General features: G+C 40.0%; 10 protein-coding genes across 17 annotated transcripts in view; 2 read left to right on the forward strand and 8 right to left on the reverse strand.

Moving 5' to 3' along the window:
- Nucleotides 1,333–5,876, reverse strand: LOC109718322 (E3 ubiquitin-protein ligase At1g63170-like). 3 transcript variants are annotated; one of them, XM_020244505.1, is made up of 6 exons: nucleotides 5,722–5,876; nucleotides 4,622–4,806; nucleotides 3,897–4,548; nucleotides 3,028–3,153; nucleotides 2,267–2,561; nucleotides 1,333–2,179 (listed from the first exon to the last, which is right to left on the reverse strand). In XM_020244505.1, exons 3-6 carry the CDS (start codon nucleotides 4,493–4,495, stop codon nucleotides 1,940–1,942), a joined length of 1,260 nt encoding a protein of 419 aa, XP_020100094.1. In that variant the 5' UTR covers nucleotides 4,496–4,548; nucleotides 4,622–4,806; nucleotides 5,722–5,876; the 3' UTR covers nucleotides 1,333–1,939. The 3 variants fall into 3 exon arrangements, with proteins under 3 accessions (XP_020100094.1, XP_020100092.1, XP_020100093.1); XM_020244503.1 differs by having other exon boundaries at nucleotides 3,897–4,806; XM_020244504.1 differs by lacking the exon at nucleotides 5,722–5,876 and adding an exon at nucleotides 5,677–5,694 and having other exon boundaries at nucleotides 3,897–4,806.
- Nucleotides 7,934–9,658, reverse strand: LOC109718437 (subtilisin-like protease SBT1.2). The gene is made up of 2 exons (XM_020244680.1): nucleotides 9,176–9,658; nucleotides 7,934–9,073 (listed from the first exon to the last, which is right to left on the reverse strand). Exons 1-2 carry the CDS (start codon nucleotides 9,656–9,658, stop codon nucleotides 7,934–7,936), a joined length of 1,623 nt encoding a protein of 540 aa, XP_020100269.1.
- On the reverse strand, nucleotides 13,344–16,044 carry LOC109718323 (subtilisin-like protease SBT1.5). Its single transcript, XM_020244506.1, has 2 exons — nucleotides 14,913–16,044; nucleotides 13,344–14,804 (listed from the first exon to the last, which is right to left on the reverse strand). Exons 1-2 carry the CDS (start codon nucleotides 15,903–15,905, stop codon nucleotides 13,488–13,490), a joined length of 2,310 nt encoding a protein of 769 aa, XP_020100095.1. The 5' UTR covers nucleotides 15,906–16,044; the 3' UTR covers nucleotides 13,344–13,487.
- On the reverse strand, nucleotides 18,450–21,065 carry LOC109718324 (subtilisin-like protease SBT1.5). Its single transcript, XM_020244507.1, has 2 exons — nucleotides 20,007–21,065; nucleotides 18,450–19,899 (listed from the first exon to the last, which is right to left on the reverse strand). Exons 1-2 carry the CDS (start codon nucleotides 20,997–20,999, stop codon nucleotides 18,583–18,585), a joined length of 2,310 nt encoding a protein of 769 aa, XP_020100096.1. The 5' UTR covers nucleotides 21,000–21,065; the 3' UTR covers nucleotides 18,450–18,582.
- Nucleotides 26,553–27,746, reverse strand: LOC109718328 (subtilisin-like protease SBT1.5). Its single transcript, XM_020244514.1, has 2 exons — nucleotides 27,451–27,746; nucleotides 26,553–27,343 (listed from the first exon to the last, which is right to left on the reverse strand). The coding sequence occupies exons 1-2, from the start codon at nucleotides 27,712–27,714 to the stop codon at nucleotides 26,876–26,878; spliced, it is 732 nt and encodes a 243-aa protein (XP_020100103.1). The 5' UTR covers nucleotides 27,715–27,746; the 3' UTR covers nucleotides 26,553–26,875.
- Nucleotides 28,785–32,700, reverse strand: LOC109718326 (protein FAR1-RELATED SEQUENCE 11-like). Of its 2 annotated transcripts, none has more exons than XM_020244509.1 (4): nucleotides 32,516–32,700; nucleotides 31,067–32,118; nucleotides 30,155–30,598; nucleotides 28,785–30,032 (listed from the first exon to the last, which is right to left on the reverse strand). In XM_020244509.1, exons 2-4 carry the CDS (start codon nucleotides 32,096–32,098, stop codon nucleotides 29,316–29,318), a joined length of 2,193 nt encoding a protein of 730 aa, XP_020100098.1. In that variant the 5' UTR covers nucleotides 32,099–32,118; nucleotides 32,516–32,700; the 3' UTR covers nucleotides 28,785–29,315. The 2 variants fall into 2 exon arrangements, with proteins under 2 accessions (XP_020100098.1, XP_020100097.1); XM_020244508.1 differs by having other exon boundaries at nucleotides 31,067–32,115; nucleotides 32,513–32,700.
- LOC109718327 (DNA-repair protein XRCC1) lies at nucleotides 33,235–38,274 on the reverse strand. Of its 3 annotated transcripts, none has more exons than XM_020244510.1 (8): nucleotides 38,169–38,274; nucleotides 37,456–37,636; nucleotides 36,770–36,958; nucleotides 35,719–35,830; nucleotides 35,434–35,516; nucleotides 34,900–35,010; nucleotides 34,022–34,108; nucleotides 33,235–33,670 (listed from the first exon to the last, which is right to left on the reverse strand). In XM_020244510.1, exons 1-8 carry the CDS (start codon nucleotides 38,249–38,251, stop codon nucleotides 33,380–33,382), a joined length of 1,137 nt encoding a protein of 378 aa, XP_020100099.1. In that variant the 5' UTR covers nucleotides 38,252–38,274; the 3' UTR covers nucleotides 33,235–33,379. The 3 variants fall into 3 exon arrangements, with proteins under 3 accessions (XP_020100099.1, XP_020100100.1, XP_020100102.1); XM_020244511.1 differs by having other exon boundaries at nucleotides 37,456–37,683; nucleotides 38,169–38,260; XM_020244513.1 differs by having other exon boundaries at nucleotides 37,456–37,652; nucleotides 38,169–38,256.
- LOC109718438 (crocetin glucosyltransferase, chloroplastic-like) lies at nucleotides 39,067–40,735 on the forward strand. The gene has a single exon (XM_020244681.1). It carries the CDS (start codon nucleotides 39,123–39,125, stop codon nucleotides 40,620–40,622), a length of 1,500 nt encoding a protein of 499 aa, XP_020100270.1. The 5' UTR covers nucleotides 39,067–39,122; the 3' UTR covers nucleotides 40,623–40,735.
- Nucleotides 42,837–54,359, reverse strand: LOC109718211 (coatomer subunit beta'-1). Of its 3 annotated transcripts, none has more exons than XM_020244306.1 (26): nucleotides 54,160–54,359; nucleotides 53,893–53,913; nucleotides 53,722–53,783; nucleotides 53,473–53,527; nucleotides 52,437–52,473; nucleotides 52,019–52,344; nucleotides 51,796–51,927; nucleotides 51,559–51,707; nucleotides 51,312–51,380; nucleotides 50,777–50,927; nucleotides 50,630–50,695; nucleotides 49,820–50,008; nucleotides 49,152–49,292; nucleotides 48,987–49,061; nucleotides 48,658–48,834; nucleotides 48,463–48,554; nucleotides 48,264–48,380; nucleotides 47,686–47,800; nucleotides 47,491–47,562; nucleotides 46,689–46,885; nucleotides 46,483–46,576; nucleotides 46,243–46,349; nucleotides 45,558–45,690; nucleotides 44,525–44,657; nucleotides 43,718–43,789; nucleotides 42,837–43,155 (listed from the first exon to the last, which is right to left on the reverse strand). In XM_020244306.1, exons 1-25 carry the CDS (start codon nucleotides 54,160–54,162, stop codon nucleotides 43,770–43,772), a joined length of 2,733 nt encoding a protein of 910 aa, XP_020099895.1. In that variant the 5' UTR covers nucleotides 54,163–54,359; the 3' UTR covers nucleotides 42,837–43,155; nucleotides 43,718–43,769. The 3 variants fall into 3 exon arrangements, with proteins under 3 accessions (XP_020099895.1, XP_020099894.1, XP_020099893.1); XM_020244305.1 differs by having other exon boundaries at nucleotides 44,510–44,657; XM_020244304.1 differs by having other exon boundaries at nucleotides 44,462–44,657.
- The window catches only part of LOC109718017 (probable sulfate transporter 3.4), a 5,701-nt gene continuing 5,131 nt past the window's right edge, over nucleotides 68,668–69,237 (forward strand). The window contains exon 1 of the mRNA XM_020243997.1: nucleotides 68,668–69,121. Within this exon, the coding sequence (XP_020099586.1) occupies nucleotides 68,777–69,121 (345 nt within the window). The 5' untranslated portion in view covers nucleotides 68,668–68,776. The remainder of the gene's footprint in view (nucleotides 69,122–69,237) is intronic.

The raw sequence follows: 69,237 nt of genomic DNA on the forward strand, positions 1-69,237 counted from the left end.
AAAAACACCTCTCTCTTTTCTTTTAGATGAAAAAAAGAGAGGGAGAAAAAAAAATTTATTTTGCACCAAAAGTAGAGTGTTTTTTTATCCCTTTTCTTATTTTAAACGACAGGAGCATTTTTTTTTCTTTCTCTCTTCTTTTTTTTCTCCTATTCTCTTCATTCTAACGTAAATTTCATACCGAGAACAGTAATTTTTGAACCCTCGAAATAAATTGGTATAAAATGGTATAAGTCTAAAATTATTATTCTTTTTTTTTTCTAGAACAAACTTGTTCCCGAGTGAGAACAAGATTAATTAAAATCTAAATTTAATTTTAATTATTATATTAAATTATTAATTAATCTAATAAATATATTTAAATTATTATCTATTGTTTAAATAAAGTATTTAATTAATTTATTACTTCTAATTAATTAGCTAATTAATTATTAATAATTTAATACATTTATCCACAAACTAATATATTTATATTGATCAGTCATTCATATTTTTATTAATCTAATTAATTTTTTTACTAGTTACCTAAGTAACATAATTACTAACTGATTAAAAAATTAAATTATTTTTTATAATTAATTAATTAATATATTTTTATTATTTTATATAATATTCAAAGCTAATAAATTTATTAATTTATTAACCTCCTATTCAAATTTAACCATTCAAACATTATTTATTTTATTTTAAAAAAACAATTCAATTTTTTTTTTTAAATACAAAATTAGTCTAATTACTGCTTGTACATAAACATATACCTATCCCCATCCACACGAAGAACACCAAACCAGAACCGCAAAGCTAGCTTGAATTAAACAGAACAAAAGAACAAAACCAAGGTTGAAATAGGATCAAACCGNAAGTGACGTAATAAACTAAAGAGTTCAAATTAATAGATGGAGAAACACTTCTACTCACATTTAAATTACAGTAGTTGTGTCAAATCAACGGAGATTAGCAATGCTTGATAACATGGTTGGGTATAAATCTTGATTCGCTACAAATGATTTGAACTTTTCTCTTTGTTTATTACGTCACTTTATCTGAAAAGCGTGAAAGCAAATCACAGATTTATCCCCAAAGTACTAAGACAACGGGCAAAGCAGATTTCACAAATAATCCAACCATAGCTGTTGTTTACCTTCACAAGAGAGATAAGATCGACAAACACAACCCGCAGAAAGGCCTAAGAATAGTCTTAGAATTTCGGCTCACGTGGACAATGGAAATAAAATGAACCACATGCGACGGCAAAGACGGGTACTTCGACCCATCGATGTCTCATGTCACATGCTGAACCACTTATTTCCCAGAATTAAGAGGCTTAGAACCGACTCTGATGTTTCAATACTTTATTACTGTAAAACGACTGAGTAGTGAAATTGCATATTGTTCGCAAGACAAAAAGTAATAATAATAAATTTCCAACCAAAGACATTGAAAAAAGGTGAGGTGTATAGCTAACAAACTTTTAACCACTATGCAGCAGGTCGTCATGATTTAACTGTTTAATGTATATTCAGTTTTCCACTATAGAGTTTATCTGTTCCAAATCACTCTTTCTTTGTGTGTTGTGAATCTCCAATAATTCAGCATCACTATGAAAAGCAAGCAAGAGCGGAAAAACGATACTCATCTTTTATGTATATAAAAAGGTGACCTGAAATTTCACTGGATCCCCAATTATTTCTGAGTGTCATTCCCCCAGATCTATGGCCTCTTCACTTACACCGAGCTGAAGATGTTTTGATTCGCCGGAGGCCTTATAGATCCCTGTTACCACCATCAGCATAGAAAACCAACAACCGATTCCAAAGCAAAACCCGGTCGAAAAATAAAAGACCTTCAGGTTTGCATCGAGATCGATGCCCATAATTAGGGATCACAAAAGAACCCCTTTTTTTTAACTCTGATGATACTATCAAGAGGCCATGAAAACTTATGGCATTTCTTGTTGCAGGTCCAAGCCATTCCCGACTCTCCTATCGTTCTGGCGTCGGCTAGGGTTTGTCGTCGAGCTGGAGGAGCCCGAGGTAGCCCCTACTTCAGATTTGCACAGAGGGCAAAGGGCATTGATTTTGAGCCATTTGTCTACACACTCCTTGTGGAAACAGTGCGAACAAGGAAGTTCACGGAGCTCATCGTTTTCAACATACATTCCCAAGCATATGCAACAGACCTGTGGCATAGTTGCTAAAAGTTAAAATAAAAGGTAATGACACGATTTAAATTTAAGTGCATGGAAAAGTATAAAGAAAAAACTCACAGCATCCTCAGCCAAAATGATTCTCTCCTTGTCGGTTCCTGCAGCCAAAATCCCAACTTCGCTTTGGCCTTCTGTGTTAATTTCACTCTCTAAACCACTACGACGCCGCTTTAATTTGAACTTATATGTAGGTAATGCATCAATCGATTCGGAGGTAGCACCTCTATTTTGGTTCATTTCTTCTCTAATACCCATAATGGATATAATACAAGGCAAGCAGCAGCATATCATTGCACACAGAATGAAAGGCATTGCATAACCGATACAGCTGAATGTAAGGAACACTATACATAACCTGCAAGGAAGAAAACAATAGGTTTTATATTTTAATACTTATAACATTAACAGTAAAAAGAGAAGATACACATGTAGGTGTTAAATTAGACTATTAGTCATTGAACTTAAAGAGGAATTAGGCCACTGGTCACTGAACTTCAAAGTGCTGTAATCAATGCATTGAACTCCAGTACCTGATACAATTAGGTCACTCCCTCACTAGTGAATTAATTTACCAGCGGGACAATGTGGAAATTAATTAAGCTGCCACATCATCTCATCTAGGCTATTGTGAATCAGCTACCACATTATTCCACATAAATGCATGCGGTGAAGAGTAAGTCACCCCTTCCATTAGGGACATTAAAATAGTCTCTAACGGAGAATACGAAGTTCAACGAGTCAATAGCAAAATATTGAAGTTAAGCGGCCTAAGTAAAATTTCCACAATAAATTAAATTGTGTAATTTGTCAAATTCAATTACCTGTACAAGTTAGGAGCATCAGAAGAAGAAGAATGCCCGCCAAATATCCACACATTTCCCACAACAAACCACACAGCAAAGAAGCAGTCCAGTGCCATTTTAAAATGTTCAATAAGCGCATTAATCCTGTATATCACAAAATTTATATTATCTTAAAGTTGAACCAATATAGTAGTCATAAAAGTGATCGAAAGCACACAAAATTCTTTGCATTTTGATAGTATTACCACAAAATGATTAATCTGAAAGCCTTAATATATTAATATGCAAGAAGGGCTTTCTAATTAAGAAAAATCAAATTTCCTGAGAATCAAGTGTACATACTTCACAAGAAAGTTTTTCCATATTGAATGGCTAGATGATCCCAAAAAAAAGGGTCCTAAGCATACAGAAAAAGAACCAACACCGCATAACTTTACAGCCACCACCTACTAGCTTACAAGTTGCATTACCAATGAAGAGCAATTCACTATGACCCCATGTTTTTTGCTAAAAGTCAATTAGTCTCAGAATACAATTACAAATTTTGATACACCTTCTCTGAGAATTAAAGAGATTTTTAGTACAAGGAGCAAAAATAAGTCATGATCTGGTCTCTCGGATAACAGATTTAAAAAGCACCCATTATTTAGGATTGAATTTCATAAAGAATAACTGAGCATCACATTGACAGTTACTGAAAATAAAGAACCCTTTCACTCCTATTAAAAATTATTCAAAAGAGTCTATCTTTAGCATCTGAATGTAACACAGGTGCTCAAAAGAACCAAGTAAATAGCGTCTCTCAGAAATTTCTGCGATGAAAAAGAATCATAAAGACAACAGAGATTAATATTGCAGTGGGCGAGATAAATGTTAAAATAAGGTACCTTGGATTAGCAGTTATTATATTTTGTCTTAATTGTGAGACCTCGGCATTTCCATGACCATGCACTCCTTCTGAATTTTGAGCACCAGAAATGACAGTGTAAGAAGATTGTGGAAGGTTGTCTGGAGAAGAAGATCCCTGACGTGATTCTTGTTCAGAGTTCAGGTTGTTGCGATGAATATAGCGCCAATAAAGATGAGGGAGGGTAGCAATACAGCCCACCGTATAACCAATAATCCACTCAAACAAAGGAGCTTTTGGGTGCTCATGCCTTGAGAGGGCGAGGACGATAACTGCTGCTATAATTTGGCTCACATTGACAACGAGCTCAACTGAGATCCAGAGTCCAGAGTTCAAAGGGCTTCTGCGAGTGGCACGATTGTAATTATCACCGCCTCTTCTATTGAAAGAAGCATTTCTAGAGTTAGATACAGTCGGTGATGGTAATGATGGTTGTGAGAGAGGAGGTGATGTGCTTGTTGAAGGTCTATCATTGTAATTTAAATCAAAGTCATCACGACCATTTTGATCAGAGATTGAGGCCGATCTTGGTATATCAATTGCATGCTCATGGGTGTTAGGGTTTGCTGTGCGGTCCATCAATAAAGGATGTCTATCAGTTTGAACTTCACTTTGTGGTTCCAGCAGGGAAACTGCCATCAACAAACACAGCTAAACATAAAATAAAAATTGGCATAGAAGTGCTGAGCTTGCCTCGTTCCTAACCTTCACCAACTTTCCTCTTAATACGGAAACTTAATATCTCGGTAAGAGCTCGGTCCGATCTCCAAAAATAAATAACTCCAACTTCAATGAAGTTCTTTGGAATCACCACAGAACAATTTGCAATAAACCAGAAAAATAAAATCTCTTTATTTTCTTCTATTGGTGAAAGAGAAATTCAGAGACACCTGCAATGCAAGATATATAACATCGACAATTAGCACTACTGTACAAATTGTGAAACTTTACAAAATCAAAAGTATTTTCGTACACAAATAGCCAACTGAGGAGCTTCCACACATATATAACTACAGTAAACAATCCAAAATGAAGAATAGATAGATTAGTGGCCTAACAACGAACCTTCCTTTCACCCTATAAAATAGATATGTACTCTATGGCATTTTAACATAGGTGAAATATCTGATAGGTTTCATTGCTACAAGTAAACATTAATTATAGTGTATCTAGAGCTCATTAAAGATTTTAGTACATATATAACTTAAAGAAGGAAATGCACAGATATTAATTGCAATACTATGATTCCAATTATGAGATAATCAAAGTACAATGCCCCTAGGGTAATTATCCAACGACACAAATACAAAACGCCCTAGGCATCAAACTCCCATAAAATCCAAAAAGCAAATAAAGTCATCGAATCACGATACCAATCCCGAATCCCACTAAATCCATTCTAAACAGTTAGAAACTCATGGAAAAGAACAAAAATTAGGAAAATCCCATGAAAATTCCTGCAAAAAGCAACCAGCATAGATCGAAACAAACCGAGAATGTAATAAATAGTGCAGAAACCCTAATATTGTGTCACAAGCAAAACCAGATGCCATTTTCAGCTCATTGACCCCAAAAACGCCCACAGAGCCCCAATCCGCGAGTTTGTGAAGCACGAAAACACTAAAATGAACCCTAAATTATTCAATTAATGAAAAAAATATCAATTCCAAACCAATCTGAGAAGAATCGGTTCCGAATGATAGGGAAAGCTCGAATCAATTCCATCCCTAAACGAAACCCTAAAGCGAATACTAAATTACTTGAGATCGAAGCAAATGGAGGAGGAATCGAGGGCGAAATCGTACCAAATCCTCTTCTAACCCATCGCCCTCGATCGGAGTCGAAGAGGAATCTCGTGGGATTCTCCTCAAATTCTCTCTCCTCTCTCGCCGTTCTCGTTTTCTTTTTTCCTTTTTTTTTTTTGATTATTTTTGGGGCGTCAGCTTTTGGGTGTATCCATTTCGTCGATGAGCCGTTGGAATATACGATGAGGTGAGAGGGCAAAATTGGAATTTCGCCTCTGCGCCGGTTTCAAATTGTCCGAGTAGGGAAATCATGAATCAATCTTGACCGTCCGATCAATCGACTTTGACGGTGATGGGGTGAGTTGGACGGTTGCCACTTGGAGGCTTGAAAACGATTTGCGGATTAGGTGTGCATTCTGAAACACGTGTCGGAATATCATTCGCTGTTGGTTGTGTTGTGCGTTTTAGAGGGGAGTCGGTTTGATTGCGTACTTAGTTCCAGGGGTATTATCGTCATTACGAAAGGATATAAAGCGACGCGATACATTCGTCCTTAGAATACGTGACGCGGTCGGAGATTATAATGGGTGGCATTTTAGTCATTTCGCTTATGTCTGAAATTTCGACCTGATATTTTTGAAATAAAATACTCGACGTACGATGAACATTGGACGGTTAAAATAAGCGGAATTTTACCAACATAATTCTCGTGTTCTTTATGGCCCGTTCAATCGGCGTAGTCTTATTGCCTACACCTGGTGCACCGGTGAGCTCGTGCACCACACTCCATCAACAATTTTACGTATTGAATAATTTGATCTTATCCTTCAACAATATGTATGAATGATTGGATAAAAAATAAGATCATATATAGGGGTACCTGCTACACTACCTAGGTTTAGCAAATAATTTTTCAAGATAAATAAAATTGATGTAATAGCAAAATTAGAGGAGAGTTATGCATTGATATTATTGGAAGCGTGATTTTTTCTAATATCAATTGTTAGAATCGATATTTGCATTGATACAGATTATGTCAAGATTCAAAATAGAACAAAATTATATGAGGAAAAGATACTAAAGACCCTAGAAGACACACCCTCGGTCTTATACAGCCACGTCTACTGTGGCTTGTTCCTCTTAGTAATCTATGTCTAACTATATATAGCTATTAAATCATAACAGATGATAAATTCAACTTTTACTTTAGATAATTATATATCCTGCTCAAATTATATTAGTTTTTAAATATAGTCAATGTATATTTTGGATAAACTCTATCTCTAATTAAATTTTAGATCACGTTTGGATTACTATTCCAATAGATACATCACCCATGGAATCAAGCACCTTTGACCCGTCGATTACTATTCCAATAAATTTAGTCAATTAATTGATAAGTGTACATGTGTATAACATTACTAGACACAGTCCAAGTAAGACAATTTCATTTTGATTCGTTAACGCCTTGGTTGTAAGATCATTGGATCCGTCGAGGCCATAATTTCAACATCGTTTTGTTAAACTTAAAAATGAAGCAAGTATAATTGCTCTCCACTCACCTTTTTAAATGCACAAAATTAAATACAAGTTGCATCTTAACAACCTAGCCCATTAATTAATTAATTAATTAATTAATTAATAATTGTATATTAAGTCGGTTCCCTAATTATTATTCACAAGATAAAAGCATGCTTTCGAAACTGAGTTAATAAAGTGCGAAATATAACTGGACATGTTTTCTAAGTTTCTTTGTTTCTAAGTGTATACACAAATTACGATACAATTTTTAATTTCAATCTGTTGCCCATCCATTATGGACATATAAATTAAAGATGCATAAAAATTATCAATGCGTACGCGTACAAATACAAGCTTACATTAATAACAAAGTCAATGTAATACAAGCTTATATTAATAATGAACACAACAAGTTTACATATTAATTAATGTTATTCATTTAACTCCACCAGGCACTCACAAAAGGAAATTAACCATGATAACAAATAACGTAAAAAAGCCTTCCAAACCAACATTTTATAACCCCTTGCAAGCGTGCATGCATGCATGCACGCATGCACGTACGTAACCGCCTCAAACGAACTTAACCGCAATCGGGGTTTTGACGACCCGATCCCCAGAGACCCACTCGATTTTCCCCGCGGCGTACTTGACCGGCACGACATCCGAGGCAGGTCTGAGCACCGCGAGGCTAACGTTAAAGCTCGCCTCCTGGTACAACCTCGAAAAGCGCAGCTGATGCGTTGACAAGTCAACCCTCACCCCCCTCCGGCACCGTGATGCGCGCCCTGTACACCGATCTCGGATTCCCGACGTTCGTCGCGGTCCGGCTCACCGTTACAGCGGGCCCTTCCCTCCGCTGCAGCGACACCTGTATCGACGGGTAGTTCATCATCGGCGCACTTGTCCACCTCATGGCCGAGCAATTCATCCGCCTACGGTACAACATCCGCATCTCCATGTTGGTGTACCCGAGTGCGCATAAATAGCCGGCATAGTCACCAGGCTGGATGTCGTACACAAGCCCGGGATCAATAGCTCTCAGGGGGTCGACGTGTCCGGCGCCAGTCGTGAATATGCCTGCCGTTCTGTTCGATAGCTCATCGGTGATCGGATTCCCGTCGAGGTCGACGTCCTTTGCCGATGTTATAATTGCCGAGTGTACGAAAGCTGGCGACCATGTCGGGTGTTTGTTTCCGATCAGCGCGGCAATGCCGGCCACGTGAGGGGTCGCCATCGACGTGCCGCTGTCAAAGTTGAATGTCGATTCTGCAAGCCCAGATGGATTGGACCCGACCTCGAACGGCCATGCTGCGAGGATGTTCACACCCGGCGCGAGCACGTCGGGCTTCAAAATCCCTCCATTCGACAGCGGCGGCCCACGGGAGGAGAAGTAGGCTACCGCGGGCGACGGGCGGTGGCCATACGTCGTCGCATTGAAAATGATCGACGCATTTGCACCACTAACGCCCGTTGAATTTTGCAGCGAGTAGTAGTAGGTTTGAACCTTTAGCCCATCCAAGTAGCCCAAGTGCACCACCGGAAGAACGTGTGGTTCTGAAAGCGTCGAGTAACCTTTCTCCTCCGGATTCAGCAGTATCAGCGCCGCCCCGCCGGCCGCGTACACCACCTCGCCCTTCTCGACGTTCCTGCTGTTGCCAAGGTGGCACAGCACTATCTTCTTCCACACATCGATGGAGTTCAGTGACCCTTTCAGGCAGTACTTCGCACTACGGCGGCCAATCGCCCCCGGATATACAATCGGCAGCGTTCTCGACGTGTTGAACGAGCTCGGCTGGTATGCTGTTTCGCCCTCTAGCGCTTCTCCGTTCCCGAGTTTCACGATAGATTTAATCCTCCGGTCAGTAGATGTTGCCCCAACCGTCAATACCTGTTAAATATAAAGTACTAAATACCTTTTTTTTTTTGGTTGCAACGTAAAGCATCGTTCTTTTATTAAAACATGAGATCCGGAGTTGATACCAGTACGCACCCACGGCGCGTCATGTGCCAACGTATTCTCATTCGCCCCCAAGTTGCCTGCAGCAGTGACGGCAGCTATCCCGCGCAACACTGCAGCCAGCGACCCCTTCGACACGCCATCATTGTAATACCTATCCGCTGCATTGCCGCCGAGGGACATGGAGATGATGTCGACGCGGTCGTAGATGGCCTGGTCGATCGCGGCAAGTACGTCGCTGGCAGTGCAGCCGTCTTTGAAGCACACCTTGTAAATGGCGAGGTGCGCCCGTGGCGCCATCCCCGCAGCGGTGCCAAGAGTGCTTCCGAGGACGCTGGCGTTGTCGATGAAGTTCCCGGCGGCGATGCTGGCCACGTGGGTCCCGTGCCCCGCGGTGTCGACCGCCGAGGCGTTCGGTGACGCTTTGAACCCGCGCGCGGCGATGATCTTGTTGTTGCACGAGACCCCGCTCGCCACGGAGCAGTTTCCTCGCCAGTTGGGCGGCGGCAGCGGCATGTCCGAGTCGCCGAACGAGGGGTGCGTCGGGTGGATCCCCGTGTCCAGGATCCCGATCACGACGCCCTGGCCGAAGCTCGCGTCTGCCTACGTGGCGCCGCTCCGTTGGGTGAGGCCCATGAACTGGGGGGTGTACGTGGTGAGGAGTGGGTGGACCTGGTCCACGCTCGCGTGGACGAACCCGGGCTTCGACTCCATGGCCCTGACCTCGGCTGGCGTCAGCCGCGCCGCGAACCCGCTCATGACGTCACGGTGTAGGAGTAGACGAGGCGGGGCGCGCCGGAGTGCAAAGTCGGCGTCGGTAAGAAAGACCCGTGATAGCCACGTAAGTCGTCGAAGCCTAAGGAGTCGGCGCCGAGTGGCTCGTCGACGTGGACGATGTACGTGCGGAGTTCGTTGGAGTCGGCGTTTGGTTCGTTCACGATGGGGAATAGCTGCGCATGAATATTAATCGTTATAATAATTGTTAGAAGAGAATAGACGGTGACGAGAACAAGTCGTTGCCGAGTCTTCATTTTTGTGTGTGAACGAACGATAAAAGTGATCAGAGAAGAAGAGAGCGCATCTGAGCCAGGTTTCTACAATGGGAGTATATATATATATATATATATATATATATATATATATATATATATATATATATATAGTTGAGCNAAGTCTTGTAATCAAGATCAAGAGTATAGATCTTGTTTTAAATAGTTTAAAGAATTTTCTAACAAAAATTCAATTGATTTGAATATCTTTACACCGTTAAACGAGAAAATGCCTCATATCGACCATTAAAATTATAAATTTTGAAACTCTTTGATCATTAAGCAAATGATGTCGAAAAGATTTGAAACTTGATTTCTAAACACTTCAAGTGATATATATCATATTCAACGGTGCCGATCGTCGATTTGGAGGCTCCATCATCGAAAATAAATGGGTGGTAAAAGAGTCCGTTTGCTATCGATAGTATTCTAGCTCAACTAATATATATATATATATATATATATATATATATATATATATATATATATATATATATATATATATATATATATATATATATGTAGAGATCGGTGCACATGGGCTAGAGAACTGGGGAGAGTAGATACATACATGTATATATGTAGAGATGCACATGGCTGTATTAATTATAGGTGTTTTTAGTAGTGAATCAAAGGTGAAGAAATTTGTATTAGAGATGTTTTAAGTAGTGAATTATAGGTGAATTATGGTAAGCATGCAATGAACGTCTGCATTATTTTTATTAAACAAACACGAAGAAATAATAGTGGGAATCCGATGGCCATACAGCGAAGTGACAGTGTTATAATAATAATAATAAAAGATCTAATTCGTTGGCTACATAAAAAATTTAAAAAAAGTCTAAACAAATAAAGAAATGTAATATTTATTATCCACGAACGAGACAAAACAGTGAGTTTTATTAAAATCCAAATAAACATAAAAAATAACTCTCTCAGAAAACCCTGACTCCAAAATCCATCACATCATTTCTCTCATCCACTGCATTAACTTAAAAAATAAGGATATATTTATATTACGAACTAAACTATGATAAAATCAGAAAAAAAAATCAATATGATTTACAATAATCTTAAGTTATCTAAATGGAATGGAGCAAACCTGTACACTCCTAAAAGGTGTGTAAATTTTACACCTATTTATCCAATTATCAATATTTGCACTGTGTGGACCGGAGATATGGCTTGCGCATTGTGTGGGGTTTTTGACGAGTCGGTGGATCATCTGTTCACCCAATGCATACTTATCAAATTTATCATGGTCTTAGGACTCGACGACGTTCAGCCGGAGGACCATCTCAGCAAGAGAGGATGGACTGGAGATATGGCTTGCGCGTTGTGTGGGATTTTTGACGAGTCGGTGGATCATCTGTTCACCCAATACATACTTATCAAATTTATCATGGTCTTGGGACTCGACGACGTTCAGCCGGAGGACCTGGGTGATGATGTTCATGCTGTCTGGGATAGGTGGAGGGGACGGTATGGTGCACTAAATAGAAGGAACGGACTAGCTGATTTAGCTGCATGCTGGTGGACCATCTGGAAGGCCCGAAACAATCGAATATTTCGTAACATACAAGTGGACCCGGTTTCGGTGGTGCGTAGGCTCAAACAGCTGATTCATTTGTGGAAGGACTCTTTATGATTGCGTGTTTTTTTTTTTTTTCTCTCTCTCTCTGAGACCCGGATTGTCTCACCTCTGTAGCCTAATTCATATCTTCAATGAATGAAGCAAATAGCGCGCTACCTATTCTCAAAAAAATATTAGCACCTTACAAGATGTACACTCTTTTTTGGATGGTATGCCTAAATAGTAACCGGTGTAAAAACTTAATTTAGGCTCAAGGTTCGTCATCAACCGACCATTTCTAGTGTAAGCGGTAAGGGCTTAGTAGTTGATACTTGAGGTTTCAAGTTCGAATGCTATTTGATTCACATTTACAAGTAAGTTTATTTGTAAATAAAATAAACGACTCATGTAGTATGCTATCTATCTCTCTCTCTAAAAAGAAAAAAGGGTTCGTCATCGAAACATAGTTTATTTGGATGATGACAAGATATTAGCTAATTGTTTTCTTTCCAAGATCATCGATCTAAATAGAAAAGCTATTTAAGAACTATTATTGTTTTTGGGTTTTGATCTTCTCGAGTCTTTCAAAGTAAAGGCCTGTGAAGTTAAGAAACCTTTTTCCTTACATCTTTACTGAAATAAAATAAAATAAAATAAAATAAATCCCCTGCACTAAAAACCCCAAACGCGTCACACTCTTAACTCGATGAGATACAGTTTACTATAGTCGACTTTAACGGTGATGGGGCGGGTTGGACGGCTGGGAGATGCCCGGTCCTACTCGGACACGTGTCAGAAAATCATTAGTTGTTATTGCTGTTTCGTGTTGTAGGGCGTGGTCGGTTTAATCGTGTCATCGTCGTTCCAGGGTTATTATTGTCATTACGAAAGGGGTTACAAAAGCGGTGCGATGCGTGTTCGTCCGTACAATCAGTGGAGGACGTGGAGCGGTCGGATATTATGATGTCTGAAATTTCGACCTGATATTTTTGAGATTAAACAGATGACGTCCGATGAACATTGGACGGTTAGATTAAGCGTAATTTTCACCAACATATTCGGTTAGATTAAGCGTAACTTTTTTCTTAAAAAAAAATTCATGTATATATATATATATATATACACATATATGGTGATCTGGTACACCAGATGCAACCAATAATTTCAGGTCCGCGTATATAACTTTGATTGCACTTATTGGATTCACATAGCCCATAATTTCTCCATTATTTTGTTACACTTGCCAATGAAGCGACTATAAAATTCCTTCTTTAATGCACAAAATCGAAGTTGAATCTTAATAGCCAAGATCCATTTATAAATTAATTAAAGTATATAAATCCGGACCCAAAATTATAATTCATCATATGATGTAGGAACAGTATACTATCCTCCTCTTTTAATATTTATAATTTTTTTTATTTAACAAATCCTATACATATAGTGCTTACCCTGGGAGCGCGTTTGGACCGTATTATATTGTCAAGATTATAAAAAAAATTTGCTAAAAATTATTATATTTGATTCATCAAATCTATAATCTGATAAATAATATAGAATTACAAATAATGCATGACTATTTCAAAAGTTGAGATAAATATCTCCTATTATTGGTATCGGATAATCTTACATGATATATAAAATATCCTGTCTCGTATTATATAATTGGAATTAAATGCGCTGTATGTACGTATGTATGCATGCATAGACGTACATTACCCCATCAAACGAACTTAACCGCAATGGGGGTCTTGACCACACGATTCCCGGAGACCCACTCGATCTTCCCCGCCGCGTACTTGGGCGGCACGAAGCCCGAGGGAGGGCTGATCACCGTTAGAGTAACGTCGAAGCTCGCCTCCTCGTACAGCCTCGAAAAGCGTAGCTGGTGTGTTGACAAGTCAACCCTCATCAGCTGCGGCGCCGTGATCCGCGCCGTGTACACCGACCTCGGATCCCCGACGTTCGTCACCGTGCGGCTCACCGTCACCGTGGACCTCACCCTCCTCGGCAGCGACACCTGTATCGACGGGTAGTTCATCGCCGACGCAGGTATCCAATTCACGGCCGAGCACGTCACCGGCCTGTTGTACAGCATTTGCAGTTCCCAGTCGGCGTACCCAAGCCCGCATAAATAGCCGACATAGTCGTCGGGCTGGATGTCGTACACGAGCCCGGGATCCATAGCCCTCACGGGGTCGACGTGTCCGGCGCCAGTTGCGAATATGCTTGCTGTGCGGTTCAATTTCTCGTCGGCGATCGGATTCCCGTTGAGGTCGACGTCCTTTGCCGATGTTATAACTGCCGAGTTTACGTAAGCTGGCGGCCACGTTGGGTGTTTTTTCTTGATCAGCGCGGTAATGCCGGCCACGTGAGGGGTCGCCATCGACGTGCCGCTCTCGAAATTGAATGTCCATACGGTAAGCCCGGAGGGATTGGGTCCGACTGCGAACGGCCATGCCGCGAGGATGTTCGAACCAGGGGCGAGTACGTCGGGCTTTAAAATCCCACCGTTCGAGGGTGGCGGCCCACGGGAGGAGAAGGCGACCACCGCCGGCGATGGCCGGTTGCCGTACGTCGTCTTGTGGAAGACGATCGACGCATTGGCAGCACTAACGCCTGAAGAATTTAGCAGCGAGTAGTAATAGGAGGTAAGTTGTAGCCTACCGTAGTGGGTCAAGTACACCGCCGGAAGAACGTGCGCGTCCGCAAATGTCGTGAAACCCAGATACTGCGGGTTCAGCAGAACCATCGCCGCCCCGCCGGCCGCGTACACTACCTCGCCTTTCTCGACGTTGGTATTGTTGCCAAGGTGGCACAGCACTATCTTCTGCCGTACATCAATGTAGTCCAGCGACCCCTTCAAGCATAACATTGCATCGTAGCCGGCGATCGCCCCCGGGTACACGATCGGCAGCACTCTCGACTGGTTGAATGAGCTCGGCTGGTATGCTGTCTCGCCCTCTAGCTCCTCTCCGTTCCCCAGCTTCACAATCGCTCTACACCTCCGATCGGTAGATGCTGCCCCGACAGTCAGGACCTATATATCAAACTAAAGTATTAAACACTATCTTCTCGCGACTTAAATTTTTACGAGTCATTCTATGTTTTATTGAGAAAATAGGAGGTTTTGAGCCCAGTTCAGTACCCATGGCGCGTCATGTGCCAAAGTGTTCTCAGCCGGTCCTTCGTTCCCAGCAGCGGCGACAGCGATAATCCCATGCGACAAAGCTGCCAGCGACCCCTGGGCTATGCCGTCATAGTAATACCTATACGTCGCATTGCCGCCAATGGACATGGAGATGATGTCAACACCGTCGTATATTGCCTGGTCAATCGCGGCGAGGGTGTTGCTGGTGGCGCAGCCGTTTTCAAAGCACACCTTGTAGATGGCGAGGTGCGCCCGCGGCGCCATCCCCGTGGCGGTGCCGAAGGCGCGTCCGAGGACGTTGGCGTTGTCGAGGGAGTTCCCGGCGGCGGTGCTGGCAACGTGGGTGCCGTGCCCGTCGGTGTCGAGCGCCGTGGCGTCCACGGAATTGTTGAACCCGCGCGCGGCGATGATCTTGTTGTTGCACCAGACCCCGCTCGCCAAGGAGCAGTTTCCTCGCCAGTTGGGCGGGGGCGGCGGCATCCCGGCGGGGTCGAACGAGGGGTGCGTCGGGTGGATCCCCGTGTCCAGGATCCCGATCACGACGCCCTGCCCGAAGCCCGCGCTCGCCCACGCGGCGCTGTTCTGTTGGGTGAGGCCCATGAACTCGGGGGTGTACGTGGTGAGGAGCGGGTGGACCTGGTCCACGCGCGCGTGGACGAACCCGGGCTTCGACTCCATGTCGGCGACCTCGGCCGGCGTCAGCCGCGCCGCGAACCCGCTCATGACGTCACGGTAGGAGTAGATGAGACGGGGCGCGCCCGAATCCAAAGTCGGCGTCGGCAGAAACGACTCGTGGTAGCTGCGTAATTCGTGGGCGCCAAAGGAGTCGGCGCCGAGTGGCTTGTCCACGTTGACGATGTACGTTTGGAGCACGTTGGAGTCGGCGTTGGGTTCGTTCACTATGGGGAATAGCTGTGCGTGGACAATAGCAACAATAGGAAGGAGAGAAGAGAATGCGGTGAGGAGAGCAAGCCGTTGCCGACTCTTCATTTTTGCGCGGGACCGAACGATAACAATGCTCGGAGAAGAGGAAGAAGAAGAGGGTGAGCATGTGGGATACGGTTCTCCACAGGTAGAAGAGATATATATATATAAATATACTCGGCATAGATCGATGCACACGGGCTAGAACAAGGAAGAGGGAAAGTGCCTGTATTAATTATATGTGAATTAAGAAGTGAATTATAGGTAAATTATGGGGAGCATGCAAGGAGCGTTTGCCTTATGTTTATCGTGAGCAACCATGATGAAATTAATCATAGCTGGGAATACAAGGGGCATACAGTGAAGTGATAGAACAGTCACTTTCATTATTTATAACAAAAAGCAAAAAATCTAGTCTCTGGGTACGAAAAAAAAAAGTAACATAATTAATATTTATCGTCCATGGCCGAAAATAGAACAGTAATTATCATTGTAATCCAAACAGAATGGGAAAGCTGACTCTTTTATAAAATTCTAACTCTGAATTGAAATACATCTCATAATTTCTCTCATCCATTGCCTTAATTTAAAAATAAAGGGTATATATATATATATATATATATATATATTTGAAAGTAAAGCTATCTCTCTCTCAAAAAAAAAAAGAAAAAGTAAAGCTGAATTAAATTAGAAATATAAAATTTATTACCATTAGCAACAGTTTTAAGTTAACTAAATAGGATAGAGCAAACTTGTACACTCCAAAAAGACATGTACGTAGATCTTACATCCTCCATCCGATTGCCAAAATTAGCACTTTGTAAGATTCCAGATGTATAATATAACAATCTCAACCTTTTTTAACTTCTTATCTTTTTCAACCTTTTTTAACTTCTTATCTTTTTCGTTAAAACTCAAAAGGCTCCTCTAAGTGCTACCAAGCCAAAATTACATAATATCAAATTTGGTTATCGCAAAAGACTTGATAAGCAAATTCGCAAATTCCTGAAGTGTTAATCTTATTCTTTTCCGGTAACACTTTTTGTCAATCATGTTGCATCAAATCAAATAATATAGAAAAGATCTTGAACAACCAAATAAATAATTCAACTTTGGATACTACTTTGTTACAGAAATATAAAAAAAATCTAGTTCATCGAATACAAAAAATTAACAAAAAATAAATTAGAAAATAAAAAAAATGTATAAATATTTATATGATTCCACAATTGATTAATTACACCGACAAAACTGGAACGAAAAATTTTATTGTTATCGAAAATGGAGTACTTGTACCTCTCTGGGCTTTTTTTGCAAATAGCCCTGTCCAAAATTTATTTGCAAAAATGGTCCTGGCCCTGCCACGCCAGCGCCACGTCAGCGCCACGCGGACAGGGCCTGGGCCAGGTATTCAAGTTGAACACGGTGATTCGTTCACCGTGTCTAAACACGGTGAACCAATCACCGTGTTCAATAGGAATGCGGCGGTCGGTATTTCTATTGAACACGGTGAATGGTTCATCATGTCTAGACATGGTAATTGGTTCACCATGTTTGATAGAAATATCGCAAAAATGGGTATGGTATTTCTATTGGACACGGTGAACTATTCACCGTGTCTACACACGGTGAACCATTCACCGTGTTCTCTTACACACCACCGTGTTCTCTTACACACACACACACACCCACCCACTCCCCCCCCCCCCCCCACCCACGAACTCTGTCTCGATCTCTGTCTCTAAATGCAATTCTGATGGGCACGGAATTGGGTTCATCCGTGTCTGAGCAAACCCTCACTGACACGGTGAAACCATTCACGTGTTCTGCTTTGATAACCCGCCCGCCCCCCCACCACCCCCCCCCCGAAAACGCTGTCATGATACTCTCTCCATACTCTCTCTCTTCTTCTCCTTAAGAGGGTTACAGGGAATGGTTTTGGGAATGGTGCGTATGTGAATTATTGCCACTTCTCTCTCTCGATCTCTCTCTCTCTCTCGCTCTCTTCCTCTTGCTCTCTCTCTCTCTCTGGCCGAATCACCGTGTTTAGACATGGTGAACGAATCACCGTGTCTAATGCAAGCTAAAATCCTGGGCGGGGCGTGAGTAACACTGTGACACGGTGATTGGTTCACCGTGTTTAGACACGGTAAACGAATCACCGTGTTCAACTTGAATACCTGACCCAGGTCCTGCCCGCGTGGCGCTGACATGGCGCTGGCGTGGCAGGGTCAGAGCCATTTTTGCAAATAAATTTTAGACAGGACTATTTTTGTAAATAAAATTTGTTAGAGGGCTATTTGCAAAAAAAGCCCACCTCTATGGACCCAAGCCGAAAATATATCTGATGCGCATGGACTTTGTCATACGGCATCTATGCCACGGCTGTACAATTAATTCCTTTTTTAATGCACAAAATGGAAGTTGCATCTTAATAGCCATGGTCCATTTATTAATTAATTGAAGTATATAAATCCGGACCCAAAATCCTATTTAGTGCTGATCCGATTGGTCTGGATTATATTGTCAGGATTATATATAATTCTATCAAGATTACTTATTCAACCAATCTGTAATCTGATTACAAATGATGCATGACTATTCCAAAAGTGAAGGTAAATATCTTGTATTACTGATGTGGAACAATATTACATGATATATAAAATATCCCGTCGTATTATACAATTCGAAATCAAATGCGCCCGCACGTGTATGTATGCATGCATAGACGTACATTACCAAATCAAGCGAACTTAACCGCAATGGGGGTCTTGACCACACGATTCCCGGAGACCCACTCGATCTTCCCCGCCGCGTACTTGGGCGGCACGAAGCCCGAGGGAGGCCTGATCACCGTTAGAGCAACGTCGAAGCTCGCCTCCTCGTACAGCCTCGAAAAGCGCAGCCGGTATGTCGACAAGTCAACCCTCATCAGCTGCGGCGCCGTGATCCTCGCCGTGTACACCGACCTCGGATCCCCGACATTCGTCACTGTGCGGCTCACCGTCACCGTGGACCCCACCATGCTCGGCAGCGACACCTGTATCGATGGGTAGTTCATCGCCGACGCCTGTATCCAACTCACGGCCGAGCACGTCACCGGCCTGTTGTACAGCATTTGCAGTTCCCAGTCGGCGTACCCAAGCCCGCATAAATAGCCAACATAGTCGTCGGGCCGGATGTCGTACACGAGCCCGGGATCCATAGCCCTCACGGGGTCGACGTGTCCGGCGCCGGTCGCGAATATGCTCGCCTTGCCGTTCGATAGCTCGTCGGCGATCGGATTCCCGTCGATGTCGACGTCCTTAGCCGACGTTATAATTGCCGAGTTTGCGTAAGCTGGCGGCCACGTTGGGTGTTTTCTCTTGATCAGCGCTGCAATGCCGGCCACGTGAGGGGTCGCCATCGACGTGCCACTCTCGAAGTTGAATGTCCATACGGTGAGCCCCGAGGGATTGGGTCCAACTGCGAACGGCCATGCCGCGAGGATGTTTGAACCTGGGGCGAGCACGTCGGGCTTTAAAATCCCACCGTTCGACGGTGGCGGCCCACGGGAGGAGAAGGCGACCACCGCGGGAGATGGGCGGTTGCCGTACGTCGTCCGGTGGAAGACGATCGACGCATGGGCAGCACTAACGCCTGAAGAATTTAGCAGCGAGTAGTAATAGTTTAGAAGTTGTACCCTACCAAAGTGGCTCAAGTGCACCGCCGGAAGAACGTGCGGGTCAGCAGGCGTCGTGAAGCCCCGCGAAGGCGGATTCAGCAGTACCATGGCCGCCCCGCCAGCCGCGTACACCACCTCACCCTTCTCAACGTTGGTATTCCCGCCAAGGTGGCACAGCACTATCTTCTGCCGCACATCGATGTGGTCCAGCGACCCCTTCAAGCATACCGATGCATTCTTCCAGACGATTGCCCCCGGGTACACGATCGGCAGCATTCTCGACTGGTTGAATGAGCTCGGCTGGTATGCTGTCTCGCCCTCTAGCTCCTCTCCGTTCCCCAGCTTCACAATCGCTTTACACCTCCGGTCGGTAGATGATGCCCCGACAGTCAGGACCTATTAAACTAAAGTATATTAAACACTATTTTCTAGCGCGACTTAAATTTTTAGGAGTCATACTTTGTTTTATTGAAAAACAGGATATTCTGAGCCCAAATCAATACCCATGGCGCGTCGTGTGCCAACGTGTTCTCAGCCGGTCCTTCGTTCCCAGCAGCGGCCACAGCGATAATCCCATGCGACACCGCGGCCAGCGACCCCTGCGCCACGCCGTCGTAGTAATACCTATACGTCGCATTGCCGCCGATGGACATGGAGATGATGTCGACGCCGTCGTAGATCGCCTGGTCGATCGCAGCGAGCGTGTCGCTGGCGGCGCAGCCGTCTTCGAAGCACACCTTGTAGATGGCGAGGTGCGCCAGCGGCGCCATACCCACGGCGGTGCCGAAGGCGCGTCCGAGGACGTTGGCGTTGTCGAGGGAGTTCCCAGCGGCGGTGCTGGCAACGTGGGTGCCGTGCCCGTCGGTGTCGAGCGCCGTGGCGTCTACGGACGCATTGAACCCGCGCGCGGCAATGATCTTGTTGTTGCACCAGACCCCGCTCGCCAAGGAGCAGTTTCCTCGCCAAATGGGCGGCGGCGGCGGCATCCCGGCGGGGTCGAACGAGGGGTGCGTCGGGTGGATCCCCGTGTCCAGGATCCCGATCACCACGCCCTGCCCGAAGCCCGCGCTCGCCCACGCGGCGCTGTTCTGTTGGGTGAGGCCCATGAACTGGGGGGTGTAGGTGGTGAGGAGCGGGTGGACCTGGTCCACGCGCGCGTGGACGAACCCGGGCTTCGACTCCATGGCGGCGACCTCGGCCGGCGTCAGCCGCGCCGCGAACCCGCTCATGACGTCACGGTAGGAGTAGATGAGGCGGGGCGCGCCCGAGTCCAAAGTCGGCGTCGGCAGAAACGACTCGTGGTAGCTGCGTAATTCGTGGGCGCCAAAGGAGTCGGCGCCGAGTGGCTTGTCCACGTTGACGATGTACGTTTGGAGCTCGTTGGAGTCGGCGTTGGGTTCGTTCACTATGGGGAGTAGCTGTGCGTGGACAATAGCAACAATAGGAAGGAGAGAAGAGAATACGGTGAGGAGAGCAAGCCGTTGCCGACTCTTCATTTTTGCGCGGGAAGGAACGATGATAATGCTCGGAAAAGAGGAAGAAGAAGAGGGTGAGCATGTGGCCTACGGTTCTCCACAGGGAGCAGAGATCTATATATATATATATACTCGGCATAGATCGATGCACACGGGCTAGAACAAGGAAGAGGGAAAGTGCCTGTATTAATTATTATATGTGAATTAAGAAGTGAATTATAGGTAAATTATGGGAGCGTTTGCATTATGTTTATCGTGAGCAATCATGATCACGAAATCATAGATGGGAATACAAGGGGGAATACAGTACGTAATAGGACATCCACTTTCATTATAACAAAAAGCAAAAAATCTAGTCGCTGTATATGGAAAAAAAAAAAGTAACATAATATTTATCGTCCACAGCTAGCTAGCCAAAAATAGAACAGTAACGATCATTATAATACAAACAGAATAGAAAAGGTGACTCTTTTATAGAATTCAAACTCTGAAATGCATCTCATAATCTCTCTCATCCATTGCCTTAATTTAAAAAATAAAAGGTATATATATATATATATATATATATATATATATATAACAATACATNTATAGTAACTCTACTATATATATATATATATATATATATATATATATATATATATATATATATATATATATATATATATATATATATATATATAACAATACATTTAAAAATAAAAGGTATACATTGCCTTACTAGTTTTAAGTTATTAACTAAATTGATAGGGTGGCAAACCTGTACACCCCAAAAATGCATGTAAATTTGACACCCTTCGTCCAATTGCCAAAACTAGCACTTTGTAAGATTCTATAAGGGTAAAGGGTTTGGTGGTTGATATCCGAAACCCAAGTTCAAATTCTAGTTGATTCACATTTTTACTAAGTATGTTTTTAAATGAAATAAACGAAACGAGTAGCGTGCTACCTATCTCTCAAAAATAACAAGTATATAACAATCTCAACCCTTTCTTCAATTTTTTACCTTGTTCATTAAAACTCGAAACGCTCCTCAAGTGCTACCAAGCCAAAATTACATAAATATTAAATTTGGTTATAAAAAAAGACTCAATAAACAAATTCGCGAGTTAATCTTTTTCTTTTCTAGTCATGCTTTTTGTCGATCATGTTACATCAAATAGGTAACTTGCTGACAAGCGAAATTGCTGAAACGATAAAACTTCTCGATTCAAATTTTTCCAGCATCTTAATCAACCAAATAAACAATAATTCAACTCGGATACCAGTTTGTTACAGAAATATAGAAAAGATCTAGTTCGTCGTTGGATACAAAAGTTAATAAAAAAATATTGAGGAAAAAAGAAAAAAAATAAAATATACAAATATTTATATAATTCAGACACTGATTTACTTACAAGGACGAGAATAGATTGAAAACTTCTATGGGTATTGAAGACAAAGTACGTACTTTTACCTCTCTTGATGCTGAAAATTTATCTGGTGCGCACTTTGTCGTGTGGCACCTATACCACTGCTGCACAACAATTCCCATTCGATTCTCTCTCTAATGCGATGTGATTTTTATATAGCAGTTATACTACATCATCTATAAATATCTTAAGCTAATCAATTTTTTTTTTTTAAATAAATATACAATAATTTGTTTTTTAAAAAAATTATATGATGAGATGTGTGGATTGTGAAGGTATAATTTGATTGGTTAGAGAGAAGGTAATGTGGTGTCTACAGGTTTTCATCCAATGCACTGCTGCTGCTGCACACAACTCAATGCTTGATACATCTATGTCCAATAGTATGATGCTCAGTGGTCAATTAGACTTCTCTCACAACTACAGTACTCTGCCACTTGGTCTAAGACCAGCTCCAAATTCTAATCTACTTTTAACAGGATTTTAGAGTATAATTAAAATTATGACACTTGTCTAGAAGATTCTAATCTAAATTTTGATCTAAAACAATTTTCAGTTCCATATTTAACGGATGAAAAAATACAAAACTCATTAATTTTTAGCGAAACGAGATAATTAAATTCGATAAAATTGAGTCAGTAAATAATGACGGACGTAAAAGCTTTTGGCTCAAAATTCGTCGTTAGAAGATGATTTATTTGGACGAGGACGAGATTAGCGAATTTGTTTTCTTTCTTAGTAAGACCAGAACAGAGGAGCTATATATTTCGGAACTATTTCTACTTCTGGGTTTTGATCTCCTCTGGTCTTTCAAAGTTAGATCTGCGAAAGAAACCCTTTTTTCCCTTGCATCTTTACTTGGAAAATAAAAAAAAAAGAAAAACACTCCAAATTCCAAACCCTTTACAAGTGCAATGGACATCTTCAGTGGATGAGATGCTGGGGCGGGTTGGACGGTTGGGAGTTTGCTGGTCCCCCTCGGACAACTGTCTTAAGATCATTAGTTGTTGGTGCTGTTTCATGTTGTAGGGCGTAGTCGGTTGGATCGCGTACTTGGTTCGAGGGGTATTATCGTCATTATGGAAGGGATATAAATAGGGAAGTAATACAGGCCAGCACGGTCCGAACACCAAGGCCCAAGGCATCTTAGGGTCCGAGCCTTGGGGTCTGAGCGCTCCTTCCAAGGAGCTCTCCTCCAAGGTCTACCATTATAAGGCCTTGAGAGGAGGTTTTTGGTTCGATGGGCTAAAAAAACCCTCTCAATTTTTTTTTAAATAATAAAAATTTATATGTTTTTTAAAAATTAAATATTTATTATATTATAATTATTTTTATAAATTTTAATTTTTTAATTAAAATATTAATTTAAATAAAAAGTATTTATTATTTATATCTTAAAATGTATAATTTCTAAAAAAATAAAAAACTTTAGGGCCAACCGGAGCACCCATGGGCTCCGCGCCATTCTGGCCTAAGGTATGTGCTGGGTCGGAGACTTGATCGCTCCGACCCAGCACAAACTGGTTTGGATTTGGAATCCGGCCAGACCGCGCCGGGCTGGTCCCTAGCCCGATTTAGTACAGCTAATGTGGGTCGTGCTAGCCTGGCACGACTCACAATACACTCCTAGTTATAAAGTGGTGTGATGCGTTCGTCCATATAAGGTCGGACAATATAATGAGGGGTGGGGGACAGTTTAGTCCAGTCATTTTATATATTAATTTCTGAAATTTTGACCTGATATTTTGGGATTAATTAGGTGACATCCGATGAACATTGGATGGTAAGAATAAGCGTAATTTTACCAACATATTGAGTCTTACGGTAAATCATACCCCTTCAGTCGCATATATAATCTCATCAAATTTGTATCGGAGAGACTATTGTGTGCCTACACCTGGTGCAGCAGTGAACTTGTGCGCCGCAACCCACCAACAATTTTGTGTATGGACTCCTGTAGCTTAATCTCTTTAATGAATGAAGCGGATAACGTGCTATCTTTTCCTTAAAAAAAAAAAAAAATTGTGTATTGTGTAAGTAGAGCTTATAAATTATACTTATAAAAGTATAGTAGCCGGACTCTCTCTCTCTCTCTCTCTCTCTCTCTCTCTCTCTCTCTCTATATATATATATATATATATATATATATAGATGCTATAACAAAACTTCGTAAGAAGATATTTCGAGAAATATTTGAAGATAGAACTATATATATCTNAAAAAAAAAAGGAAGGAAAAGATTACATTGAGACAGTTATGAATTTGATTGAGTTTCCGTTACTTGACCAAACAACCCCCAATTCAGTTATTTCAACTACATCGAATGATCTTTCGAATTGGTCAAGACTCTCCAGTTTATGGCCGCTTCTATATGGTACCAGTTGTTGTTTCATTGAATTTGCTTCATTAATAGGCTCGCGATTCGACTTTGATCGTTATGGGTTGGTGCCAAGATCAAGTCCTAGGCAAGCGGACCTAATTTTAACAGCCGGCACGGTCACAATGAAAATGGCTCCTTCCTTAGTGAGATTATATGAGCAAATGCCTGAACCAAAATACGTCATTGCTATGGGGGCCTGTACTATTACAGGAGGGATGTTCAGTACTGATTCTTATAGTACTGTTCGGGGAGTCGATAAGCTAATTCCTGTGGATGTCTATTTGCCGGGCTGCCCACCTAAACCAGAGGCAGTTATAGATGCTATAACAAAACTTCGTAAGAAGATATTTCGAGAAATATTTGAAGATAGAACTATATATATCTCAACAGGAAAATCGATGTTTTACTACCAATCACAAATTTTCTGTTCGACGCAGTACTCATACTGGAAATTACGATCAAGGATTGCTCTATCAATAACCATCTACTTCAGGGATATCTTTTGAATCATTTTTCAAATCCAAAAGTTCAGTATCTTCCTACGAATTAGTGAATCAGGCAGGGTTCTTTTGTGCAGAATAAAAAAGAGCAGGTCAATCTTTGAAAATTTCATTGTAAATGTGAAATACTTATACAAATGTGGGAGAGATCAAGACAATGCAGCAGAATCCAGCAAAAAAAGAGAACTTTTTATATATATATGCTGATCTGATGCACAAGGTGTAACCAGTAATCTCCCTAGCGAGCTAAATTAAATTACTGTAACAGCATAATTAGAGGAGAGTTATACCGTAATTGATACATCATAATTTAGATTATACCAATCAAAATGCAACAAACGCCGTTGACCCGTACTCGGTCCTTTGATTTTTATAATTTTGCATTCTTAATCAAATATAAGTACGTGCATTTAACTTTGATTGTACTCATAATTGGATACACATAGCCCGTAATTTCTCCATTATTTTGCTATACTTGCAAATGAAGCTACTATATAGAATATTGCTGTCCACTCGATTTAATTCCTTCCGTAATTAAGGCACAATATCGAAGTTGCATCTTAACATTAACCATATATGGTCCATTTATTAATAATTAACTAAAGCATATAAATCCGGATTGGACCCAAAATTAATATTCACATGATGATGTAGCTAGGAACTGTACTGTAATATTTTGCTGCGTTTAATATTTTATAGATTTCCTTCATTTAATTAAACCGACCCAGCACTTACGCATGCATGCATATGCATGCACGCACGTACGTAACCCCTTCAAGGGAACTTAACCGCAATGGGGGTCTTAACCACAAAAGTCCCGGAGACCCACTTGATCCACCCCGCTGCGTACTTGGAGGAGGGAGACCTGGTTACCGTTAGAGTGACGTTGAAGCTCTCCTCCTGGTCCAGCCTCGAAAAGCGCAGCTGACTCGTCGACAAGTCAACCCTCACCCACCTCGACGGCCCAATCTGCGGCGTGTCGGAACCCCGACGTTTCTTGCCGTTCGGCTCACTGTCACGGTGGACCCGACCACGCTGGGTAGCGATACCTGTATCGATGGGTAGTTCATCGCCGACGCCTGTATCCACCTCATGGCCGAGCAATTCACCAGCTTATGGTACAGCTTCTTCAGCTCCGAGTCGGTGTACCTGAGTGCGCACAAATAGCCGGTGTAGTCGTCGGGCTGGATGTCATACACGAGCCCGGGATCGAGAGCCCTCATGGGGTCGATTTGTCCGGCGCCGGTCGCGAATATGCTCGCCCTGCTGTCCCCTCGCTGGTCGGTGATCGGATTTCCATTGAGGTCGATCGACGTCCTTTGCTGACGTTATAATTGCCGAGTTTATGAAAGCCGGAGGCCACGTTGGGTGTTTGTTCTTGATCAGCGCGGCAATGCCGGACACATGAGGGGTCGCCATCGACGTGCCGCTAGCGAAGATGAATGTTGACGTCACGAGCGCCGAGGGATTGGGCCCGACCGCGAACGGCCATGCCGCGAGGATGTTCACACCTGGGGCAAGAACGTCGGGCTTTAAAATCCCTCCGTTTGATGGTGGCGGCCCACGGGAGGAGAAGCTGGCCACCGCGGGCGATGGGTGGTGGCCTTACGTCGTCTTTTGGAAGATGATTGATGCAGTGGCGGTGCTAACGCCTGTAGAATTTCGCAGCTTGTCGTAGTAGGCTAGAATATTTAGCCCACCCGAGTAGCTCAAGTGCACCGCCGGAAGAACGTGCACGTCCGCAAATGTCGTGAAACCCAGCGACTGCGGGTTCAGCAGTACCATCGCCGCCCCGCCGGCCGCGCACACTACCGCGCCCTTCTCGACGTTGGTATTGTTGCTAAGGTGGCACAGCACTATCTTCTGCCGCACATCGATGTGGTCCAGCGACCCCTTCAAGCATACCGATGCATTCTTCCAGACGATTGCCCCCGGGTACACGATCGGCAGCATTCTCGACTGGTCGAATGAGCTCAGCTGGTATGCTGTCTCGCCCTCTAGCTCCTCTCCGTTCCCCAGCTTCACAATCGCCCTACACCTCCGGTCGGTAGATGCTGCCCCGACAGTCAGGACCTATTAAACTAAAGTATATTAAACACTATTTTCTAGCGCGACTTAAATTTTTAGGAGTCATACTTTGCTTTATTGAAAAACAGGAGACTCTGAGCCCAAATCAATACCAATGGCGCGTCGTGTGCCAACGTGTTCTCCTCCGGTCCTTCATTCCCAGCAGCGGCCACAGTGATAATCCCATGCGACAACGCAGCCAGCGACCCTTGGGCTATGCCGTCATAGTAATACCTATACGTCGCATTGCCGCCAATGGACATGGAGATGATGTTGACGCCATCATAGATAGCCTGGTCAATCGCGGCGAGCGTGTCGCTGTAGGCGCAGCCTTTGAAGCAAACCTTGTAGATGGCGAGGTGCGCCCGCGGCGCCATCCCCGTGGCATTGCCGAAGGCTTGTCCGAGGACGCTGGAGTTGTTGACGGAGCTCCCGGCGGCGATGCTGGCAACATGGGTGCCGTGCCCGTTGGTGTCGAGTGCCGGGGCGTCCGCGGACGCGTTAAACCCCCGCGCGGCGATGATCTTGTTGTTGCACCGGACCCCGCTCGCCAAGGAGCAGTTTCCTTGCCAGTTGGGCGGCGGCGGCGGCATCCCCGCGTCGCTGAACGAGGGGTGCGTCCGGTGGATCCCCGAGTCCAGGATCCCGATCACGATGCCCTGCCCGAAGCCCGCGCCCGCCCACGCGGCGCTGAGGTTTTGGGTGAGGCCTAAGAATCGGGGAGTGTAGGTGGTGAGGAGGGGGTAGACCTGGTCCAAGCGCGCGTGGACGAACCCGGGCTTCGACTCCATGGCGCCGACCTCGGCCGGCGTCAACCACGGCGCGAACCCGCTCATGACGTCACGGTAGGAGTAGATGAGACGGGGCGCGCCCGAATCCAAAGTCGGCGTTGGCAGAAACGACTCGTGGTAGCTGCGCAATTCGTCCTCGCCTAAGGAGTCGGCGCCGAGTGGCTCGTCCACGTGGACGATGTACGTTTGGAGCTCGTTGGAGTCGGCGTTGGGCTCGTTCACTATGGGGAGTAGCTGTGCGTGGACAATAGTAACAATGGGAAGGAGAGAAGAGAATGCGGTGAGGAGAACAAGCCGTTGCCGAGTCTTCATTTTTGCGCGGGAACGAACGATAGTAATGCTCAGGAAAGCGGAAGAAGAAGAGAGCGAGCGTGTGGGCTACGGTTGTCCAACGGGAGTAGATATCTTTATATATAAATATACTCGCCGAGATGCACGTGGGCTAGAGGACGAGGAACAGGGAAAGTACATGTACTATACGTGAATTAAGAAGTGAATTATAAGGTGAATTATGGGAAGCATGCAACGAGCGTTTGCATTATGTTTACCGTGAGCAATCATGATGAAATCCTAGGTGGGAATACGATGATAGCCATGCAACGAAGTGATGGAAAAATACAAAACTAACAAATTTTTAAAGCAACAAGATGAAAGGATATTTAAATTCGGTAAAATTTAGTCAGTAAATAAATAGTAACTCGGCATCACATGATACATCGTTTATTTGGACCATGACAAGATTAGCTAGTTTGTTTCCTCACTAGTAATTAAGATAAGAACAGGGAGGCAGTTTCAGAACTATTCATGCATCTGGGTTATGATCTTCTCGAGCCTCTCCAGACAGATCTGTGCAAGAAACTTTTTTACATCTTTACATATATTGGGTCATAGTAGTAAAAGACCTACTTCTCTGTAAAAAATATAGGGATAAAAAAGCTCAAAATAGATCAGACGAAATGATTTACAATACATGTAAGACTAGGAAGGAGCAGAGTGTGCTTCACCTATCGATGACATCAAAGGGAGAAAAGGCGGGCCGCCACCAATTGGAACTTATTTTTCTTCGAATTTGGTAGAGTATCGAGCCATCATCGATCCGATCGTAACTTTATGCTCCTCTTCTCGTTACGAAGCATTAGCAGATCATACACCAAATAACTGGCCATCTTTGTTGCTGCATTTGGTGATTAATCCCCTTCTGCAACTCTATTGCTTTCCTTTGCCACTCGCGCCATCCCCTTTAACTTCCTTGGTCTCCCTCTCGTAACCGACCGCGCCGGAACAACATCAACTCTCGCATCAAAAGATGTGCTAGGCTCTAGATCCGAGCCGTTTGATTCATCCGCCGCCGACATGTCCCTCACATGGTCAAGAAGCCTGCTCAAGTGCCATTGCACGTAATCAAACCGATCTCTAGTTACTGACGATTCTTGAATTATAATAGATGCAAGCGACCGTAATGCTTGTGATCGATACTTGTGCCCGCTACTTTTAGGGTAAAGCGAGCTTTCTCTGCGCCAACGAGGTATAAGATACTTCTCCGGAACAAGAAAGCAATTTTTCAAGGAAAGCACTCGAAGAGCGTGTTTGCATAAAATCCCTGTGCACTCGAACCCTTTACAAGTGCAGTGGACTTCTTCAGTAGATGGAATACAACTTACAATATGCCCTCCGTCGCTCTTTAGATGATGGCGAACAAGATAGCTCTCGCGCGATGTTTCATAAACCGCGTAGTGGGTCGAAAACATCATTTCCTTTTGAAACATCTCAAAAGCGTACTTTGTCAAGATAGTCGACGCATGCTCCTCGAGGGGCAAGCATGTTTTGATCTTGAGGCTCTCTTGGCTTTGTTGTGTTGCTGCTTCTTCGCCTGCTTGGTTTTGAAAATCAACTGCAACACCCACCTGGAAATAGTATCGAAAAGAACCAAAAATTAAGGTGAAATGAACAGAAATACAAGGTTTATACATTTTTATTTTTACTGACCCCCAAAAAAAAAGCAACCCCAAAAGTAGTTCTGCTTTACCTGCTCGGTGAAATCCTTTAGCCGGGTTTGAGAGTTTAAGAACCCTTTGAAGAAAAACTTAGTTGCCATAGAATTATTAGTTGTCAATAGTCCACCAAAAAACCAACTTCGCAAGTATGGTAATGCCCAACAAGACCGGTGAATGAATAGAAGGCTTATATGCCTATCGGAGCCAAGTCCAAACTCAATAACCATCTGTTCCCAATGAAGCTCGAAATCCTCCACAGTATCCGACTCATATATTCTGTAAAATTCGGATTTAAACTTCTCATATTCCGAACCAAGAGATGAAGAAAACCAACCCGGTAGCTTTGACATTATATGCCAAATAGAGAAAGCATGTTTTGCACTCGGTAACTCATTCGTTAGAGCATCTTTAAGACCCAAATCGAAGTCGGTCAATATTGTCTGCGGGAGCTTACCATCCATGAGTCGGAGGAATGCCTAACATAGACAGTGAAAACTGAAAATAGTTAATGCCACAGTAAGATGCATCAAGGGTCCCCCAGACTTTTTAGGAGGTTTCAATTTGGTCCCCAACCTTTCAATTGTTACAATTGGGTCCATCTTCTAATTCCTCCACAATCTAACACTATCCATTTAATTTCCTTCTTAAATTTGGACAAAAAATGCTCACGCAATCGCCTATATGAGTGAATCAAAAGTTATTTATGCCACAATGAATTACAATTAAGTGAAAAATTTTGTCAAAGTTCACAGAGAAACTTAGCCTACAATTTAAGATTTTAAGCAAACAACCACGGTTAGAAACCCAATTGTAACAATCGAAAGGTTGTGGAAATTGAAACTATGTCGACAGGTTGAGGAAGCTCAGCGCAATTTATCTATTATAATTAAACATTATTGAAAATGAAAATCGAGATTGAGAAGAAGTTCAGAAAATTATCTGACCTGGAAGGCCCATCTATAAGAATCTGGCTTCTCATCTAGCAGCACAGCACAACAGAAAAATATGGTATTTCCATTATTGTCCAGACCAAACCAAACCCCAACTATTCTATCATATGCATAGAGATGATAAGTTGTGTCGAAAAATACCACATCACCAAATATCTTATAGGCCTGAATTGAGCCCACATAAGACCAAGCAATGTGCTCGAGCTTGTTACTCTCGTCATAAGTAAATTCATATCGAAAATCCGGGTTCCTCTCTTTCATTACTTTACAAGCTTTAAGAAGCTCCAACCCTTCATTCTCGGGATTTATACTCATTGAAGCATTAAGAAAGTTCTTCAAATCCCTTTCCCCAAACGTCAATTGGCCAGGTTTTATACCCTTTTCCATTTCAAGAGCCCTAATTATAAGATTCGCATTACAACCGCCCTTCACAAGAGCCAATATCCGCTCTCGGTCGGCTTGAGATATGTATCTATAACCCGGTGAATAGTGCACATCATTGATATCCAACAAGTCATGATTATGCAAATTACTAAAACTAATGACTACCCATTTTGTTGCTCCGCTCAATACATTCTTCTTAATCACCATTTGTGCATCGCATTTGCACCGCGAGGGTTTTTTCTTCCTTTGCCTTTTGGCTTCTGGAGATTTAACGGATAGAGGGGAGCCGGCCCGATGGCAAACGAGTTCTCGTTTATAAACTCCCATCGGGTGCTCAGGGTTCCCCTTCGACCGCTCTCGCCTCACTAAAAACCCATTATTTCTCGCAAAATTGCTATAATACTCTAGGGCTTCTTCGTCGCTTTGGAACGATTGTCCCACGTATGGTGGAGCGGCAACCTTATTTGAATTAAGAGATAGTTTTGGACTTCCAAGGTCAAAATTTGGCTCCATCACTCCGACTTGTTCGACTAATTCCTCTTCTTCAAATCCTTCGGGCTCGATATAGCATTGCTCATCCCCACACGGGCAACGATGCTTCCGCATTGGGAAAAAGGTGCTTGTTGATGAGGTGCTTGTCATTATCAAAATAATATACCCTTCTCAAAAGCACATCAACATACCAACTTGAGAAATTAAAGAAATCAAAATTGCTAAATGTGAAGGGCACAACAAGTTGATTAAGCTTTCCAAATTAATCATTTTGGATTGCAATTTACAACCATGACCATGTTGTAAAACTCAATAATAATATACATCTCTCTCAACACCATCCACAATACTTAAAAATTTTTGAAACAATTATGAGAAATTATACTCCCTAACAATTATATTAAATAAAAATTCTCATCAATTCGTGGCCTAAGAAGTACTCACACCAACAGGAACACAGAAAGGGATCGAAAAATTACTGTTATAAATAGTAAAAAAAAAAAAATCCAAGCTAGAAGAAGAGCTACAACAACTAAGTAGAGAGATGAGAGCTTCATTATTTACCACAATTATTAGGGTTAGAGTTTGGGATTACACGGGTGGGGAAGGGAGGGGGGGCGATGAGCGACGCCGTATAGATCGCCGGTGTATTGATATTGCGACCCCTTTTTTTTTTTGGGTGCGAACGGGTCGCTAATCGCTACTGAGAGCACGGGGCGGAGAGGGAGAGAGAGAGGAGAGAGGAAAAAACGGGGGTGGAAATATCCGCCGACCTGATTTGGGGAGGAGTGAGCAGATGACGCGGTGTAGGGAGGTTGGGATCATCCACCGTTCACCTTTCAAAAGGTCTCGATCGGACGGCTATGACACGGTTGTTGTACTGAGTCTATGACATGTGAGCCCACTGGGACAGGTTTGATATGTAAAAATTGCACTGAAGAAAAGAAATTTTTTTAATTTATTTTTTTAATAAAAAGAAATTTCTGCAATGTCTTAATATGTGCATTAGAATAAGCAGGAATAAGGTGGCCGTAATTGGTGAACGTTTATAGGCTGCTTTTTAAACAGTATGTATTGAAGTTTCGAGCTCCAAATAAGATGCTACAATTTGAACAATTTACTTTTACTGCAACCATAACAAAATCTTGATCAAAAGGTGTGAAGTGTAATCAATCAATTTTACGCAATAGCACTTCTTCATAACTTATAACAAAGCCTTACGAACAACTGCTGATAACATGAGGGCGCATGCGCGCTTGCACAAATGCAGGAGACAAAGAAGTGACTGACGCCAAACTCGAACTCAGCAAAATGATTTGCAGCTATTAACATGCTTATGAAATCAAAACATATTCCATAAAAAGCTATAAAAGAACAGAAAACAACAGAAGTGTCTACATGTATGTAACAAAAGCATTTCACTTATCATTCTCAACACTTAGAAAGGTTTTTGCAGGCAAGTTCTATTTCCTCTTCAGTCATCTCTATAGTCTCATCACTGTCATACTCTTCCTTGTTGCTATCACCTTTTTGTTCCTTGGTGTTCTTAGGAGAAAAGTTCGAGTGGTTGAACTCGATCTCGTAAATCTCCTTGCATTTGGTAGCTAATTCGGCGAGTTCTTTCTTTGCGGATAAACCCTTTTTCCTTTTACTCTCGAGCTCCGCAAGCTCTTGGACTACACGAGGAACGAATTTCCACTGCTCGGTCGCTTGTAGAATACTCTACAAACAAATCTCAAGGCGTTAGAAAGTTTATTAAAGGATAATACATGGTACATATACACCCTGCAACATTATCTATATTTTCAAATCCCTGCAAGCAGGCCCTCCGAAAACTTAATTTCTTAAATATACATACTCTTGAAGAAATGATCATCTTTATAAAACTTTTTCTAATACAAAAGCAACTCCCCACGAGACAAGGGTGTTTTTGTAATAATCTAGATTATTGAGCAGAACGTATGAAGATTCGGAGTTCTGATGAATAAATATGTAAATGAAATACTTTAGAAGGGATCTACATGTAGTTGCTAGCCAGAAATAATCGAGGAAACCGATAAAGGTAGTACTTACATGGTTTTGTTCAAGAGCTTCTATGGCATCTTGGAGACAAGTGAAAATCCCCTCTGCAGCGATAGCCTTTAGTTCACTTTGCTCTGGCTGTGTCATTAAAGAAACATAGAGGAGCCATATGCTAAAATAATTGTGCAGACATTCACACACTAAAAAAAAAAAAAATTTCCAAACATACAAATTTGATGAAAAGGCATTAAAACATATTAATATGTTTTTTCAACCATAGTAATTAACATAATCAGAGGGAAAAGTGAAATGCCACAGCAGTCATAGAATCATGTACATAAAACTATCTAAGGCTGAAATGCAGAAATGTTATCACACAGTATTCACTTTGCTGGCCTGAACATTGAAACCTACATAACCTCCCTTAAACTACAATTTTCATTACTTTCCCTCCTTTAATCAGTGTTCATAGAGCGTACATATATCAACGTGCTTACAAGTCAACAGGGTTAAATACTTCGTCCAAAAACTGGACATTAAAAAAAGAACATCTTTTGTCCACAAAGTCACAAGCGAGTGAGTATACATAATAAAGGAATAAATCTCCAGATTCAACATAATTTAATATACAAAAGCATTTAAAGATGCGCTGATTTAAAACACCCTCATTATATCAGATGATACAAATAGTAACATGAAAAGGGATTAATCATAAAGCTAAGTAAAGAGATTACTTTATTGGCCATTCGGTATTTGGTAACAACCAATTGAGACTAATAGCCGAACATTAAAAGCAAAAGCCCAAAATTGGGCTTCTGCTTTTACAGTGAAGACAACATATTTAAGCAATCAAGTGAACTTAAACAAGCTATATCATAATGCTGAGAATCGGTATACGTAAGACATTTTCTGTTTTGTTAGTTTCTCACCTTTTCATCTTGACTCTCCAGCCATGACACTGTTTGGTTCAAATCATCCAAAGCCCACTTTTTTATTTTGGAAGGAGAAAAATAATCCTTAGCTTTATCTGAACATCTTACCTGTATAAGAATCCAGAATTCGAGAATTCAAGAGAAGATTTTAACCAATAATCAAGAGCAAATCACTAATTTGTACATATTTGTAGTTTGACTGCTACCAGTAATAGAAATCATCTGATATGTTATTCACCAGAAATTAAAGGTTTATCAGAATCTTCGTAAGTTCTAAATTAAGAATTGTTTGAACATGCAGAAACAGTTTTTCCTCAAAAAACGCACTACTGTTTTTGTGCTTTTGGACCTCAGAAGCTCGCTTTAGCTTCTGGCCACAGCAGAAGCATGAAAACTTTGGTTTGCCATATGCCTAGTTACAGGTCCTGCAGAGTAGTAAAAGCTCTTTCATACGTCAGGACAAACATACACTAACATGACACTCTACGATAGTTTGGCATGCATTTCCTCACACTGTCTTAATACGATTACCTCAGATGCTGCCGAATTAATTGTCTTTACATGTGACCTTTCGGATTTTTCTTGAAGCTCTTTAGGTGGCGCACTTTTCTGATCTGCATGTAATGAATGAGAAAGAAATTACAAAGCTTCAAACTCAAAAAAGGGATGCATAACACTTTCAAAATTTGCTCAATCAAACCAATAAAACTATTAAAAGATATACACAGACTACGAAAAATAGCCTAAATTCAAAACAACGAAAGCTTTTATCCAATTTAATCATAAAGCTTCAAAGGTCACAGTGCAATTTATCACCTCTCTTAGTCTCAAATAGCTCATTAATTTTTCGCCATGGCTTCCCTGCATGCATAAGGTAAGGCTCGATTTCAACAAGCTTTCTCTGTTTATAACACTCCAATATCCATTCCTAGGATAATTAAAGTTGAGAATGTCAAACAATATTATTCTTCAAGATCACACAAACAAAGTTTACAAAATAAATTGAAAAAATATGTATTCAATCTGGATATTTTTAACTATCTTTTACAATGTACAAACTTGAAACTATAGAAAACAAGATAGTAGGCTCTTTTTTTTGGCTTAAACAGTGGAAAGTTATGAACGAACTCTTGGTTGGAAGGCCAAGTTTTGGACAGTAGAAAATTCTGGCTATTCTTATGTCTGTATCTAAGGCATCCATTTGCCTGTGCTGATTGCCTTCGTACTATTCGAATCTGCATTTATTAGTTCTTTCCCTTTCATGTAAAGTTTCAAGTTTCAGCTATTTTATCCATATCAATCCAAAGTTTGGTTTAATTTAATTGGCATATCTAGTTTGCGTATGTAAGCAATAATAAAATTCTCTCTTCTGCTAGTACAAGCTTTATTGCTATTATTATACCTTTTATGTTATTTTCCTGGACAACTTTCTCTTTTAAATTCTATTCCATATAACCATTCCATTTGTGTTTCTCTTTTGTATGGCACCAACAATTAAAAAATATTGGGAGCAAGAGAGCCATTTGCTGTACTATAGCTTTTAAATCGACACCACCTAAACTTTTTTTTTTTCTAAATCTTAAAACTTCTCTCCATTTCAGCAGATTCACTGCTGCAATTAATTGTAATTGTCGCATTCCTCAGGGCAAATCCACTTAGAAAGAGGCAAATAGTCAAGAGGGAATAAGGACAGCAAAAGGCGGGTGAGGGCAGTCAAAAGAACTGCATTTTGTGTGAAAAGCAAAACATGCAGTTGGAACTTAAAAAGGTTACACAGAAGTTGGAACGTAAATCAAACTAAACTACTCAAGGGAAAGAATACATGTACGTTAAAATTAACTAGAAAGACAAGGCGAGGAGTTGTAACCTTTGAGACAACGGTTCCGTTGTCAGATTCAACTTGCCTAAATTTAGGAGTATTTGAGAATGCACAAATAAGCAAAGTACAATCCGAGGTCCAGTCAGGTCGATATTCAGCCCCCATCTCTAAAGCCTGCGATCTTAGAGTGCTCCTCTCAGGGTTAACAAACCCCGACAGCGCAAAGACAACTCCATCCTGGCAACAAAAATTTTTTGAATAAAAGAGATGTTGACATTCATAACACTGTAAAGCTGTGTATGTGTGTTTGTCCCTGCAAATTCTGAACTTTTTGTATGCCAATGAAACTTAATTCCATACACATACACCCTTTTAAAAGTCACCTCTTTTAAAAATATATATTTCTGATACAAAACCAACTCTTCCCAACAATTAATTAACTTCACAACTTAAAAGAGGAGTGTCAGAAAAAAAAAAATTGGCACTCTCAAGGTGTCAGATTTTACTGTATACATATAAATGGATGTTTTCGCAGGGTCTATATAAATGAAAAATCATTTGGTGGCTAAATCATTACCAAAAGTTTTGCGCATAAGAAACTGCACTTTCGAGGGGCATATTGTAAAAAATCAAAATTTACAGCAGTACTACATATTCAGTTCAATGATCTTGCAACTACACACCACAAAATAAATAAAACAGTTTCAATCAACTTGAGTTCCTTCAATCATTACCAAAAGTTTCGAGAAGTCCGAGATACTTCGGGTAGTTTGATGTGAAGAGGAATCACCATTTCCTTTGGCTTGTTTTTTGGAACCTCCAGAAGAATCGGCCTGCTTCTTCTTTTCGCCCGACTTGTTCGCACTTTCTTTGGAACTCATCCAAGAAGGGAGGCTTCTCTTTTGCGGCATATCACTACCATCATTAGGATCTGAGCTTGATTCAGGCATTCAAACAAACACCTAAAGAGCGTTGCAATGCAAATGACCAAAAAGAGTATTATTTTCCTCACAATACTCAATTTTTTTCCCCCCTCTTTTGTAACACCTATAAGAAATTCTCTTTATAAATTCAAATTTTGGCCACCGACCTTTAATTGTTTTAGTCTGAGTCACCGAACTTCAATTACTGTTTCAATCTACTTCCACAAAATCCTTATAGCAAAAAATTTGAAACATACAGATAGAGTGATCCAATTGAAATAGAAATTAAAGTCTAATACTTAAATTACACCACTATCAATTATTTCCTTCTCCGTCGATTTCTCTAACAACCTCGCATATATTCCACGAACTCTCACCGATCGAGTAGTTAATTTTTCTTCAATCGAAGATTTTGTCTAATCTACTCCTATTTCTGCTTGAAGATCTACACGCATCTCCTGAAGAACCACCATTTGATTTGAGTGCGAAGTTGCAAAATTCAAAAGGGGGGAATGGCGACGTACCTTTCGCTTAGAGAGAGACAGAGAGAGCGAGACTCGTCGTCGTCGACTTTGCGAGAGGCGAGTACTGAGGCTGTGACGCGCATCAAAATGCCCAAAAAGAGTGAAAAAAAAAAAAGAAAAGAAAAGAAAAGAAAATTCACGGTGGAACGCTTCCCTGTCCGATTCTGACATGTGGGTCCCGCTTGTCAGTGTTGACGAGAGTGAGCCCAAGTTAATCGGGCTTGAAAAACTGTCAACGGCCCAGGCCCATCTTACTAAATCACGTGTACAAATTTATATTTTATTATATAATTAAATAAATTCCACTAACGTGGAGTGCAGGCGCAAAGCCCAAAATTTTGCCGGCATAAAAACGTCACCGCCATCGTCATCCACACAGGCGGCCAAACGTGTGCAAGCTCTTCGAAAAATTCTAGAATGCAACGGGTATATTAGTGACGTGGCGTAACAAACCAATTAAATTAATCCTTTTAAGAGTATATGTCCCATCATAATTGTAAAAAAATATTTTTATTGTACTTTTGTTTAAAAAGAAGGAATGTGATTGGCTTGTTATTGATGACGTGGTGCAAGTGTGACAGTGTAGAATTCCTCCTTCACTGCAACGCCGATGTCTCCCTGACATTTGTGCGGGCCCCGCGCGTCAGCCACACAGCCGTGGGATGAGACCGTTGCACCACCAAAGTAGTTCCTACACCAAATTAAGTCCTTCTGTTGTTTATAATAAAAGTAGAAGTAGGATTGGATACACCTAATGAAGGCGACTAAGTAAGCAACGTGACGTTGGGGATGACAAAAACATCTTTCGACAGTGAGAGGCGGATATGCATATATATATATACACACACACACACACACCCAGCACAACAGAATCTTGCAACAATATATACCAGTAGTAATAGTAAGCTGCGGTTGTACGTAGTAAACCAGACCAAACCAACCACCACGTTCAGAATGGAGGCCAAACAGCAGCAGCAGCAGCAGCAGCAGCAGCAGCAGCACTTTCTGGTGGTTGCTTATCCGAACCAGGGGCTGATCAACCCGGCGCGGGTGCTGGCGGAGCGGCTGACGGCGTCGTCGTGCGGCGTCACCTTCTCGACGGGCTTCTCAGCCCACCGCCGGTTGTTCGTGGACGACTTCGCCGAGCTCTACGCCCGGGCGGCCGAGCTCGGGCCCCGCACCCTCGGGGCCGTCCTCGACTCCCTGGCCGCGCNCGCTCCCTACTCCGACGGCTTCGACGCCGGCTTCCGGTGGTTCGTGGACGACCTCGCCGAGCTCAACGCCCGCGTGGCCGAGCTCGGGCCCCGCACCCTCGGGGCCGTCCTCGACTCCCTGGCCGCGCGCGGGCGCCCCGTCACCCGGGTCGTGTACACCATGGCCCTCCCCTGGGTGGCCGACGTGGCGCACCGCCGCGGCCTCCCCGCCGCGCTCTTCTGGGTCCAGCCCGCCGCCGTGCTCGCCCTCTACTACCACTACAACCGCAGCAGCGCACACTACGACCGCCTCATCGCGGAGTCGTCGGCGGCAGCGACCGTCGAGTTCCCGGGGCTCCCGGGGTTTGAGATTCGCGAGCTCCCCTCCGTGCTGACCAACACCTCCGACGAGACCTCGAGGGTCATCCTGCAGATCTTACGGGAGGCGTTCGATACGCTGGAGTCGGAGTCGAAGGAGAAGACGACGCCGCCGCCCACGAAGGTGCTGGTGAACACGTTCGAGGCGCTGGAGCGGGAGGCCCTGGAGACGGTGCGGGGCCGGTGCGGGATCGACGCAGTGGCCGTGGGGCCGCTGATCAAGGGAGGAGCCGGGGGGGACCTGTTCGAGGCGGCGGAGGAGCGGCGGTACATGGAGTGGCTGGACGCGCAGGCGGAGGGGTCGGTGGTGTACGTGTCGTTCGGGAGCCTAGCGGTGATGAAGGGGCGGCAGATGGAGGAGATGCGCGCGGGGCTGAGGATGTTGGGGCGGCCGTACCTGTGGGTGGTGCGGAGGAACAACAGGGAGGAAGGAGAGCGAGTAGGGTTGAAGTGGGACGAGGAGGAGGAGGAGCAGGAATCAGCAGGGGGGATGGGGATGGTGGTGGAGTGGTGCGAGCAGGTGAAGGTGCTGTCGCACCGGGCGGTGGGGTGTTTCGTGACGCACTGCGGGTGGAACTCCACGCTGGAGGGGGTGGCGTGCGGGGTGCCCGCGGTGGCGGCGCCGCAGATCGTGGAGCAGCACACCAACGCCGCGCTCCTGGAGAAGCGCTTCGGGACGGGGGTGAGAGCGGAGATGGACGCGGAGGGGGTCCTGCTCAGGGACGAGCTCAGGAGGTGCGTGGACTTCGTCATGCGGGACGAAGGGATCAGGGCCAGGGCGGAGATGTGGAGGGAGAAGGCGCGGGAGGCGGTCGAACAAGGCGGGTCGTCGGATCGGGAGCTCAGGCGCTTCGTGGAGGAGGTCGCACCACCATCGACCTGATAGCAAGATGGCGCTATCATCGATTTGAGGGGCACCACACCAAATTTGTATATTTCTATAATAAAACGTGTGATCATATATTTATCAAATTTGTGTATTTGTATAATAGAACGTGTGACCAAATATTTATAATAAAATATTATATTTAATGTTAATTTTTTTACAGAATAATGATAATTTATCTGATATAATAGTATATATATATTTTTCCATAATTGTGAAAAGAAAAAATTTGAGAAGCAAAATAATTAATATATTAATAATAATTCCCTTACATATATAATTTATTGAAAATTTTGGTAGAGTAATAAGTTATCCCTTAACAATTCAATTCCTTATTTATTTTTATAGTTTACGGGTGCGGTGCGGAATAGATTTGATGTGTATGTTGAATCTTTTCTAGTAATGTGGTTTATCATACGATCATTTTTATAATGTGTTTTATCCATACGATGTAGGAATAATATGATTATACAATGTAATAACAAATTTTGAAAATAATATATATAATAAGTGTTGCTAACTTTAGTTACAGACTAGCCTTTTGGTATCTGTTTGGCCCTAAATTCAACGCCTTGCTCTATACTAATTTTTTTTTTTTTTTTGCCTTTCGTCAATGGTAGGTAGGGCTGTAAACGAGCGAGTCGAGCGAGCTGGGGCCAGCTCAGCTCGCTCGAACGTCTTCAGGTCGGCTGTGCATTCGGCATCGGAGTCGTGCGAGAACTCAAAAACTCCGGCTCGTGATCGGATCGAACGCTTAATCGAGCTAGCTCTGTTCGGGTTCGTAGGCGCCGCTGTCGAAGTTTCACTGCCGCTGCCGCTGCCGAAGTTCGATGCTGAGGGCTTTGTTGTATGGTGCGACCATGACCGCGAGTGAGAGCGTGATGAGGGATGGAAGGTTAAAGCGTGTTGCACTGTAGAGGCGTGAGCAGTGGGAGGTCCAGGTGAGAGGAGGTACAAGCGGAACATCGTAATCTAAGAGAGAGTGGGGTTTGGGCAAGGTCGTGTAACAACCTGAGAAGTAATGGGTAGTAGTAGTAGAGGGAAGGTAGTTAAAAAACGAATAGGCACTTACTAGTAAAATAGTGAGAATAAAAATGCAGCAGGCTCAGGGGTGGCTGGATGAGGGAGAAGGAGATATGGCAGGCGGAGTGCGGGGCCGGAGGCCTTCGCAGCGGGGCGGAAGATTCCTGAGGACTGGGTACCAGGGTGGTTAGGGAATCTGGAAGGACAAGGTGGAGAGAGATCGAGAGGTTGAAGGAGGGAAATCCGACAGGGTAATTAAGAGGAAAGCGGGTGTAAGAACTTAAGCGGATCGGAGCTTCAGGATCTTCGAGAGCGGCACGGAAAACGCTGGACAGTCCGGGTGCGGATTAGTGCAAAGAAGGGAGGGCCAAGACCGTTTCCCGACTTCAGGCGGTTGAAACAACAGCCCAACAAGGCACATAGGCAACCGATTCAAACAATCAGGCCTAATTCCCATTTGTGTCATTGCGGTTAAGCACCTGTAGGATAGTTTATTTAATTTCATTCATACAAGTTGTTAGATTTATCAGACTGTATAGCATAAAGGAGACGATGAGATGACAATGAATTGTCCAACAGTGGATTGAGAAACCAGCCCAACAGATTAGGCCATAGATAATCCTTTAGAATGAGCTAAATTTAAAATTAATAATCTGTATTATATATTTATATACAAATATAATATATATATAATATATAAACATTATATAATATAAAATAAATATCAATGAGAAGTTTATCGAGCCGAACCACAGAGCGAGTGACGCTACTGTTTCGGCATGTTTATAAAACGAGCTGAAAATCGGTTCGTGTTCGGTCGTTTATAACGGGAGTCGAGTCCGATCTCGAGCTCATTTCGAACCGAACACGAGCTGGCTCGCGAACAGCGAGCTGGATTGCCACCCCTAGCTAAGGCATCATAAGGAGAGCAAGTAAAATGAAACTCGTGCTATGCTTATGCGGACATTGTTGGATCACAAAGAGAGCGTAATTTACAAGACCCAGAAAAGATTCATGCATTAGCATACATTGTTTGCAAGTAAATTGCCAAATTTGTTTGTAAGGACAGCGTGTTTTTTTTTTTCCCCACTTCGGAGTGGGGGATACTCGTGGCCAGGAGGGTCAAATTCCTATATATATTTTAAAACCAAGAATGCGCTAGCAAATTATATTACAAATAGTCTGTCCTGAAGTGAAAGTGGAACACTATTAGATAGATCAATCAATATTACGAATTTTAGTTTATACTGTCAAACAAAATATAAGCCTCAATGAAATATTAAGAATATAAGGAAACAAACATCTCGCTAGACAGGCAAAACAGAAAAAGGAAAAGAAAAGAAACTAGCTATGGTACCCACCATCTACAACCCTATAAACTCTAGGACTTTTACAAGAAGGGGATTTAAAATTATACCAACAAGAAAGAAACAGTTTACTCTTCGGGACCAATTTTAAGACAATTGAGTGGAGAAGAAAAGTAGATGAATTCCCTCTCAGCAGCAACCTGGCGACAAAAAAACACGAGGGAAACGAAGTTTAGATGCAACAAGAAACAAACAAGAAATCTTCAGGCCCTATTTTGTTTGGCAAAAAAAAAAAAAAACCTTCAAATGTTGTGTTGATTACAAATGTCGTCCCATTTTCTCAAAGTTACAAATCTAAAGATTTGGTCCTTCAAATCTTGTTCAACAAAAAAATTATGCTCATCAGCTAGTCTAGCATACCAAGAAAGAGTATACATCAGTATCACTGTTAGAGTTTGCCAACATTGCATTTTTCTTTTCTGCTTTTCCAATTTTAACGATGATATGCAGAACAAGCTTTAAGGTTTAGACTTTACTAGAGAAACTGAAGATTTCGAGGGTAATGGATTAAACTTTTCAAGGAATATATCAGTAGTAAAACACCCAGAGAATTAAACACAGGTGGCTACAGCATTATGTGACTGACTAACCAGCAGGTACAGACATTATCAAACAATAGGCAGCAGGCATACATAGACAGAAACAAAAATACAAAAATAATCACAAAAAGTGTCAATATAATTAAAAAGTTAATCATGTGACCTTAAGAAGAGGGGATGCAACCGCTGAAGCTGGTTGTTGTCTTGTTAGATCCCTATTGATGAGGAGTCAGCACTGCAAGATCACAAAAAACATAGTCAGGACGGAAATTGTACGAATACCCAATAGAAAAGGAATGCAAGTACAGATTTTTCATATCCCCAGTGGCTAATAAGACTTGAGTTTTCATTCAGCTAGAATTCCCAGAAAAAAAGATAGGTAAAGAAAGAAATGGCGGAAAAAAGAATGGGTTCGAACCGACTACCATATACCCAAAGATATCTTATAGACAGCATAGACAACACTTCCATGACATGAAGGTTGATATATTCATGATAGATATATATACATGTAATCTAATTACATGTATAACCCTGCAGGATCTTAATTTATATATATGCTATGCAAACACTTAATTCCTGCATATATACCCCACCCCCAAACTTTTCAAGCACAGCTTCCTCCTCTGAATTGGTTAACCTGCCCCCCACAAAAGACGAGGATTATTTATGTAAGAAACGAAAAATTTTGAGGGATAGCGGGGTTCGGTATGTAAATAGATGATTTTGCTTGGATATATACGTAAAATCTGATAAAAGGGTCGATGCCTCTTTGGGGGAGATAGTCCAGCTTTTCTAACCAGAAGCACTTGAAGGGCTAAAATCTTAACCAAATGTTGGAGCTTTTTTGGGGGGGAAGAAAAAGGCAATAATCACAAGATGGGGAATTTGGGTCTTTAACACTTGCCCCAACCAATTGCTTTTTAGGCTGATGGAGTTCCTTCATTTTTCGTACCCCACTGTTCCTCACCATCGTTCCCATTTACAAGGACGCCGCTATCTGTGGAATCTTCAAGATCGACTTCAACAGCTTCTTCTTGAACTTCCTCCTCTTGAACGTCCTCGTCCTCTTGAACGTCCTCTATTACATCCTCCTCCATAGCCTGCAAAGAATTGTAGAGAAATTTTGAAGGAAGGGGAAATACTAAAACTGTCTGCAAACAAATATATATATATATATATATAGAGAGAGAGAGAGAGAGAGAGAGAGAGAGAGTCCAACTACTATGCTATCAATAGCACTAAGCATTTGGTGCTACTAAGTTTTCTTCCGTTAGATCTATCCCTTTGATTATTTCCACCCGTTAGATCATACTATTCAACCAATCACCTACTCAACCCTAGGGGATCACTATCATCCTAACCGCACATCCCTTAATCCAAGGGCCAAAAACCTAATAGCACTAATGACTAGGTGCTATTAATAGTATAGTAGCCTAGTTCTATATATATATATATATATATATATATATATATATATATATATGTGCAGAATTTGTCCCCACAAACTAACTCACAAAATTGAAATCCTAGCCTGCGGTAGGGATTGGAATGATTAGAGTTATAAATACAGCATGCAATAAAGACGCAAAATGTGTTAGGATCGATGTTAAAAGAAAATTGTAGTGCATTCAATAGAAATCATTCAAAAACACAAAACAGCCCCCCAAAAAAAAGAAATGAAAAGTTACTTACAAAAGATATATCAAAGAAGTCTTTCTCAACAAGGAAACTAGGCATGCGATCTCTTAAAGCAAGATAATTAGTTCATTTTTGTGGTACAAGGGCAGTATAGATTCCTTGGGGGATATAAGTGAAGAATAGTAACTAAATGAATTTCTTGGAAAACCTAAATTATTCCCTATGAAGTGGATAAAACATGTAATTTAAAACACTGAAAGTAAATATTACGTGGATTTCCTACACACTACAGAATTCATTTGTATGCTGAGGAAAAAGTATCAGGTATCATGCATTTTCTCTTTCTTTGCAAAGTTTAATACCTCATGACCAGGGTCTCCATTTTCAACTGGTAAGTCTTCTTCAGCTATTTGCATTGCCTTGAAAACTTCAACAAGTGTTGCATTTGGCTTTTCAGCGTGACTTAAATATTCCTCAGCAGGTGGGTAAATTCCCCTGTATGAATGAGAAATTTCACTAAATTTGAACAAGAGATAAATGGGTTATAGGATATAAGATGCCCCAAAAATAAGCCCAAATAATGCTGCACTCAATTCCGAAAAATTTTATAATTATTGGGAAGATCAACAATGTACTACTTATAAGCTTAAAGTAAGGGGATATATGGATTCATGAAGTTTGTGATTCGGCCGTAAATTGAGTCTATTAAGAATGGAAATGCCATCCATCATGAAGACACCGAGAAGATCCTGTAGGTAGCTATGAGCTTAAATTCTTGAAAATAAATTCCCTTCAAAAGGTCCGGAGCCATCTTTCGTAGAAAGACCCAAAATCTAGCCTATGATTAGACAGTGAATCTCCCCACTAGACCCAAAATCTAGCCTATGATTAGACGGTGAATCTCCCCGGTGTTATGTTAGTCCATGGCAAGACCAATATTATTACTCGCACGAAACTTGATTTTCAACAGAATAATAAATCTGTAAATCCAAACGCCCGTTAAGCATGTATGTATAAGGAATGACGGAAAGACCATAACATATGCACCTTTTAGGGGCGAGATTATTTTCAACAGCTAGAGCAACTTGCCAGTCTTCAAATAGATTAGGGTATTCGGCAGGATCAGCTAAAGACTCTGCAGCCTTTGGATTAACCTGTGTAAAGAAAGGCATAGTATTAGAATAGGATAAAACAAGATCAAATTTGGTGGACCGAAAAGTTGAAAGTTGAATACCAAAAGAAAGTTAAAATCACAACAAAAATAGCAAGCGAATGAACCAAAAGCACCTTATTGAGATCATTTCTCCAAATTGCTACGATCTCTGAAACTTTGCTTGGAAGATAAGAACGTGCCATCAATGCAGCTTCTGGTATTCGATTACTGTAACACAAAATTATGTGAAAATCAACAGAATTAACAAAAAAAAAGGAGCTAGCATACGATATTAAAAAAAACTTTGCATGCACAGCACATGAAGCACATAATTAGTTACCTCTCGATCAACAGCTGAATACAATCCTCCACTTTACCAAGCATAAAGAGACAAAGATAAGCAACATTATTCTTCCCTTGCTCTTTAGCAAGGGACGCAAGTCTTGTTATCCCTTCAGCATCTCCAAGAGCTGAGTACAAAAGCAGTAAGCCGCTCAAGTCCATAGCTTGCGATAGACACTCCTCGGCCATCTCTAACTGCAAAGAAGGAGGTTACAGGATATTAAATAAAACCAGTTGCAAAGGGCATTAGTGTATCTGTCTCACAAACTATCACCTCGACATAGAGAAAGACGTAAGAATCGTATAACAAATTTAACCAGTTGCAAAGGGCATGTGACATCCCAATAGTCCCAAATCGGATGGGTAAATGATTCTGATTGGATTATAAGAGCCCTCGCACCCTAATAATAATAGCTAGGCGTATGCATTTTGGGCCGGTGGTTTGGACCTGACGTGCTAGCAGGTCAGGTCATTACAATTGGTATCAGAGCCTGATGACCAACCGGAGGTGTGAGATGGATCTTACATCGCCTGGTGAATCTGGGACTATATGTATGATTGGGCCGGGTTGACGAAAATGTCAGGGCCCTAAACCAGGGAAGTATGTGACATCCCAATAGTCCCACATCGGATAATGTGAGAGAGTGATGGGTTTATTAGTGACGGACACACTAGTAATAATAGTCAGACTTAAGCATTTTGGGTCAGTAGTTTGAGCCCGACGAGTTATTATTGCTAGCTGGTCCGTCGTTACAGGGCATTAGTGTATTTGTCTCATATCTTGAGGGTAGCTAATATACCTTTCCTGCTGACATTGCTAGTTCTCCCAACTGCTTCCACTTGGATTCACTTTGTACTTCAACAGCAATTGCCTGCAAAAATAAATGTCTTCAGAAGAGAGAAAACTACTATATAATCAACATGCTCTTCCAGAATTTAGTAGTATATGCATTTGTCATGTCCTCCATCATGTAACAACACCAATCATGCCGGACCTTTGCATCATCTAGTCTCCCAAGCTGAACAGCTAAGTCGAATCTGTAGTCAGGATCAATAGCTATTTCAAGAGCATCCTCTAGCATACCACGGGACTCCAAGAAACGAGCCACACTGTCCAAAAAGAAAAGGATCCCTATGAAATGGGGTTCGCAAAAAGCTCAAGAAGTATAATGATTGCAGGAATTGACTGCAGGAGAACCAGAAAGAAAGCAATGTTCAAGTTCTGAAAAGCAAAATGAGATACAGGAATAGTTTCAACTCACAAAAAGAAAACACTAACAGAAGAGATAACAAAGAAAATGTGCATAAAACAAGACGTCAATTGTACTTTCAGGCAAAGACAGCAGATTTCATTTTATTTCTTTCTACTAATATAACCACAATGTCAGAAGAAAAACTTCCTAAGTGTATAAGAATCACATTATGTATGTCCAATTTGGAACTGCCGAGTAGGGTATCCCAACAACAATGAACTACTGGTCATATTTTGCTTTATATCAAAATTTCCAAATTTCCAGATATAGAAGAATAAATTTTAGAGAAAGTAAAATTCCATAACAGATCAAGGAGGCACCTGTTATGATGTTCCTTTGGGATTGAAGGCAACACATCCTTTGCACGTTCCACATCCCCACGCATCACAAGAGTTTTATATTCAATCAAACTCAGCAGTAGGGTGTAGCCCATAACACTGCAATGGACAAAATTATTGACCATAGAATCCAAATGATTGGATGACAAACATATAACGAAGCAACTTCCAAGTAACTCACTTAAACTCCTTGTCAATAAGATAGACTCGACTTTGGCTAGCAAGATATCCTAACAAATACATGGGCCTATCCAAATGAAACATGGTGGTAACCTACAAAACAGAGAAAAATAAATCAGTGATCTAGGTAATGGAAGCATGTTGGTACAAATCAATACAAGCAAATACGCCTTGGTGTGCAGATGCAAAATACTACCTCTCCACCGACACAATAATTTAATCGCCACGCAGAGTTATTGTAAATGAAACAGTCTCCGACCCATATCCCAGTTCGAATGCGCTCATTAATCTCGTGAAGCAGCTCAAAGGCATCCTCAACACCTTGCTCATCCACTGGCTTTCCGCCTTCAAGATAAGAAGAAACAACATCCCTCTGCAGAAAAGAAAGTTTTCCATTATGGACAGAATAAAATTATCACCTATTGTCAGAATACCAAATCAACAAGAGCATGGTCTGCGCAAATATAAATGAGAAGTTGCATGCAAAATAATCCTGATGTAATGCCATATATCGTATAGTCTTACATTGTACTTTAAGATGTAAAAAGATGTGTCGCTCGCAATTGTCACCAAGTCACCGCTATCTGCCCAGTAGAGATTCTGCAAGGAGAAATTATTACAACATGAACCAAGATGAGATACAACAGCATACCACAAAAGATGTATTCTCATAGTAGAAAACTAACTCACTTTAACATTCACGTCAATTCGGCGGATTAGCCTGCACTCAGCCCAGTCATAAAAGCAAATGAAGTCATTTGAGCACATTGCCAACAATATCCCGCCAAATATACGCTCCGCAGAAAAGGTTGGCCGGATACTTTTTTTCTCCTGAATATGCCGTAAGTCAAAACCTCAGATCCAGAATCAATAGTCATAAGATAACATGATTTTTGAAATTGAGGTCCACTACAAACAAACTATGACAAACCATGCAGAGCAGTAAGCTCTAGCACAACAAAATTTCAACATACAGATGAGAGGACCTTGAAGGGCAAGAAATAAATGTTAATTGTATTACAAGCCTGCTAAACTATTGTCGGTGAAGCATCCAAGGACAGGCAGATCAAGATAAGAATAGTATACTAGTGCCATAATTATAATAACTAGCAGACAGTAGAACTTTCAACCACTTGCTGAACATTCAAAAAATTCTAATAAGACTATCTTAAACTAGAATATGGTAATCACATTTGATTACAGAAAAAATTATTGTTACAAGAGTTGTCAGCTTACAATACAAGATTACAGTTCAATTACCCATGTTAAAGATGTACAAAAAGTTAAAAATTGTAAATAAGGTAAGAACGATGCTGGTCATAGCCTGCCCCAAAAAGAATCATATACAGAAGGCATACCTGGAAATTTTTACTATATATCTTTATCCTGGATGTACTTTCCCTGACGGCGTATTCTCCATCCGATGACCAAACAAATTCCAGTGCAGAACCAAAAGATCTATTTCTCCATGCCAATGCAGTGTATATGATATATTCTCCATCTCCACAAACAACAACAAATCGACCATTTGGGTTATGCTTTAAGCTCTGGCAAAAAGAGCAGAACAGTTAGCAAAATCATTATTTATAAGCTGAAGGAGATTGTCAGAAACAAGAAAATCATAAAGAATACAATGTTGGATCAGTACCAATTAACAGATAGAGAGTAAATTGAACACAAGGTTTATCATCAAAGAGGCGTAGTTTGGACTTTGCAGCATTTAGGGGTTACAGACAATTAAACATACCACAACTCATGATTATTTATTCTATTCAATCACAAGTCCGATCTCGGATTTCTGTACTCCAGAATTGGTCATAATTTCCTAGGTATAGGCATCCGTACTACTAGTAATTTACCAAGTGGTAGCTTTGATATGCGATTATATCAAATACTTGAAGATGATTTAACAAAGGGATATGACAAGATTAATCTTAAAAATCTACAGATGAGTTGGCCTAAACCAAAAAAAATGCTCTCACAACAAGGATCTAAACTGTTATTTTTGACTGCCTAATAGTATCTGAAACATTTCGAGTTTTCGACATTCCTAGGTATGACTTTTCTGTATCGGAGATTACAAAATTCACTATATAACAAAGAGGGCGAGGGAAAAATGTATAAATTACTAGATGCATCAGGGATTAATCAGTCTTATGTAAACTTACTTGTGGGTAAAGATCACAGCTTCCCAACTCCTTGACAGTCAATGGCAATCTCTCTCCGTCCGTAACCTGTCAGGGAAGATAAATCACCCAACGTCAAATTAACTCCCAAAGCTTCTTTTTATCATTTAAACAGCATGGAAGACTAACCTCAAAATCCGCACCAACTGTCTTAATGTTCACAGTTTGAATCTCATTATGCTTTGCCCATATAATTTTTCCACTGCTGTCCATGCTAGCAACTGGTTCTTCGCGACCAATTTTTATCATAATCGTCCCTTCATCATACCCTATTACTACCCTACAATATAGCGACAATTTCACTTTATTCTGCATTAGATAGTCCTGGAAAGTTGAACTTAGCACAAAACGAGGACACAAAAGAGTTAGCTGAAGAATGAACAAACACAAGAAGAAGGCAGCCTCTAAGCATGTCAAGATAATAATATTAGTCAAAGTAATGGCAATTTAAGCAACAATTGTGAAAAGTACATGAGTTCTTATTTACAAATCTTAAAAAAGATATTTGGGACTACCATCCTGGGTATATGTACTAGACTAGAGGAAAAAATGAGCCAAAAAAAAAAGAATAGATCTTCCATAACAAAGAAAAAGGACAAAAAAAATCTGGTAACATCAACCATTAAAAGAAAGTTAGAAGCGCTTTAGTGATTCCTCCATTTACCTCCTTGAACCTTTGATATAGCCAACAGCCCAAACTCGTTCAAGGCCATAATTGAGCGTATTCTCAAGCCTGTAAAAGGAAAATATTATTTGGATCAAAATCAATAAATCCATTTGTTTCCTATAGAAACTCAAAATGATGGTTAGACCACCTTACTGGAACATCAATTGCAAGATTACAGAAGTCAAAAATTTCACATACATGAATTCAAACAGCAGTGCAGAGACATATATAAGAAAGAACCAACCTATAAGTAGTTGCATGCCATATGCGAACTGTTCCATCCTCTGAACCTGTGATTATTATGGGAAGCTCAGGATGGAAACAGACAGCTGAAACATTATGGGTGTGGCCTTCGAGTGTTTGGACACAGCTTTTGGTTTGATAGTCCCAGACCTGATTTGACAAGAATGCATTTATACATAACTCAACTAAGCATATATAGTCGAGCTGCTTCATGGAGATGGAAAGGTAGGAAGAAGACCTTGGCAGTGTGATCGTCAGAACCAGTAATCAAGTATGGCCTATCACCACCAGTAAAGTAATCAACACAATTGACACCCTTCAAATGAGCATCTAACGTAAAATTTGGATCTGGAGAGCCAAGATTCCAGATCTGCAAAATTCAAATTCAAGATAAAACACCGTACATTGTATCCCAGATTAAAGAAACAATAATTTAAAGGTTAGAGAATATTACTGCAGACCTTCACTGTCCGGTCAAGGGAGGCACTTGCAAAAGTGTTGGTATCTTTCGGATTAAAACAGACTTGCATCACATAGTGAGAATGTCCCTCAAAAATTTGAGTACATATCCAACCCTTGTCCCAGTCCCAAAGCTTTATCAACATGTCATCAGATGATGACAACACATATGGAAGGGTTGGATGGACAGCCACACACCGTATGTAATCGGTATGAGCTTCAAAAACTTTGATTTTGTCCATTGTATTGTAATTGTACACGCGAATAAACATATCATCTGCTCCAGCAACAACCCATTGTTTACGTGCAATAAATTTTGCAGACCGCACTGAAAATACAACAAATAAGATATCATGAACTCCTGACACCCAAAGAGAACGACATATAGTAAGAGAAGGAATGGGGTTCAAAATACCATACCTGGTAACTCAGTGACTTCAAATGATTTCACCATAGTCTGCAGAAACATCAACAAGAAATTGCAATGTGATTAAGAATGAAAATTAAATAACAGTTCGATGTCAAGCTGTTGATAATTGATGGCATAAACTGCTATGCAACAGTATCACCATAAATAATCATTAAGCAGAATACAAAGAAGCTTAAATTTTTAAAAGAGCACTAGCAAACTAATATAACCATGTCAGTCTGACAATTAAAAGAGTCCTTGGCGGTCATTCTTACAGTAAATAGGTAAACACACCAATGAGGTGTACGTGTGATTTGAGTTGAGCTAACTAAACCAAAGTTTAATAATTCCCCTAAGGCCCTAACTGATCCTCCTCCAGGAACATGTAGGGATACTTCTTCAAGATCATGTGCAAATGCAAAACAAGAAGAGAGAAGCCATAAACTTCATTATTTAAATGTTAAGGCATATAAGTAGGAGCTATACCGTTTCCTATAAAAGATGAAAAAAAAACAGAGGAAAGCCTAGATAAGTTGCAATGTGTATCACAAGGATTTCTAATCTGAAAGTCTCGTCTAATATTGCATATCCAACTCTTTGACTGGCTTATCTGTTTAATGAAATAAAGAGTTTGGACGACAGGAATCAAAGAAGCCCAAATCTAGTCCCCATTCTAGAACAAAATGAGATCTTAGGTGTCTTGTAACGCCGTTATATTTACCCTCAGCACATCTCAGTGGCATCTTCTATCTTGTTCAAAGGTGTCATTAACAGGGTCTGGTCCCTCACATTGACTAATCGAGGATATGTTTACTCAATCATTACAAAGAAAAATTTTGAACCAATAAGAATGATGACGATGGTCTCTTCTTCACCACAAGAGATATGCACAAGCCTTCAGCAGGTCAATATCCAAATCCAGTAACTAAGTTTCTGGAAAAAGCTGCCCCCAATTTCCGCATAGTATGGTAAGACAATGGTTTTAATACAAGCAAAGCAACTTCATGCATAGCATGTTTCAAATTATGCCCAAAATAAGTATCTTACCTGTGATTGATAGTTCCAGATGCAGACACTTCCAGAATAAAGACTTGCTAGAATCCTGCAGCATACACAGAAAAAGGCTTATACGATAATATACAAATAGATTTCTTAAACCACCTAATCACCCTGAATACTAAAAAGAAAAAAAAACCCTCAATTACTCGCATATACAGTGAACTAAGTACTAAATGCGCATTCCACATGAACAGATCTATGAGATACAAGATATATATGAGACTAGAATCGAATTACCATGGCTCCGTCGGATGCAGATCTACCGACTTCACTCTCTCCGACCTTTGCGCAAGTTTCCTCTGATCCAGTGATCATCACAAGCAGATTTGCAATAAATAGACGCAAATTAGAAAGAATTGAACACTACTGACAACAAAACCAATAAGATCAAATCAATACTTGAAGTACCTTGATTTCTAATCTGAGAGGCTGCACCACCGGTCGCCACAAAGCACAAAAAACAAACGTCACTAATCAGATCCCATGCAAACCTCAGATCTCGATAATAATTCGAACAAATAACAGCTAAAACTCATGAATCGAGTACAACTGTAGAATGCAATACAGATCGACGAGATCAGGGGGGAATCGGAGCTTGGGAAGCGGATTCCACGCCGGATCTAGCTTACAGCATCCAAATCGACGATCACCGAGATATGGATCGCGAGTACGTACCATTTTTGCGGAGTAGAACGAGGAGCGGCGGGGAGATCCGGGCGATCGTGGAGGGGAAACCCTAGAAAGCTAGGGTTTTAGAGGGGGCGGAGGGGGGAGGCGGAGAAGAAGGAGAGGCGACGAGGTGGATCCTTCCGATCTCGCGAGGGGCGTCCGTGGCAGAGGAGGAAAAAAAAAATATAGGGACGAGGGGGAAGGGGAGTCGGGTTACGGGGCGAACCGGGTAAAGTAGAAACGGTGGTGTGGCGTCCAAGCAGAGGCGCGGATTTTCAGTTTATTGCGAAATTGCCCTTCGATTGGGCTGCAAATGGATCAGGGTTGGCGGAGCTCCAACCCGGTTCATCCGATAAANATATATATATATATATATATATATATATATATATAATCCGTCGGGATCCATTAAAAATTCACCATAAACTAACTTCCGCAACGGTCCACTCTGATTAAAATGATAAATAAATAAAAGTCAAAAATAAAATAAAAAATTAATTTGTTTTGGATCAATCCCGATCCAATAAGAAACGGAGAGGGGGTTTAGGATCCTTCCCGTTTGCATCCGAAGGGGAAGCGCGTCACAGTGTTCCTTATAAGTGCTTTTGCTTATTGTGAACCTATGGATGGTACATGATCTAATTGTGGAGTTAATATACTGGCCCATCAAATTGGAAATGGATTTGAAATGAAATCGGAATGAAATTCAATCCCTAAACGGGTTTTACAATCCCATTTCCATCTTAGAATATGAGTTGCGATAGCGGACGGGCATTCCAACTCCCATTTCCGACCAAAATTTTCATTCAAATGCGCCCACACGTAACAAAGTTGTTCAGAAAGCTTGGACAAACAGGTCAAATTGAAACTAAAATAATATTTGAGTAAAGCTGTCACCTACACACTAACAATTTACACTCCATCTTCTTGGCATACAACAAAAATTCTAAATTATTATTTACCAGGAGCCTGATTTTGCCTCTCTATAACTTCTCCATAATCTAGGCCAAGTTTACTTATAAAAATATCAAATATGTCATAAAAAAGTTTTTTCTTAAGAGGAAAGCAGTATGTTATCCGTTTTATTTATTTCATTCAGAAAAAAACTTAGTTGAAAATATGAAACAATTAGATTTTGAACTTGAAATTTCGAGTGCCAAGCACTAAGCTCTTTGCCTCTTGCGCTAGAGGCCGAAAGAAAAAACTGTGTACGAAAGCCCTTGTTCAGCCCACGGAACCCCCATAATGAATTAGCAGGCTTTTCCATTACAGGGCCCAGTTTGCTTTTCGGCCTTATCTGTTTGGGCCTTATTGGGCCGTAAGTTGATTTGTTAGATCAGCACAAATTAAGGCTTCATATTTGGGATTACTGGATGCATTACATAGAGTAAAATGGTACGAGAGTAAAAAACAAAAAAACAGTGTTTTATATATTTACATAAATAATAACACATCGTGGAGATCAAACTAGTGAGATTCTACTAGAAAATAAAAAAGCATATCTTTATATATATTTTCCCAGCTTATTTTCTGCAGTAATTAAGGTACGGAGAAAAACATCACATGAATTTTAACACTTCAATTATTATCAGCAAATTAAGATGGTCTCTATAAAGGATTAGTAAATGGATCAGGCCAAGATAAAAGAGAAAAATGTGGCCAGGTTGATCGATGGGGCCTAAGTTGTTGCTTACATTTTGGATTTACATTATGTAGGTCCAATTATTTGGAACAGTAGTTGTTCAACACTTACCTTCAACATAGAGATTTTTTTTTTTTTTTCTCCCTCTCTCTCTCTCTCTCTTTGGAGATATTTAGACTATGGTCCCTAGATAATTTCTCAGTAGTATATATTGAAAACTCTGTTATTATGATTAAATTTAAACAAAAAAGAGAATTATATATTTGGAGAATGACACACTTGCGTAACTTGAGAGAACCTTGTAGTACTTACTACTTTTTGTTTCGTTCATTCTCTTCACTTTTTTATCTCTTTGAGCTTTCCACATTACTTTAAACTAATTATTGACCACTTTAAGATATGCCCACTTTAATTATTTCAAATTGGTCCTTCAATCATTTCCATAGCTTTACCTAAAAAATTTGTCACAGTTATAAGTGAAAATTCCTTATATCTTAGCATATATATATATATATATATGTATTTTTTTCTTATAATTATTCACCACAACACTTTATACCGAGCATTGAGTGGTCGTTATTTGCTTTTTGACACTCGGAGGGACTTAAGTTGGTATTATTGTTGGGCACTAACCCATCCATTTCTTTTGGGAGCTCAGTGTAAGTTTTTTTTTTTTGAAAGATAGGTAACATGCTATCCGCTTTATTTATTTCACTTAAAAATAAACTTAGTTGGAAATCTGAATCAATTAGGATTCGAACTTGGGACCTCGAATATCAACCACCGAGCTCTTTTTCACTTGCACTAGAAACTGTCTGTGAGCTCAGTGTAAGTTAAAGATACAAAAGTACGCATGGTATATGTTTATCATCTATCCACTAAAAAGTGCTTCACAAAAGAAAAGGTTGGAGAGACGTGCTTGACTCATCACTTCTATGATTGTTAGACAATAATCCAATGATCTAGTATGTTCCAACTCGTTAATTTCAGGTTTGGACCCTAAAATATTGCTATCATAGTTTATCGGTTTTCAGTTCAGTTGTGTTTTCAATTCATTTTAGAGTTTAATTAACTTGGCAAACATGTTTCCTTCCCAAATCTATAACCTATTAAGATCTATGTAGGCCCTGTCGTAGGATGCGATTTCGGATGGCATTGTTAGAAGAAACATAAGATGTAGTATTGTTTGATAAACTGTCGAGTGCAATTATGCACGATGTTAACATGCCCTATACTTTCGTATATATGCAGGAAAAGCTCCAAATCTTGTTGATCAATTATTTGCCAAGTGCTCTAGGCGACAAATGCTGCTGCGAAAAAAGTACCTAAAATCTAGGCAAAGTAGGCACTAATTCTTTGACCTAGATCGTGAGAGATTTGGAGAGGACACAAAATAGGCACAAAGAGGAAAAATTAAAGTAGCATTCAAATACTAAAGATGATAAGGTCTGTACCTGTTTCTTTGATCTAAATCATGAAAGATTTGAAGAGGAGACAAGATAGGCACAAAGAGGAAGTAAGTGACATTCAAATAATGCCAAAGAAGATAAGTTCTATATGATCTCTATCTGAGCCATTACATAAAAAGCTAAAGTTGCAGATCTAGCACACTTATTAGTTCCACTTTGTAGAGTACATGCAAAGCTTTGGAGCCACAGATTAATTAATCTAAAAGTCAACCGTCCATTCTTAGGCAGCTTTCACGTACTCTCACCCGCAACCGTTGATCCTCTGACTATATTAAAGTCTAAAGGGTCACTCACAAAAAACCCTAGAAATATAGCTAGTTCAAAGAGATACATGCATGGAAATTACACACACCCACAATGCATGCACCTTCTTGTAGTTGCTCTTGTGGAGAGATCCAAATATCTGAAAAGTACTTGCTCACATATTCTAAAGAATAATTTCACATGGAAGTAGAGAGGCGTATGAATATAGTCGAGTGTGTACTATATCAATACTTAGCGAAATGCATGCAAATATGCGGAGATTCACGTGTTCGTTCCGATAGAAAACTACAGATGACGTACTAACAGAAGAGTTAACAGAAGAGGTAGTGCATGGCTTAAGGATATAGCACGCTAAAGATGTCTGTATAGGAAATGAAATCTATGGCACAAACTTGAATAGCTAACACTTTGGTCTAGCCCAGAGAAACTGTTGATGGTACGGGAAAGCTTTAAATTAATCTGTATGTAACTTCTTTTTTTTTTTAAGAGATAGATAGCATGCTATCCGTTTCATTTATTTTTTTTTGAAATAAACTTAGCTGAAAATATAAATCAACTAGGATTCAAACTTAGGATCTCGGATACCAACTACCAAGCCCTTTGCCACTTACGCTAGAGACAGTCGGTTCTGTATGTGAATATTGATATACAAAATAGAGGAAGGTAGGTAAATAAAAAGTATGATGATACATATGCGGTTAGTAACTAACACACATTTTATCTTCTGTTACTCACAGTTAAAGCTTTAGAATGCAACTAAATATGAAAACTACGTGAGCTAATGAAAATTTTCCTTTGTGAAATCATGCAACTAGAGAAAGGGATTACCCTACTTAATTAATTTGCTCATACTCACTTTCAACTTAAAAGAAAAGAAGAATCATTGCTGGACCTATACCAACAATTATGAAGGCTAACAATATTGCAACTGTAGCCACTATCTCATTCCAATGAGATCCAACCACAAGTTTATTAAATAAATAAAAGCTTCTTAAATTGTAGTAATTATCAACCTTTGTTCAAGTAATTATAATTAGTACAAATAACGGACCATCGATCCTAGCATAGATTGGTATCCGAGATTCCAATATGGAAGGCAAGTTGCTGCATATTTCACATTAACTTCTTTTTTAAAAAAATGGATGAAGCATGTATTATACTACGTTTCTCTCAAAAAAATTAAGAATAGTTAGTACAAGTAGAATATGTCGTTTCTCCAACTCCAACTCTCAATCTTTTAGAGAAAAACAGTTATTTTACGGGACAAAAGAGAAGCAATTACTATCAAAGAAGCTTCTAAAGAACGGGGATCATGAAATGGTTGTTTCAAATTAGCAATATATTACTTAAATAAATTTTAACTTGCAAGCCTTTGGAATATATATATATATATATAGAGAGAGAGAGAGAGAGAGAGAGATAATTAGGCTCGTATACTATCGGAAGCACGGAGGTCTCCGTGCTACCAAGTTTTTTTCAATGATGTAGCTTCCAAATTGATGATCGGTTCTGTTAGACTTGATCTACACTACTAAAAGTATTTGGAAACTAAATTTCATAACTTTTCGGCATCATTTGGCTAGTGATCAAAAAGTCTCAAAATTGACAATTTTAATGATAGATGTGATGCGTTTGTAAATTTAACTGTGTAAAATAATTCAAATATGATGAAAATTTTATAAATTTTTTTTTCACTATTTAGAGTAAGATCAGTACCTCTAATCTTAAATTCAAGTCTTTTATCATTATTTTTTATAAAATTTTTATTTTCAGCCGTTCATTTTTAGACTACTCGTTTGATAGGCAAATGATGCGAAAAAATTATGAAATTTAGTTTTCAAACACTTAATTTTAATAGTGTAGATCAAGACTAACGGAGCCGATCGTCGATTTGGAAGGTACATCGTTAAAAACAACTTGGTAGTACGGAAGCCTCTGTGCTACCAATAGTATACTAGCCTAGCTCTATATATATATATATATATATATATATATATATATATAGCGCTACTGTACTATTAGGAGTACAGCAGTCCTTATGCTTCTAATTTTCTAACCATCTACCAAATTTAATGAATGATTAGGACAAGAGAAAGAAGAGAAATTAAGGAGAAATTCAAAAAGAAGAGAAATTGAAACACCCAATTTTTTTTTGGATGATGTGGTGGACTGGGTCTAAGCAATAAATTTTTGCGTCGCACGGTAGGGTCACTTAAGTTAGGAGGAGAGATTATCACGTGGATTGAAGAATCTGTCAGATAATATATTTGTATAGATGTATAGATTGTTATTTCTCTTTCAAAAATATTGAGCAGAGCCCATTGTCGATATCCCTGTGAGGCCTACAAAAAGACTCGCCATTGACCCTTCTCTATCAAACAATACTTTTGCAGGAGAAGCACTTCCTGCATGCTTAAGTGCTTTTGCCACTTCTGAAAGCGTGTATCAGGACCTAACAATATAATGCTAGCAAAGCCTATGTAGGTTTTTAATTAATAGAACTGTTTGAAGAAGCCATAATGATTTTTTCTCCATCAAAATTTTTCACACTTGTTTGGCTTAGCTCTTTAAATATTTTTTCAATCTTGAGAAGCAGTAATTAAGTATTTGATAAACAAAAATTCAAAACTTTTGATATTATAGGAAAGGCTAAAATTGCCGTGCTAGCTTTTAGTCTCCGAATGCAAAAAAATTTTGAATCGAAATTCTACTGCAATGTTAATGAAAAGTTGTGAATGTTTTTTCGAATAAATGTATTCGAGCAGCACCTACATAAAACTTTCAGTTGTCACATGTAAACCTTCATCAACTATTATGTTTTGTTACAATTAAATGCAACAGTTAACCTAAAATCAGAATTTTTGTTGTTGATTTAATTTTGTTTTTCGCAAAATATGTAACTTCTTGTTCTTGAATATAAGCTAAATACACTTTTAATAGGGCACATTTATCAAACAATATAATAAGATAAGAAAGTGATGCGGAAAAAGAAAGAGATTTTCGCAATTCAGAGGCATAGCTCAGCACATCAGAATTATCAAAGTTCGTTGTATTAAACAGTTAATCCTGTTAGGATGAGAAAAATCGAATTCCACGAAAAATTAATAAGATTGTGATCATTGAAGAAGGACATTGAATTCGATAAGTTCCACTTTAATCATCCCACTTACCCACTACATTCCTTCACTATCTGTTGCCGCTACTGCCATCTCTGAATCACTAAACTCTTCTCTCCTCTAACACCACTCTCTTTTTTTATTCTATCCAATTCAGACCAGAGTGTCAATTCCAAGCATTAAGATACTCATAATAAATTAAGCCTCGCTCTCCTATCCATTGTAACTCTCCTGCGTCGACCGCAGAATCGCTAAACTCTTCTCTCTCCTACGACATCACTCTCTTTTTCAATTCTCTCAAAATCAAAGAACATGGGTGCCTAAACTAGGGCTTTTAGATGTTAGTAACAAAACCTCAGAATCGCTCAACTCTTCTCTCCTTCGACGTCACTTTCTTATTTTATTCTATCCTATTCAAATCCAGATACTGAACACTAATAAGTGTTTCTAAACAAAACAACTCTCTTATCTATGATTCTATGAAGCTTCGTATAAAAGAAAATTACTTTATCAAATGGAAAGGAGAGGGTTGCGGCGAAAGAGGGGTCAATTACTCAGTTACCCGCATGATTGCAAATAGAAATTTCTAGCTCAAAAAGGTGCGGTCGTCCCCATCTCCCCCCATTTATGCGGATATGCCTCGGTATATCCCCCTCGCACCAACTCAAAAGTTTCATCATCACATGTAGAAGAAGATCGAGGAAAATATATTGAAGAGGAAGGGAAACTTTTTCCCGCGTACATGCATTTTGAAATGAGTCAAATTAGTTGAAAACCACTTTTATCCAGGTTTTATTTAAATATTTGCTCGATCTCTAGTGCATTACTTTATAAATTTTCTTTTCTTTTGCAATATTGTTTGAGTGGTAAGTTTAAGATGGAATGAATGAATCACTTTATAAATAGAAAAAAAAAAGAAAAATTGTCAAAAAAAAACCATGTTATGATATATATATATATATATATATATATAGAGAGAGAGAGAGAGAGAGAGAGAGAGAGAGAGAGAGAGAGAGAGAGAGAGAGAGGGGCTACTATACTCTTATGAGTACGTACGATCGTCCCCATACTCATAAGTTGTTTCCGATGATAGATCTTCCGAATCGACGATTCATACCATTAAATATTATTTAGAGCATTTAAAACTTCTAAAAATCAAATTTCATAGTTTTTCCACATCATTTACCTTACGATCAAAAGCTAACAAAATTGACAATTTTTAACGGTCGGTATGAGATACTTGCTAGTTTAACGGTGTAAAAGAATTGGAGTAGATTGAATTTTTGATAGAAAAGTATATTCACTACCTAAATAAAGATCAATAACTCCAATATTAAATTAAAGGATCCGATTATCCATTTTTAGAACGTCATTCGATTTTGACCCATTTTATACCCATTTGATTAACTTTATTATGATTTCGAAAAATTACAAAATTTATTTTTTAGAAGTTTCAAATACTCTAGATCTTATTTAACGGAGTGGATCGTCAATTCGGAAGCCCCATCATAAAAAACAACTTATGAGTACGAAGGNAAAAATAATCAAAGAAATTAATCTAACGGCAAAAAACTTGATAGCACCAAGTGCTTGGTGCTATCGATAGCATAGCAGCCGGACTCTCTCTCTATATATATATATATAGAGTTTGGTTGGCATACTATCGATAGCACCAAACGTTTGATGCTATCAAGTTATCCGCCGTTAGATTTAATCCTTTTTAACTATTTTTATCCGATAGATTATACTATTAAATCAATAACTCACTCAACTCTAGGAAACCCGCATCATCCTAACCATACATTTTTTCATCCAAAAACTGAAAACCTAATAGCATCAATAGCTTGGTACTATTAATAATATTGCAGCCTAGTTCTCTCTCTCTCTCTCTCTATATATATATATATAGAGAGAGAGAGAGAGAGTTCGGCTACTATCCTATTAATAGGATTGGGACCATTGTCCTATCAAATAGTTTTGAATGATCGACACTCCAAATTGATAATCGACACCGTTGAAATTGATCTACACTATAAGAAATATTTAAAAACCGAATTTTATAATTTTTGAAAATCATTATCAAGTCTATCGAAGAGTCGAAAAAATGAACGGTCATAAATGAATAACCTTCTTAAAATAGAGGTTAGACTTTCTCAAATCATGATCAGAGTTATCAAATATTATCTAAATAGTATAAAGAATTTTCCATAAAAAATTCAAGCAATTTGGATTACTCTACACCGTTAAACAAGCAAACGGCTCATATAGGCCGTCGAAAATTGTCAATTTTACGACACTTTGATCATCATGTAAATAATTTTTAAAATTTATGAAATTTAGTTTTTAGATATTTCAAATACTCTAGATCAACTTTAACGGCTCCGATCATCGATTCAGAATCTCTATCATCAAAAACAATTTGATAAGACAAGTGTTACTATCCTGTTAATAGGATAGTAGCCTTAGCCTATATATATATATATATATATATAATGCAAAATTGGGATTGACAAGGGCCTACATATTTGTACCCTTTGATCTAGTAGAATATTGTATATAATATTAGAAAATTTGAAGCTTCTACCGTAATGAAAAGCTAAATATGTTTTGCAGGCTAAGAAAAAAACTTCAATTTAATTAGTCCTTCTAAACATGATCGTTTGTTATTGAAGGCTATCTAATGCCACTAAGCCGTAACTTTAAGACAAAACTATATATATAACAATATACTTAATCATTTTTTTATGACACTAAAAAGAATTCTATCTTAATAAGCAAGTGCAATCTCTGAGACTAATTATTAGTTACAAAACAGGTAAAATATTTTTTTACTATACTTTTTAGTGGCATGCTGTGTATTTACTCTTTTTGAAAAGCCCAAAATATATTTGGATAATAATAAAATATTTTTCTAACATAATTAATTTGGATGAGGACAATGATAACGTAAGTTTTTTTTTTTGAGAGAGAGATAGGTAGCACGCTAGCCATTTCGTTTATTTTATTTAAAAATAAATTTAGTTGAAAATATGAATAAATTAAAATTTAAATTTGAAATTTTGAATATCAATCATTAAATTTTTTGTCACTTATTTTAGGGACGGGCTAGTTGTAATATTCTGGTCTGGTCCGAGTCCTCGCTCTCGTCATGCTTCCGACCGTCGAGCCTAACGTTGACCTCCGTCGGTCGCGTCCGCACCGCGAAAGTGGAAAAGCGGCTGACCTAAACGCGCGTTTTCTCCACCCGTCAACTCTAACGGCGGTGCACAAAAAAAAAAAAAAAAAAAAAAAAACGCGTGCTCAAAATTTCGATTAAACAAAAGCTGATGTGGCAGCCTACGTGGCAGGCACTAGGCGATTGTGAGTGGCAATCAATCAATTTTGTCACACCCCGACGCGCTTGTGCACTTTTAAAGGTAATTTTTAACTTGTACTATTTGTGATGTAGATGTTTCGTACAATAGGCTGTGTGTTATACTTACTTGGTTGTCATTTCAATAAAAAGATTATTAATTTTTCTTTATTTACTTACAGTTAATTTTAAAAACACAAGGTAACACTGAATTAAAATTAAAATTTCGTTTGAAATTACGGAGAGATTACGTTATATGCGGTGAGAAAGTATGATGAAAATATTTTATTTGTTTCCGTACGTAATATTGTGTTCCGCATATCGTGATTAATCGATTACGATATATTTTCTGTGGTCCCATCGGAGAACGCAGAATTCTTATATATTTTTGCTCCAATTCTATTTTATCTAATAGCGTTAGATAGATCTTAATACCAAACTAAACCTATGTAGTATGAATCTGTAAAAAAAAAAATTATGTTTATATATATTTCCGGGCTTTTCGTTTTGTGAGGTGGTGAATTCGATCATCACCTACAATATTTAATAATACTTCATCTTATCTCTATCAATTATATATGTATTTTATATTTATTATGTACATTGGTAGAAATATTAATAAATGTACTTTTAGGCAACAAACTCAAAACTCTAAAGCGTGAGTAATCGAGGCATCTAAATTTTTTAAGAGAATGAAAGCTGGACGCACAATCTTAAAATATTTAAATCTGAAAGATTTAAAAACAAAAGAAAATTTTCAATCATAACAACAACGCAAATTCTTTTACCACATGAGTCACCAAAACTCACAATGATCCGAACCTAATGATCCTAGCTAGAACTTGTAAGAACGCAACATGATTCGGATTCGAACCCAATCCGAACCCAAAAAAATAAGCTCAACAAAGTACTCCTCCCACGTCCAATCGGATGGTGGAAATGATATTCATCAAAAAAAAAAAAAAAAGAAAAAAAAGAAAAAAAGAGAAGAAGAAGATGATGATGATGATGAGGCTGATGGGTTGATCAACGGCTACCATTGAATCTGCAAAGAGAATCAAACCACTCTGCTGCCATGTTATGTTACGAATCCATCCAATTTCGGTGACTCCTCGCCGCGTACACGTACACATCGACATTAATTCCTATTCGTATTCTCCTTTTCGTATTCATATCTCTGATTGATACGACGCAAATGGAATCGGTTAAAATGACTCTCCTGATGTGTCCATGTACTTAGCCGTTCTTTTATCAAGTGCATGTGGAGTTAATGGGTGCTCTCACCCCCCTATAGCCCTATGTCTAAGAGACACATGATATATATAGAAAAGTTCTATACAATATAGAAACGGTTCAGAAATAATTTTTTTTGATAGAATATTCGCTAATCTCTTAAAATTTAATTTTAATTTTTAAAATCATATTTTTGATTTTGGAGGTTAATTTCAAAATTGGAATCAGTTAAAATTTATTTTGAATTCACAATTTAAATTCACATTCTAAATTCTAATTCAAGTTTAAATTCAAATGTATTTTTAAAATAAGGTCAATAAAAAAATATTATGCGCAAGTAGCAAAAAAAAAATTACAAAACAACTTTCTAAAAGCGCCTAAAAAAAAATCACATTTTTTTGTGAAATGCATGCAAATATCCTACAATTTTGAACCAAAAACAATTCTCCAAACCTTATAGAGGTCTAGAGATATATATAGCTTTTAACCAAAAATAATTCTTTAAGCCAAAATTAATTTTATAAAATTCACTTTTCCGACAGTTAACCAAACATGCTCTTAATGATATACGTGCATCACTCACATGCGTAATGCAGATCAACCACATCACGTGTACTAATAGAATAATAAGTGATAGATTATAGCTTAGACAATAAGCAAAAATAAATATATATACACCATTAAATGGCAGATGCATGTGAAAGATAAACCAAAACCTCTTGGAGGAGAAGTTCTGAGAATCGACTTTTAAACCATTTTACTTGTAAAAAGTAAATCTCATAGCTAGTAAATGATTCGGGAATAGCCTTTAAATAATAGGGCATAAAATTGTGAATGAGGAATATAAAGAAATGGAGCTTTCTTGAATGAGATAACAAGCTAGTTATATATATATATGTATAATATTTCTAGACCTTTCTATAGATAGAAAAGGGCATCTCATTGTTGTCCAAGCAATGTGTTTTCTCTCTAATATAAAAAAAGAAAATGGTCCCCAAGTAATTAAATATATTGATCTAACTAAGATATTGGATTAGCCGTATAGAGGTTAGGTTAGTACTTCCTTACTTTGAGGGCCAACAAATTAAGGAGCCTTGTTGATCAATCTAAGCATTGAAATATTGAAATGTTTTCAATGATTCTTAACCAACTATACCGAGATTAATGGCTTTTCTGATTCAAAATCTTATTTCAGCTTTTCATTTCATATTATGAAAGTCGGGTCAGCGAGATTTTTAAATCCTAATAATCAACACAAGAAATATTAAAAGCCACATACCACGAAAACTAATGAATAGGGAGTTGGTATTAACAAAGTTGATTTTAATTAGTATTCCCTAATTTATTAATTCAATTTGTAAACGCTTATTATGTCATAGAAAGCTAATCAATAAAACTATTGGCTTTAGCATGAGAATAAGTTATGAAAACCATTTTATTATTTATATAGCAAATACACTAAAATATACTAAAGTTAGCTTAATAAGTACAAATTATTATAAAAGTTCTTATATTTTCTACAAAATTAATTAACTAGTTTCACACATCATAACCAGATTAATGATCATAAATCATGCCAATCTTATCTATCATCAATTTAGCTTCAAAATGGTCTATCTACATCTGGCTTGATATGAGATTCCTCTACTTCTGCTCAATTTATTTAGGTAATGTTGGCGTATTATCAAGTTTGAAATTGGAGATTAGGTTATCATTCTACTACTTGAGAAAGAATGTAATAGAGCTAGAACACTATTAATAGTAGAGGAATATTGTTTACATCTAATTTTGTAGCCTTAAGATTCCAAGGGTTAACTGTTTGACGAGGTTATACTAGTATTGATCCAAGAGCCAGAAAGTTGGTGTAAATATTATTTCTTTACTATCGGTAGTATTTTAATTAAACTCTATTTATCTTATAACTTTCGGCAATACTTTTTTTTTAAGGACCCACCATATATATTTAGTTTAATATTTAAGTATCATAAAAGTGTTTTGTGTGCTTAATTATCTAAATATTCGAATCCATTACATAACATGCTTGCATGATAAATCCTACAAATTTGGATGTAGTAATCCACTTCCAACACCTTTGAAGGGAACAATAAAATTACTTTTACACCAAACTATCAAAAACAAATTTTGCTCTTTTTTCAGCCCTTCTTTGATGACAAATGTCCCTCCCTAATTAATGCACATAAATCACCAAACTTTTTTGCCTTAGGATCAACACTACTTCCCACAAAAAATTATTTCCTAGACCTGGCCCACTGCATCAATCATTGACCATATACTGATATAGTGCTCTTTATTCCATCTTAATTTGCTTTAAGATTTTATCCCTTTTTTTTGATGAGTTTGAATTTTATTTTCTGCAAGGAACTTAATCAAATGAGATTGACTGTGCTATAAGATGGAGGGTGGGAATTGTAATCTATCTAGACATTACCAGATAAAGCGATAAGAAACGATCGAGAGAGAACTTGTTCAAATCAATAGGAACATGATGTAACATGCCTATCAAATATGTTCACCTTTTTTCGTTCGCATGTTAAGTTGAGTTATAAGCATCTAAACCAATCTCCAACTATTCCGACTAAAAAATTCAATAAAATCGAACATGAACACAATCTTCTAACATACGGGGCCAGGCAACAATTTTTTTTTTTTTTTTTTTTTAGAAAAAAAACTTAACTGAAAATGTGAATCAACTAAGATTCGAATTTGGGATCTCGGATACCAACCACAAAGTCCTTTGCCACTTGCGTTAGGGACGGTCGGTGCCGGACAACAATTTCTCCCTCTCGAGAGAAGGGAGATATATAAAGTTAACATGTTACGACAAACGCACAAACGGAAACGAAATGACGAACACAAAAACAATCAAACCACAAGCAGAAAAATAAAAAAATACAGATTTACGTGGAAAACCCTTTGCAGGGAAAAACCACGGGCGAGGGAGGAGAGATCTTCACTACGGGCTCGGGCCTGTCGGCCCGAGCCCTACGCTACCCACCACAGACATTCATTTTTCCTCCATAATTTTTTTTTTCAAATTGGTCGCACCGCGAAGCTGTCGGCGAGTCGTAAACCCGAACCTGAATCGATAGTAGATTTCGGGTCACATCTAACAGTTAACATTGGTGTGTTTTTATTTTTTATAATTTTCTTTTTGTTTCACTTTTATTTTTCATTTATATTTTTATAAAAGAAAAATCTATACGGCACAGATAGGCGCCACGTGGGAGAGTCTGTTCACGTGGCGCCTATCGGAGCCCGGGGCTCCAACAAGGCTCCCACGCGGCGCCCTACTGGAGCCCGGGGCTACAACAATTTGCTGGAGCTCCGGGCTCTAGGAAATTGTTTTTCCCTCCACCACCACCCTCTCCCACTCCCTCTCCCTCTCCCTCTCACTCTATAAGTAGTCCACCACTCCCCATCTTGTTCCTCAAACCTTCAAGTTCCCTCTTCTTGTATGATCTTCTCCAGTATATTGTAATATAATAAAATAATAGTATAAGCTCCCTCTCCTTCAAAAAAGAAATTAATGGGTGGAAGCTCTAACAGAGTAGAGAGCTTCCCAGATGCTCTAGACCTTGAATCAGCTTCTCCAGTGGAGAAAAGCCCTTCAACTCCACAGCCCTTGGAGATCCATAAGGTCCCTTTGCCTCAGAAAAAGACCACTTTTCAATCCCTGAAGCAGAGGCTCAGTGAAGTGTTCTTCCCTGATGATCCCCTCCACCAGTTCAAGAACCAACCTCTGCTCAAAAAGCTGATTCTGGGACTTCAGTATTTCTTCCCAATATTTCACTGGGGTTCTGAGTACAGCCTGCAGCTTCTTAAGTCTGATGCAGTCTCAGGCCTCACCATTGCCAGCTTGGCCATTCCACAAGTATGCGTGAAGCTGCCACCTTTTCATTCAACTTTTTTTTTTTTTTTTTGGTTTTCAAATCTCAATTTGTTGTAATTTTTAGCTCGAATTTAGTTCACTAAATACTAACGTATTAT

Source organism: Ananas comosus, linkage group 12 (assembly GCF_001540865.1).
Source record: "Ananas comosus cultivar F153 linkage group 12, ASM154086v1, whole genome shotgun sequence".
NCBI lineage: Eukaryota > Viridiplantae > Streptophyta > Magnoliopsida > Poales > Bromeliaceae > Ananas > Ananas comosus.

Coding starts and splice junctions, on each gene's coding strand:
- LOC109718327 (XM_020244510.1), bottom strand. CDS start 38,251: ATGCGCGTCACAGCCTCAGTACTCGCCTCTCGCAAAGTCGACGACGAC. Junction 35,517..35,718: donor GCTATTTGAGACTAAGAGAG/GTGATAAATTGC, acceptor CATTACATGCAG/ATCAGAAAAGTGCGCCACCT. Junction 33,671..34,021: donor AAGCTCTTGAACAAAACCAT/GTAAGTACTACC, acceptor ATTTGTTTGTAG/AGTATTCTACAAGCGACCGA.
- LOC109718437 (XM_020244680.1), bottom strand. CDS start 9,658: ATGCCGCTGCCGCCGCCCAACTGGCGAGGAAACTGCTCCGTGGCGAGC. Junction 9,074..9,175: donor TGGCACATGACGCGCCGTGG/GTGCGTACTGGT, acceptor TATATTTAACAG/GTATTGACGGTTGGGGCAAC.
- LOC109718322 (XM_020244503.1), bottom strand. CDS start 4,555: ATGGCAGTTTCCCTGCTGGAACCACAAAGTGAAGTTCAAACTGATAGA. Junction 3,154..3,896: donor ATAATAACTGCTAATCCAAG/GTACCTTATTTT, acceptor TGTGATATACAG/GATTAATGCGCTTATTGAAC. Junction 2,180..2,266: donor TCATTTTGGCTGAGGATGCT/GTGAGTTTTTTC, acceptor ACTATGCCACAG/GTCTGTTGCATATGCTTGGG.
- LOC109718211 (XM_020244304.1), bottom strand. Junction 52,474..53,472: donor TCTGGAACTATCAATCACAG/GTAAGATACTTA, acceptor ATGTTTCTGCAG/ACTATGGTGAAATCATTTGA. Junction 44,658..45,557: donor ATGGAGACCCTGGTCATGAG/GTATTAAACTTT, acceptor AATTCTTTGCAG/GCTATGGAGGAGGATGTAAT.
- LOC109718323 (XM_020244506.1), bottom strand. CDS start 15,905: ATGAAGAGTCGGCAACGGCTTGCTCTCCTCACCGCATTCTCTTCTCTC. Junction 14,805..14,912: donor TGGCACATGACGCGCCATGG/GTACTGAACTGG, acceptor TTTGATATATAG/GTCCTGACTGTCGGGGCAGC.
- LOC109718326 (XM_020244509.1), bottom strand. CDS start 32,098: ATGACAAGCACCTCATCAACAAGCACCTTTTTCCCAATGCGGAAGCAT. Junction 30,599..31,066: donor CTTATAGATGGGCCTTCCAG/GTCAGATAATTT, acceptor TGTCTATGTTAG/GCATTCCTCCGACTCATGGA. Junction 30,033..30,154: donor TAAAGGATTTCACCGAGCAG/GTAAAGCAGAAC, acceptor TACTATTTCCAG/GTGGGTGTTGCAGTTGATTT.
- LOC109718324 (XM_020244507.1), bottom strand. CDS start 20,999: ATGAAGAGTCGGCAACGGCTTGCTCTCCTCACCGTATTCTCTTCTCTC. Junction 19,900..20,006: donor TGGCACACGACGCGCCATGG/GTATTGATTTGG, acceptor TTAGTTTAATAG/GTCCTGACTGTCGGGGCATC.
- LOC109718328 (XM_020244514.1), bottom strand. CDS start 27,714: ATGGCGCCGCGGGCGCACCTCGCCATCTACAAGGTTTGCTTCAAAGGC. Junction 27,344..27,450: donor TGGCACACGACGCGCCATTG/GTATTGATTTGG, acceptor TTAGTTTAATAG/GTCCTGACTGTCGGGGCAGC.